This window comes from Nothobranchius furzeri, chromosome 2 (assembly GCF_043380555.1).
Source record: "Nothobranchius furzeri strain GRZ-AD chromosome 2, NfurGRZ-RIMD1, whole genome shotgun sequence".
NCBI classification, from domain to species: domain Eukaryota; kingdom Metazoa; phylum Chordata; class Actinopteri; order Cyprinodontiformes; family Nothobranchiidae; genus Nothobranchius; species Nothobranchius furzeri.
Window position 1 is genome coordinate 7,737,018 of NC_091742.1, and position 70,403 is coordinate 7,807,420.

The window sequence follows — 70,403 nt, forward strand, 5'->3', positions numbered from 1 at the left end:
GTCCATCCATCCATCCATCCATCCATCCATCCATCCATCCATAATCCATTCATCCTTCCATCATCCATCCATTCTTCCATCATCCATCCATTCATTCATCATCCATCCATCAATCCATCCATCCATCCATCCATTCATAATCCATTCATCCTTCCATCATCAATCCATCCATCCATTCACCATCCATCCATTCTTCCATCATCCATCCATTCATTCATCATCCATCCATCCATCCATCCATCCATCCATCCATACATACATACATACATACATACATACATACATACATACATACATACATACATACATAATCCATTCATCCTTCCATCATCAATCCATCCATTCACCATCCATCCATTGTTCCATCATCCATCCATTCATTCATCATCCATCCATCCATCCATCCATCCATCCATCTGTTGTTCCATCGTCCATTACTCCATCCATCCTCTCAGCTCCTTCTGAAATATTCCAAGGTTCTTCCAGGATGAAGAGGATCTAAAGTCCCTCTAGTGTCCTCTGCATCTTCCAGGTATTCTCTTCCCAGTGGGATGTGCCTGGAAATCCTCCAGAGGGAGGTGTCCAGGAGGAATCCTATTCAGCCACCTCAGCGGACTCGTTTTGATGCAGAGGAGCAGCGGCTTAGTTTACAAAAAGCTTCAGGTGTTCGTTGTGATTTAAGTGATGTTCAGCTGAATTTTGAAATAACAGGAATTCACAGAAGCAGCTGGAAATGCAAACATGTTTAGACTTTTAAAAACACTCTAAAACCATCATTTCTTCATGTCCGTCCCTAAAAACGATCAGGAGACTTTATGCACTGTGGAAGTTTTAATTGTGATAGAAGTTTGCAGTTTCCATGGAGACGATGAGGTTTCTTGGCACAAATACTAACAAAGAGGTGTTCAATTTTTCCCTCACCTGTCATCTCACACCAACTGTGTGCAGCTTCTTTTAATAAAACAGCAAACTAAAACAGTAAATATGAATAATCTGGTTATTTACAACCAAAGTAAATACAAATGTAGGATTTTGGTTTAAATGTTGAAACTTTAAGTCACGCCGGAGTTCTCAAACCCAGAGATTTTTGATTTCGATCACTTCTCACATATAAAAGCCAAACATCTTCCTTCCTTCTATGTTTTAAATTATTCACCAAAATAAAATAAAAATAAATCTCTCAACACTCTGAAGCTGGTTAAGCTGTGAAGAGGTTGAAAGTTCACAGTTGCCAGAAACATCCTACTGTAAACGTGGGGTAGATGTAATAAAGCACACATTTTCATGTAGAAATGCACATTTATTTGTTTATTAAATATGCAGAAACTTCCTTAATATGATCATTTCTTTATTTATTAATAAAGTATCTGCCGCATCAGTACAATTAGAATATAGTCCTAAACTATAACAATAACAAATAATCCACCAGAATAATCAATCTGACGCAGTAATACAGTAGTGATTTGTATCGTTTGCATCAGTTTACATAAAAATAAACTAAAACTGAAAATGTCCAAACAAAGAGGCCCTCATTAAGATAACCATGTCAGGCTTGGCTGAGATTCTCCAAATTCCTCCAGATGTGAAATCCTCTGGCTGTTATTGATGTATGCTGGCCTCCTCGTTGTGGGATTGAATGTATGTGAACAGGAAACATGTCTGGTTTTTTTCATCTTCTGAGTGATTACGCTGTTCTCCAGGCCAACTGAAACAGTAAAAACACCATGAAAGTAAATGAATCCCTAAAGCAGCTCCGTGTTCCAGATGAATTATTAGTATTATTATTAGTAGTAGTGGTGGTTGTTTAGATATCAGATACATTTGCAACATGATGATTTTTTTTAACTAAAAAGGCTTCTGAATGTATTTTGCTTCCTGAAAAATTTGTAATAATGTCATCTAAGTCACTTTACAGGAAGTGTTAAAAGGAACCAAGCTCAAAAGAAATGTTAGGGTTGCTGCCAGTGGCTCATTACGGTCACCATGGTAACCGCATTCTTGTTTCACCTGCTCCCTGACAGGAATGCAAGCTGAAAACCAAACCTCAGACCAACTGTAACAGTTAAAAGATTATAATTTGGATTAAAACATCCCAGACTCACAGAACGAGCCCTACCGACTGCACTCGCAGGTGCAGCCAGGTAGTGCAATCAAGGTGTGCAAAGCCCGGCCAGTGAGAATACAGAGGGCCGTAACAACAGTCAAAGCTCGTTACTCCTCATTGATCCACATTTTGATGCCTCTGTAAAACCAGAATATCTCAGTAATCCTCCGTTTCCTGTTTTATGTTAACGTTCTCAGTGTAACATCATCTTGTGCGGGAACTTTTACTGTTGTGTGTTCTCAGAGCCCTTTGTGCTTTGTCATGCAAACCTCTACGCTGGATTACATTCTGCCTTTTTCCTGAAACCAATTTCTGCATGAAACTCTTGAAAACTGATATCTGGGAGAAAATGCGTGAACCTGTTATCTGTCCCAGTGTGCAATCACCTAGCGCCCTGACAAATGGTGCATGACAGCGCCATGTTTCTTTTTTTTACAGTTCCAGAGTGCTCTCTCTCTCTCTCTCTCTCTCTCTCTCTCTCTCTCTCTCTCTCTCTCTCTCTCTCTCTCTCTCTCTGCCTGTTTCCCACTCTCAGCCCTAATAATAAATAGGCCTCACGGGTCTTTGCAACTGCTTATCGCTGCTGCCCCATAATCTGACACAGACATTTGCCATGGCCGACATTTACACAGAAGAACGCGGTGAGCATTCCTCCCTCTCATCTGCGTAAATCTGACTGATGCAGTGACCAAATCGTAAAGCTTCACTCAGGAATGATGGGGTCATGCAAAGGTCAATCTCTCACAGGTCATTGTTTCAGCTGACAGCTCATAGATCCCTCCTACAGCAGCTGAAACAGCTTTAATTAACTGAAAGTTGACTCTTAATACATTTCATAACCTTTGATGATTAAGATGCACATGAAGGAACTTTGCATGGTGATGCTGCGTAACCATAGCAACTACTTCACTGCTGCCAGAGTTAACAAGGTCAGTGGACTTCATATTTAAATAGAAGAAGAACTGTAAACATTTAAGACTGAAAATTGAAATTTTAATAATAAATTTTTGTGTTTAAAATAACAGTAACAGTAACAAAGAAGGCCCTTACCTTCCTGTAGATCCTCCACTAGAGGGTAGTAGAAATGTACAAGACTGGATATGGCAGATTTCTGATGAAGGTACTAATACAGACATATTCCATGCTTTAAGGCCATAACCACCAGTGGTTTGATGTGAAATAGCAAAAACTGTGAGGGTTAGTGTTTATTTATTGCCTGTAAAGGTAAAACAGCCCTTAATTTGTAGAATGTTTTAGAAAAATATGTCTATAACTTATTAAAAATGTCTAGTTTGCAATGGTCGGTGGTTTAAAGATGTTTTAAAAATTTAGAAGTGTAAACTTGTTTGTTAAAAAAAGAGTAGACTGTTGCTTTTTTAACTTTTTTTAAGACCTTTTTTAGTAATTTGTCAGTTAAAAATACTTTTTAAAGGGGATATACAATGCAAAACTTACCTGTAGCGATCTCCGCTACCAACGGGGCGTGGCACGTACAAACACACACTCACACCGGCAGTCTAGACTCAACTCCTTTATTTAACGAGCTGCTGTCCTCGCTCTCACAGCCTCTCCAGCAGATTCCTCTCCACAGTTCTGTCTCCGTGTTTCTCATCTCGTCTCCTTCTTCCTGGTACCTTGCATCTTTCTAGAGAGCATCCTCCCGCGACTCCACCTGTATTTGTAGACATCCGGTTGATTAGAGCTGCACGCCAGCTGTGTCCAGCCGTGTTCCTGCGGACACACCTGCTCCTCCCTCTCAGACGCAGGCAACCTGGCGCTCCACCACATTACCTTTTACATCCGTTTGTGCTGCCACGTGGGACTCTACTGTCTCTGTAAACACTCTAAACGTGAAAAAAACCTGTTCACCATTTTCTGCCAGTATTTGGTTTTAGGTATTATGTGCTTTAAATAAGCCCTTTCAAAAAGTCTCCATTTGTGATGTCACAAATGAAGAATTTAGAGTAGAACCTCTTTTCACATGCAATAAAGAACTGCAGCTGGTGGAACAGCTGCTCTACTCTGAACCCCTCCCAGATATTGGAGCTTCTCAGCTTATAGCAGCCTGAGCAGGGTGGGCATGGCCAACTGCAGCTCTCAGTGACAGAGACCTGAGACGGCTCATTCTGGAAGGGACTGAAACTGGTGAGAATAAGGCGGAGGTGGATTTAGAGCAAATAACTTAATAAACATGTTTTTATTGAACATAGAATTATTATAACTTTTTAGTTAGTCCTCTTTAAAGTTACTCATAACTATTGACCATGTTCTGTCTTTATGCCTGGGGCTTCACAGACTCTCGCATTAGCACATTTATCTCAAATTTAATTCCCAGCTAACAATTTTATCTGAACCTCCAGGAGTTCACGTAGAATATAAATAAACTTTCTCAAATTCACGTTTTATATTCCTCTCTAATATAAATTAGCGGCAATAGGGATATTAAAAGTGATACAGCAGAAAGATTAATTAAATTAATTAAGATTTTATGTAATCAAAGTCAAAGCTGCATAACTCATGATTTCTGCTCAGCACTGGGAGCTTCACAGCTATAAACAGCGAGGAACCAGAGCTCAGTCAACAAGTTTATTCATAACATTTTAATTTATAGGATTGTTACGAACAAACCATGCATCTGACTTTGGATTTCACCACAAGTATGTCAAGTATTGTCTGCTTTCTAAAAGCACAAACATGTTTGGTAATGTTATTTTTCACCATGCCTGTTTCTGTTCTTAAATAAAAAACAAAGGACTAAAACAAGAATGATCTTTTTTATTCATTTATGTTAATAATAGATGATAAATCGGTCTGTTCTCTGCTTTATTTCATCACTTTAAATCCTGTAAAACCATAAACATGTAGCACAAGCAAGCCCCCATAATACTGGTATGAAATTGAGTCAAACTCGGAAGTACCAAAAATTGCAGTTCCACCCTCATCCACTGGGGGCTGGTGTCAGAAGGCGAGCAAATCCTCATTGACTCCCATGTTAAAAATACCAATTTCACAGCAGAAATAAACATGTTTACAGCCTGGTACCAAAACATGTTTTTGTTTAAATGATCTAGTTTATACTCATGACAACTCTGAGGGGGTGACTTTTTTCTCACTCTTCTGTTTAAGTGTATTAAAAGCCTAAAATTCTGTATAATTAATGAGCATCAGACCCGCGTGACCGCAGCGGTAGCGGGGAAAGGCCTCAACCTGAGCCTCGGTCTCGCCTTAAAACTGTTCTGTGATTTTTGTCTCTCAACTTAGACCATTAGATGTAGCGCTTGTGCGTTCATTTTGGATAGTATTTGTGCAATTGTTGGACAAAATGGCTTGCTGTGGTATTAACTGCACTAATAGAGCGTCCAAGTAGTCTCCACCTCATTTTTTTCGGTAAGTAAAATTATATTTATGTATTTTAGGTCACTGCCGCTGTTGCACTAGCTGAGCTTAAATTTTAACATGTACTGTTTAATCATGAAATTTAGCAGCAGCTCGGCGCATCTCTGATCGCAACGGCGCCTGTCTGCTGCGTGGGATGCCCTCTTGTGGAGCTCTCGGGAGACCTCTGTGTTCTACTCAGTTTTACCCAGCGGTCAGCTTGGCGTATCTCTGACTCAGAAGCACCGGTTTTGTGCACAGTAAACTCCGGTTGTAGCTAGGTAGCTACCTCCGTTAGCTTAGCTCCCACCTCCACGTTAGCTTTGGGTTAGCTTGTAGCTACATCGCTTCAGTTCGACGGGTGTTGTCATTTGATCCCAGCCTTACAGTCCCACCCTCAGCTCCACCTCTTTTCCCTTTTTTGGAATTGTCCGGGCTTGTCGGAACCTGTGACACGGTCAAAAAGGTGGTGGTGGGAACCGCCCACTTTGGCACAAAAACTTATAATTGGAGTCTATGGACACAAATTGTCCAGTATATATGTTGATGGGCACAAGACACAAATGTATGATATATGAAAATAACCAATGCATTTGATCAACTAAGACTTTATTTAATGTTTAATATTAAATACTCAACAACAAATTGTACTAAAAGTAACCCTCTAATTCAGACAAAACACCTGAAGAGTTAAAATTATTTAATCAAATTTATAACCTTAAACCTTTAAAACTGAAGGGCCAAGATCTACTTGACGCTTTAAAATGAAAGCATTGATTGTAATGAGATGATTTAGATTCTTTTTCATTTTTAGAGTTAGAAATAGAATGAATGAATTAAGAAACACTATAAACTAGAAAATGATCTTTTCCAGGACAATTATATAGAAAGAAATTCAATAAATTACCAATTTACAGGTGAAAGTTGCATTTAAAACTACATTATTCAACTATTAATTCATAACTTTCAGAAATAACAAACAATAATGATTACTATTTAAAATGTGATGATTTTTATGCTACAGATGTCCCAAAATGTAATAAATTCCAATAAATGTGCAAAACGTCTTTGCACATTTGCAGAAATTTGGCAAAAATTTAGGTAAAAACCCTGGTTCCTCGATAGTTTTTATTTTTTATTTTTTTGCATTTATTCCTAAAACTCCCCCTTTAAACCATGACCTAACCCTTGGTCTCAGTTACAAGGAGCCACATGTGGCCCCGGAGCCTCAGATGGCAGACCCCTGCTTTAAACAGAGTCATCTCAGAAAACAGAAATTCACACAGACTGAGGCATCTTTATGGTTTGGGCTGTCAGACATAAAGCTTTAATTTACAGAACAAACAACATACATGTGAGTAATTTACATGCCTTCTGTAATCACTAACATGTGAGCAAACCTTTAAGCCGCTGTTGTGTAATCAGTGTGTATCCTGTTTCACCATAAAGTCTTTAACTTATTAAGGAAATTGCTGCTAATTTAAGGACTTTTTTTCATGTATGAATGTTTTTAAATCCTCCCGGCTGTGCCCCCTCCCCCCACTCCTAAGAGTCCATTTCTCTTTTCTCCTCCTTCCTTCTCCTTCTTCTCAGGTCATGGCTCATAAATAAGAACCCCTATGTCCTGCATCCTGTGCTGTGAAAGCTAGCTCGACGTGGCTGTCAGGATGTTTTGTCCGTTGCTACGCCCCTCACAGTTCTTCCCATTTCTGAGGGGAGTCCTGGGCTGTGGCTCAATCAGTTGAGTTTTTATTAAGATGTGGCGATGGCGCTGCAGGTTGGAGCCACGCGAGGAAAGGGTGCGGCCGAGGCCCTTCAATCAGAGGCCCAACGCTAGATAAAGCAATTACAGCATCACTGCAGGGTGTGTGTGTGTTTCTGCTGCATAAAGGAAGCTGCAGTATTGGTTATCATGTAGCTATTATGGGGTATAGATGTGAGGACAAACAGGAGGGATTTTTAATGAATAGGAACCATGTGTCCTTTAATCTCCACTCGGACCCTCAGCAGACCGACGTGACGTTTAAAGATGAAAAACAAGAAGAAATTATGATTTTAATGTGAACTTTTAAAAATGCTTCCACTGGGAGAGATGTCAGAGTGAAAAATGCATATTGTTTTGTTTCATTCTGGCCTGAGATCAGAAGTTGCGTGTTATCTTTGTAATTGAGGAAACAAGAAAGTAAAGCATAGATTTATCTCAAGAGGTCCCACAGCACGCCAAAGCAACCAAACCTCCCTCCCACTCTGCAGCTGCTCCGCTACACACACTTCCTTAAATAGACTGTACGTTACATCTGTAAACAAGTCTTAAAAAGTACAGCTGCTTGCAGAAAAAGTGTCCCAATGTTTCTGCGATGTTATTAATGATTATCCAAATGAGCTCCAGAGTCTCACTGGAACGTGGATAATGCAAATGCAGATGGGAACCTGTCCACAACCTTTGACTTCTTTATTTTGTAATTTATATTTATACCATTTTGGAGTGATTACAGGTGCATTGTTATGTTGCAAATAGGGGTGGGAATTGAATGTGCTAATTACCATTAATTAATTCGAAAATAAAAAGGTTTAAAATTAATAGGGGGCTGGAAAAGTTTTGCATAACATTTAATGCACTATATATATCAATAAATATCATCAAGCTGCACCTCTAAAACCAAGACCATATAAACAGTTTTTGTACGTGCTCCAAACACAACTAAAAGGACAATTAAATAAATCATGACAAATTGCTCCTAATGCAGAAAAGAAAGGAAGAAAAAAAATGAACATTTAGGTTTTCTAGTTGGTAGAAAGCAGGTAAGCAGTGATTTTATAAATATGAACTTTATTATGCCAGGAGGGACAAGTGTACATGCAACACTCATCTTGTAATCCTAATCAGAACTTCCCCTGAACTCTACACTACACCTCTACACATATTAACTGTGCTCTGCTGCCATCTAGTGTTCGGCTTAGAAATATACTCTTTAAAGTGTGGGTATGTCATCTATGCCTCACTGACATAACTTTTTATTTTAAACAAATTGCTTGGGAACAAATTGTCTTGAACAATTAAAATGTGATTAATCAGGATTAATTCATTACAAATCCTCAAAGATTAATTAGATTAATTTTTCATCGAGTCCCACCCCTAGTTGGAAACTTTTTTTGAGATTTAGTTCACACACAGTTATTTCAAAGTAAAGAGCTGAAGACAAACAAAATGTGTGTTTTTAAAAGAATAATTTTTATTTTGAAAACATGTTTTTAAAGAGCAAGTTACCCCCAAAACAACATTTTTTTGATAAACTATATAAATGAGTGTCTAATCATGCTTTAGACATGTGTAGTCAATAATTTGGCATTTTATTGCATCTTAGTTAAAATTTAAATATTCTGCCTAAAATAGTCAGTGGTGCGCCCTCTTCAGGTAAAAACTCTGCACTACATTTGAATTTTGTGTTAGCTGGTACATTATGATGTCACAATGCCGCTGTGAGCCTGTGTAAGTGGCTCTGCCCTCTCAGTCTGCCATGCAACACCTCCTTGTGGCGCATTTTTCAAATAGGAAATTGGAGTCGAGTTAGACTCTGGTAGGGGGTGACTTGCTCTTCAACTTAGAGAGAGTTGGGTTTGTGATGCAGCTTGTAAAAGTAAAGTAAAATGCAGCAAAAAAAACTTCTCTTGGAGGCAAATATCTACTCATTTTATTAATAGCAAACAGTCGCTGCAACAGGTAAATAAACTGAGATGAATGCATGAACGAATGATCTAAGATCACCACGTTAAAGTTTTAGCATCTTCTCACATTCCTCTGCAGAAGCTTCTTGCTAATTTTCAGATTTATCTTGAATGACTGAAAAAGTCTAAAGGGTTTATGGATTTTGTGAATAAAATTTATTAAAATCCTCTTAAACAAAAAGGCAGAAACGTGATATGTGTTCTGTAAATTCTGACCCTGCCGAAAATCTAAAGAACACAACATAACACTTGATGCATTTTAAAAGTCTTTTAAACTTCAACTGGATTTTTCTAATTCCTATAAAACACATTTCATACATTTGGTCTGACTTTAACTGGATTTATTCTTTTCATCTGGACTCAAAAGGCTTGTTTTTCTCCTGAAGTTGGCCTGACTTCAGAGGGTCAGTTATGATGCATCTGTCAGGGAAAAGCACATAACTCTGTATCACATGTTGCACATATGGTTCAGCTCCCACAGTGTTTGTGGAGTACGCACACTCCCCTGTGCTCACACAGCTTTGACTGATGCCTGCTGCACATCCTGCAGTAACACGATAACCTCACGCTGCACTAAATCCTCCCCACACACCTGCTGAAGGTTCAAGTGCTGTCAGCTTCCTTCTCAGTCCATCAGCATCCAAGGACGGATGCAAAGCCTTGAGGAATGCCGAGCCCTGCTGAAAGAAGTCACGACTGACCAGTGAAATTTAGTTCTTCCTTCTTAAGTGAAATTTCTTTTCTTTTTTTTTGTGGGGATTTGAAAATATAACAGATGTTATCAGATTTGCGCCCAGTTGCAGCTTGAAGGATGTGCAGCACTATAGGGAAATAACTTAAATAGCGGGACGAGCCATCACAAACCAAACATGATGAGAGCTGGTGATTGTTGTTCCAACGGGCTGATTACCGGCCTGCGCAGGCTTCCCTCTGAGCGGGCTTATCAGGGTGTGCAACTGTTCCCCTCAGCCCCCGCCACAGGAAACGAGGGGTGGGGTACTTTCAGTGGGGTGTGGTGGAAGAGCAGCCTCAGGGGTGGAAAGAAGAAGCACCCACACTGACCATCCTCAGTCTTACATGAACCTTTTTAGTACCGCCATTGTTCAAGTCCACCTGGCCATGTTTATCTTCATCTTTTAAGCTCCACTGTGTTGTAAAAATGTTCAGGTCAAGCTACTTCCGCACAGAAACCACACGGGTGTGAAAGCATCCAGGATAAATGACTTTATCATCAGCGAGACCAAACATCATCTATGAAAGTCTTAATGGTTTATTTAAAAATGCTCTTACATCACAGAAAAGCTGCAGGACAGAAAGGATGAATGAATCAGAATAACTTAGATGTTTTACTACTGAACAGAACTCCTTTTCATACTGGGCGTCGTAAATCAGACCAGAATAATGAAGGCGTTCAACATGCGAGTCACTTTTGTAGAAGAATCCAAAAGCTGTCAACAAAACAAAAGATCCATTGGTTTACGAGAGCAGATCTGGGGTTTGTCTTCCGCACTCACAGATTTCTGTTTCCAATCATCCATCCAGGAATCCCCCAGACTCAGGAATTTAACTCCAAGTCTCCAACAAGAACCAAACTCTCAGATATCTTAAAGTTTGTGTGTTATTACACGTGAAAATAATAAAAGGCATACAAAACAAAGGCTTGTTCAACCAACAGTTGAAGTGGCAGTTTATATTTTTAAACATATGATCTGTTTTTTAAATGTCAATTGTAGTTTGTTTTTTCTTTTTGTGCAAAATATTTTAAAATAAAATTTAATTAAAGGTCTTTATTTGACTTTCATCTTGTATATAGTTAAAGGATTTTTTGGGGGACAAATCTTTTCTTTCACTAAATACTGTCCAAAAAAAGAAATCACCACCACCAGAAAAAAAAAATGGTGCACACGCTAATATTTTGTTGGACCACCTTTAGCTTTGATTAAGGCACACATTTGTGTGCATGAATATGTGTGTGAATGGGTGAATGACTGATTGTGTTGTGAAGCGCTTTGGGGGGCTGTAGAACCCTATGAACGCGCTGTACAAATACAGGCCATTTACCATCTACAGTCGCTGTGGCGTTGTTTCGATAAACTTCTGCAATGTCATCAGGTTTATCTCCATCCAGTGTTGCATTAATGTTTCACCAAGATCTTGCACTGATGACGGTAGAGTCTGACCGCTGCACAAAGCCTTCTCCAGCACATCCCAAAGTGTGAGGTCCTCATCACGCCCAACCCGCAACACCTGCGCATGATCTACTCCCCGCCTCACCATTGGACAACAGCCACAGCAAGACCAGTTAAATACTGCTTTCACTCACCACTCTGATGCTCAGGCCTAGTCCACACGTAGCCGGGTTTTTTTAAAGCAAATATCCGCCCCTCCAAAAACTTGCATCCACACCACCTCGTTTTGAAACTCTGTCCACACGTACCCGGATAAATACGTTGTTAAGGACATGCCAGACCTGTAGGCGGCAGTACTTCCCCTGTTCTTAACCTCGTCCTTCGTCTGTGGTCTTCCGCAAGGAGCAGTAATTCCACTTGCAAAAACAAACAAGCAAAAAGCGCTTGGACAATTGATAAAGCGAGAGCAGCTCTGAGGGCATCCATGCTGTCGGCTAGTGTAAACACAGGTCGCACACGTGATGTCAGCATTTTTTTGCCGCGGAAAGTGACGTTGCGGACCTTAAAACTCCGGTTTTGTCTGTCCACACGCAGACACCCAAAACGGAGAAAACGCAGATCTTCACTTTGGCCGGAGTTTTTAAAAAGATCCGTTTTCGTGTGAAAAAACTCAGTTTTCGTGTGAATGACAGGCCAAAACGTAGAAAAATATCTACGTTTTGGCAGATCCCCGGCTACGTGTGGACAGGGCCTCAGTCATCGTCTGTCCACGACAGAGCTCCTGATCCGTGTGTTCACGGATCCACAAATCTCAGACTAACAGTTTGCTTTACCAACTTGCTCCAGTTCCAACCCAGGCTCAGCCTTCCCCTCTCTCCATCCATCCCTAGCTCGACTCGCGCTCACAGGATCCCATCCTGTCCACCACCTGCTCCGCTCGCTCCTGCCGTCCTCTGCGTGTGGGTCTCACCAACGCTTCCCCATTCCTCGCCTCGTCGCTCTGCGAAACTGACACAAAGATTCTCAATGGCGTTAAGATCTGGGCTTTTTACTTTCTCAAGACAAAACACAAATGTTCAGATATTTTAATTATTTAGGATTTGGATCAAATCCCCAATTTTAGCATCGTTTTAATGGCTCCCACTGAGGCAGACGCCCTTTTTGATAAATCCTGGTTATCCTGACTCATCCCTTTAGTTATGCTGCTATCCTAATTCTGTCTTTGGGAAACGGGCCTCTGAGAAGACAAGAAGTAGACGTTCTGCTGCAGGTTTCTTCCTGTTAAGGAGGTTTCCTCTCCACTGTTGCCCTCGTACTTGTTCAGAATCAGGTTTGCATTGAACTGAAGCTTCAATCTCCAGGTTCCTTCATGTTGATGCAGTTTGACTAATCTGGCATTTTAAAATGGATTTAATTACACCTGAATCACATTTAATGCATCCTAATTTGAGTTGGACGTGGTGCTTTGAGATGACTTCTGTCGTGAACTCACGGTTCATGAATGAACCGGAGATTCCTGCTGATACGCTGCGGTCCGGAGTGAATGGAGCTGTAAACAAGAGGGGTTGTAAAATTTTTAACATGCAGTTTTTTTTATCCTTGCATCATCATCCTGCATGGAGCCTAGAGGAGAAGAAGAATTAAAAATAATCGGGAGCAGACTAAACAATGATGAACAGCTGAAAACAGGGACTAAAATTACCCGAGGGGTGATGAGACACAAGGAACAGGTGTGCTAATCACAGATTTAGGGTTGGTGTAACAATGAGAGAAAGGATTACAAAACAAAGCAGGAAACACATTTCAAAATCCAGTTCCAGGAAATACAAAAAATGCAGTCAGGAACACATTTCCTCCAACTTTTCCATCAAGAGGAGCTTCTTCTCTGTAGATTTCTTTTTCTATAACTAGAAGATTTTTACCTTTAGGAGGGAATTTTAGTTACAAATCAATAAATAAACTTCAATACTTTCACACGCCACTTAGTGCACCTTTGATCTCCCTTATTAGTCGTATCAGACTCGTGAGATTTGTGACAGGCGGGCCAAATTAATGGAGCATCAATCATTCATCAGGTCAGTTTTAAATCAACGCACGACATCAGATCTGTAATGTACGTTGCCTAATGGCACGTGGGAATCTAAGACAAAAGGAGCACATCTGAGCCTGATGGCTTGTTTATTTTCCACAAATCTGTGCTTTACGGCGGGGCCGTGAGTGAGGGGAGATAAATGGCCTAATGGCTTTCCTGGAATGTAAAGTTCACAGGGAGGCTAGATTGAAACTGATTTTTTGGGGCTGATAAAAGAGAAAAGCATTGCTCTTTTTTCTTTTATGTTCAAAGTTTGCCCATTTCTGAGGGCGAGAACCAGCCAACGCTTCTCTTTTCAGCAAAAACAACACCGTTTGATCGAGCTGCCAAACTGTTTCATGTAATAAAATAAACAAGAAAAGCTAAATTACAGAGTGGAAATAAGCCGTGTTGGTTGGAACACATCTTCACACATTTAGTGATAAAAATCCAGAAAAGTGTTGTTTTGTGTGCAAAGTGGAGAGAATAAGGTAAAATAAACACATTAACACCAACATGTGTTGTATTTTCTTCCTGCTGTGCTCCTATGACATCAGACTGGTTCTAGACACGATTCATCTTTATAAATGACGAGATACCGTTCCTCCAACTGATCACAACCTAAAGGACACAAGTGATGACTCAAATTTGCAATAAACTAAAAATAAAAAGTCCTCTTGTGAGCACTTATGCTCCTTTTTGAAGCTGCCATGCTGTTTTTAAACGTGCTTTATGAACACATTTGGTTTGGTTTGGAGAAATATAGGAAAACACAAGACCTTTGATGTGATTCAGTCTTTATCCATTTGTTGGTTTTTGCACCTGTTCAGGGTTTCAGAGTTGTTGTTGTTGTTTGTTTATGACATCAAGTCACAGACTGCAAAGACGAATACGCTAGAGTCAAGATGTTAATGATCGAGGATGTGCTTTTATAAATCAGAAGATGCCTCTTAAGAACGTGTGTGCATGTTTGTGAAAAAGAGCATGTTTTGTATGTTCGTTCTGTGTGATTCCTCAGATTCCATTGCTTGGTTCTTTTCCAAACGCAGCGTAGTAAAGATTTGTCCGCAGACAAACGGACCAGCGCCAACGTCGGTTATGCTCTGAGGAAGGCTACAGCGTTCGCTGAAACTTTGTCAGCTTAAAGGTAAAAATAAATCTTTACTACGCGTGTTTTGAAAAGAACCAAGCAATGGGATTAAAAAAAGAGGCTTAAGCCTACTCCTGAACATCTCCATCATAGGGGTTAGTTATTGGCAGAGGCTGCTCCAACTCTGAGCCACTGGGTCCAAACCAGGACTGTTATTACACATCCTAAAGCAAAAATGTCCGAACTTTTATTTGAAAAAGCCACACAGTTGGATTTATTTACTTGAAAAAACAAAGAGAAGGAAAAACTAAATCTGTCATTAATTAATTAATTAATTAATGACCAGTGGCTGTGGCAACTTTAAAAAAAGCACATCGGTGTTAGTAGAAAACATGGTGACACAAGGAATCCATTTATTAATGTTACTTAGTGCAGTATGTAACGTGATGAAGGAGCCATTCCTCAAGGTTATAATCCTCTAACCACAGTTCCATTTGACACAGCGCCAGAGTGCATGAAACAGCCTCAAGGTCATGCATTCGCTTCTAAACTGTTTACTTTCCAGCAATGGAGACAGAAGATGTAGACTTGTCACGTTGAGAGGATGGTTTGGACCAAAAATGCAGCAACCCAGGATGACACAAGGCAGAAGTGGACATGAAGTAAGAATCCTTTTATTCAGGAGACTGGGCATAAATCCAAAAGCAACACTGGCAAAAGGCAAAACAGAAGCTCTTTCATGAGCAAGCTCAGGAGAACACTTGAGACAGACAAAAACAACACTGACAACGACAATGGACCGACAAGAACAATGAGACAAGGAGAGGTTTTATACACTGGGGCTGGAGTGATAGGAGACGAGGAGCAGGTGTGTGGAGAACTGGCACAGGTGAAATCACTAATGAGGAGAGGAGTAGAGCAGGACACCAGACCTGACTGGGAAGGACAAACAAGCACACACACACACATACACATACTGACACACACATAAACTCACACACACACATATACTGAGCTGGGGAACACGAAGCTGGAGCTACAACTAGAGGGGCTGAGGATGACTGGATGACACAGGACCTGGGAGGAATAATTTTAAAGGGCTACGACATAAGACACATAACAGAGATGCAGACAAAGGACACATGAGGGCACCATGAAACACAGAAGGGAAACTAGAGAGGATGGAGAAACATCAGCAGACACATAAAGGAGGGGGCAGACGCAGACCATGACAAGACCCTTTTCTTTTATCGGATCAAAGAACTCTATTTTCAATAAAGCTAATCAAAACAACTGTTAGTCAATAATACAATGTGACCGATCTGTGAAATCACAATATTATGATTAATATGTTTTAATAAGTAAATGACTTATTCTAGTCACTAGACACCCTGATACACTAAGGTAAATAATCGCATGACACATTGCTGTTGCTGATCCAGTCAGAACCTTCCTAGTCTGAAGCGTGGCAGAGTCTCTGTGGTGTTTATTAAATCTGTCAGCTTTGATTCGTCCAGAATCAAAAACATCCAGATTAATAAAACAGTTCCAACGCCATCTTAAGTTCAGTATTCAAGATCCCCTGAAGTTCACCGCATGTTAAGTGAAGTATGGACAGGCCATCTGTACTTTTCTTTCTAAGCTGAGAACCATCAAGTTGGGAAAATTCCGTTGTTACCAACCAAGCAACGGTACCTTTCAAAATTAAAGCTGAACTAGCTGACCCAAGGAGGGTCCCCTTTTGACGCTGTGAACCACCTGTCACTTTTTACCTGGAGACAATCCAAGGACTAGTTTGTCGTGCTGTGACGCTGCACCATTGGCTCCAGTACCGGCAGGAAGGTCCGAGGACCTGGCATTCTGGATCCATCGTGGAGGTCTCACTGAGGGTATGTGGATGCGACAAAATGGCGTCTCATGTGTTTATGACTACGAGTCTCAAACTCTGATCAGTTAGGAGCAAAACATCATCTCCCACTCAGACTTTGTTTCTCCGGATGCGAAGGTTCTGAATTTAACATCATTCACACACACCAACCACCTCACACTTCATTCCAACAGAACATCCATCATTAGAGAGTTAGTCTTGTTAAATTGTTTAAAATCATTTAGTAATAAACTTCCTGAAACGTTTGAAAGTCTCTCTCTCTTCTCTTGTCTCTCAGCTAAAGCAAAGTGTTATTAGAAAGTCCCTGTAATAAAAAGATCCAATCTTCTGATTTAAATAACCCAGGGTCCGTAAGATGGGATTCATACTAGATATGAATCTTTACTGTCTTATGGTCCTTAATTAAATGTAATTCTAATCCATTACATTAATCATTAATAAACAAAGGGTCCCTTTATTAGCATTTCCGTTACTGTTGTCTATTAAGTGTCCTTAAGTTAAGGACAAAGGGCCGAGGGCGGTGTTAGTAATGTATTACATAATGTGGTCAAGCAGTTGTTAATACATTATTTATTAGTTTATTAATGCTTAATAATGCACTAGGTAATGTTATTAAAGGGACCCTTATTGTAACGTGGTGCCTGTGTACGGCAGACTCGCCTCTGTCAGTGTGCCCCAGGGCAGCTGTGGCTATAATGTAGCTCATCAACACCAGCATGTACTCAACACCAGCATGTAAATGGGTGAATGACTGACAGTGTTGTAAAGCACCTTGGGGGGTTCCATGACTCTAAAAGGCGCTATATCAAAAACGGGCCATTTAACATTTAACATTTAACGTGTTACAGAAAACATTTTATTGTCCACTGAGGGAATAACGTTTCAGAACCAGCTGATTACTCTCCGCATTTGGAAATAATTCCCCAAAAGGCCTGGGAAAACCTTCACTATTCCCAGCTCCAAGACAAACAGAAAGCGTGTTGCTAGCTGTGATTAGCCGCCCCGCTCATTTGTAAAGCTCACGGCCTTCATCAAGGACCTCTAGCTGCAGGAAATTTGATGAGAGGCCTTTAAATTGTCAGCACAGTCGCTGTGGGAGACTCTCTTATGAGATCAGAATTTTAGGGCCGATCGAAGCCGACGTGAGATTGGATGGTTTCCAGTGGGAAAGGAAGTGGAAGGATCTAGATCATTTACTTAAGTAAGAGCACAAATATGAACTCACCAGGACACGTCATGCTTGTATAAGATCATCCTGCAGGACAGCCAATCAGCGTTCAAACTGCATAACAAAGAAAAAAACTAACTGTACTTCTGTTTTATTGGTATTTTATCAGCTGTTATTAAGGTTTTGGTGTAAACTTTACAGAATCCGCAGACTTCTGTGACACATTTAAGCGTTTATTTCTACTTGATTGCATCTGTTGTTCCTAACTTTACCATCAGCATGTGGTTTCACAACAGGTCCCTCCTCTCGCACATGCAGAGCCCTTGAGAAAACCGTTTGTAGTTATTTTTCACCACAGCAGACAGACGATGGTGAGAGCCTTAACTCTGATCTAACTGTAACGCACACCGTCTGCAGGGATCATGTGAGGAGTGACAATCTGCAGAGCTTCTATGAGCAGCACGAGACGGCTCACAGGCTGAGGAGAGGCTTCAGTTTCAGACTCTTTAAGGAGCGTCATATTTTTGTGCAGCTTTGTTCATTTAGTTATTAATTTGCATGTAGTCTTGTGTATTTCTGCAGCTGATTATTACTCCCATGCATCTCTTACATGCAGCTAAATGACAACAAATTAACCTAAAATCTGATTTTATGTGTTTATTTCACAATCAGATCATTTGTGGATTCATTTCCCCCAAACCTGACTTTCTTATTTGTTTTTAAATAAAACACTGGACTAGATTAATTGATAATACGAGTCAATTAGAAATCTGATTTGATTAGACATAAAGATATTATGGCATAAATGTTTAACAATGCGCTATCAACTCCCATCTAATAATTAGCGAGGGGCAAAATCCTGTTTTATGTCCAAATATAATTTAAAATTACATTGTGGAGCAGATTTTGGTGTAGAAGGATTGATAAGTCAACAGCTAGTGTGAGTGCAGCTAACACCAAAATGATTTGCAGTTTAAAGTCACATATTGGATATTCTCTGGTTATTTACCAGCAGCAGCTGAATGTAGCACTTCCTGTGCACCTACATGGAGCTGGTGCCTTTCTCCTGCTTTGATTGGATGAGAGTTGAGTTACAGCTCAATCAGTCTGGCAGGGTCACACGGAGGTGAACAACTGTGTGAGTGGGAGGAGGCTGAAGTACCAGAAGAAAACTCACACATGCATGGAGAAAACATGCAAACTCCACACAGAAAGGTTCCAGTAGAGGAGTTCATCCAGCTGCAAGGCAACAGCCTCCATCTAATGCAAAGGTGATAACGACCGAGGGTTAAATAATTAATAATCACATTCTTTTAGCTGATTAATATGGTGCAAATGGACACAACTCCTGAGATTTGCAGCTTAAATGTCATAAATTCTACATCAATGAGCCAATACACTCAGTTATTTTGTCTGATAATTTCAGGAATCCTGCCAGAATTGACCTCTGGATTCACTACAAGTGCTGTTTGTTACTACTAATCAGTGATAATGAGACACGTTTTGCTGGGAAAAGTCTTTCTGTTACTTTTGCAATAGAGTATCACTGATAATGATGAATTGCATTTGTTGAATGATAAAATTTTACAGCTAAACTTGCAGAATTGTCAGTCATTTACCTGCAAAATCTTTAAATATCAACGTTCTTACATGTAAAAAGAAAGAGAAGCATCTTCCAGCTGAAAGAAAAGGGACAATTTAAGTGAAAGTAAACTTTAAAAACCGGAGTGTTAAGTTGTCCTCTCATGACTGCCTGCTGGCTGGGTGTCATTGTGTTTCTCTCTGTCCTCACCACGGTCCACAGAGGAAACCCATCCCTCCTGAGCAAAGTGCACTTGGAGGGGGTGGGCGGGTGTTCACAACCGAGGCCCCAGTCCACTGCCATTGGTCGTGACAAAACCCGAACCCGTTTAAAACCAGCTGCCGCCTTCTTGCCCCCTTTTCACACAAACTCAAGCCCCAAATCCAGATAGTCCGGGAGGGACTGGCGCACTGAGGGCTGCTGAGAGACAACCAGAGCTGCTCCGAGGATGCCCGCGTACGCCACCAACATGAGGCTGAAGTTCCCCATCCTGGCCCTGATCCTGGAGATTATCACCATCATCCTGTATGCTGTGTTTGCCGTCTACGATGATGGGATTGGTCATGACAGCCACCATAATGCCACTGAAAGCAACCCCATGGAGCTCTATCCCAGTAAGTCTGCAACGGGGCTGCTTGGGGATTTTAACCGGAGTTATGAGTTAAAACATGAATCTTAAAACCAGAGAAAACATCAGCAACACCTCAGCTGTTTCCCTGACATGAGGTGATTAGTTATTTATTTAACTATTTCTTCTAATTGTGAGTTCCTCTTTCACAAGAAGGGCTCTTTCTCATCGAAGAATTAGAAGTTTTCTGAAACAGATCAGCTAAATTTAACAGTGTTTGCCTCCTTCTGGAAGTCAGACATCAAGCTGAGAAGTCGAAAGCCTCCTGCAGGAGAAAGTGTCATCTCTTGCACATGATTTGCATTTATTGTGACAAACGGGGAGACTTAGAGCGGTCAGCTGGAGCAGAGAAAATGCAGCTTTTGTGGCATCTAAAAGCTCATGTTTCAGGTGTTTCTTTGGTTCTTTTGTTTATTTTTTTACAGTTCGGCTGCTATTTGCATCTGAACAACTTATCAGTGTTGAGATAGTTGCAACCACAAACTGCTGCTTTACTGTATGTGTCTGCTGGTGGTTGGGTGGGGCAGGCGTGAGCCACGGAGATTAGTTTAGTGTCAAAATAGATAGAACATTTCAGCTGTCCTGCAAGAATCATTTAAAAAATTTATTTTAGCTTATTTTGGGTAAAATGAAATAAACGAGCATTTATTAAAGCAAATCTTGCTTTTAGATGCTTTTTGTTATCTCCAACATCCTTTTCTGCAGAAACTGTCACTCCATCTCTCCCAAAAAATAATTTTATTTCTCGACATGTCATTTTAAAAAGTTTGCAAACATTTCTGAGTGAAATGCATAATTATACAATAAACTACTGCTGCAAGATGTAAAAGACATAGTTGCTCTGCAAAAGTCCACCATCTAGCATGCAGGCATCTGTAATAATAATTACAAAATAAGACAAATGGACACAAGGTAATGAAGATTGATGATTAATATTGTGATTTTCTGTAATGATTCTGCACAAGTTTCTGATTTCATCATAACGAGGAGCTGACATGCAGAGTGAACTCATCAAAGGAAAGGTGAAGCATTTGCTGAAGCTTTTCAGTAACTCTACGTTGATTTTTTCTCTGCTTGCGTCACACCCCATCAATCGGCTCCACAGATGCTCCTCGGGGGGATTCTCTCCTGGCTTTGCTCACCCTCACGGTGCTACCAAACATCTGGGCATGCTGCCACTCACTGTGGCTGCTTTCCAGCTTCATATCTCCAGCATCCTCAAGCTCTCTGAGTCACCCTGCTGAGTTTAAAAGTATAAAAAAGAGTTTTTCTGCTCTGTGTGGCCACAAGCCCAATCAGATTGCTTCACTTTTAATGTGCTGCTGCACATGTTGTGCTTAGAGCTGATAAAGTTGAATATAAGATGGGATGCAGAGTTAAGAAGAATGATTCTGTCCAATCTAGAGGATTAATAGAATATGAACTATTAACCTCTGCTAAAAGCTCATAATGATGAAGATAAAAAGGAGATTGTTTTTAAATTCTGTTTGAGAACATTGGTATGGGTAAATTATTCCTCTCTTTTTGCAAATGCAACATGCACTATAGTTAAACACCTAATAAGTTTCCAGCTCCAGTTTCCTACTGGTTGAAAGTGAAATTACAATTGTAGTAAACAACCCTGCTGCAGCCTTCTTTAGCTAGTGCTAACAACGTGCTAACGCTAACACGACCCAACTGATACAAAAAAAAAACACGGAGTAAAAAGATCCACACTCTTGAACAAAAAATATTATCACATAGAAGTCCAGTAACAACAAAGCCAGGCCACCATCAGTCTTTGATTTCCGTCAAACTAGCATAGGCCACGCCGATGTTCACTCTGGTTTTAGCTCTTTGCTTCACCTCAGAAGACATTGCTCTTACTGCCATGATGCCAACAGAAAAAGCAAAAATCTTCTTTTGCTTTCTTGTTTTTTGACGATCATCAAACCAAAAAAAGCCAACTGCTAACCTTTATTTCAGCTACCAGCACAAAAAACAGCTACTGGCGTAAAGCAGGCAGAGATTTCACGCTTAAGTTCCTATACCCAAACCACAAAACTGTTAAGTGTTGTTTCTGGCCAGCAGAGGGCAGCGGAGTGCTGTCCATTGTGATGTTGGTGAAGTTTAGAGCTGAAGAACCACTGAAACAACTTTGTAAGGAACAGCTTAAAGTGTTTAAAACTCTTTAGTTGCTTTTAAACATCATCAAAACACTTTGGTCTCAGATGCACTTAGACTAGCTTGAAAGACGTAAACTCAGTTTCTCTGAATGGAAACCATACTATAACTGGTATAGTGACCAATGTCTAATTTATCGATATAAAATAGTAAATCTGTCATCATCAGCAGACTTTACGGTTGTAAATCACATATTATTCTTCAAAACAGACACAAAGAAAATAGGTGTTTGAGACAAACCATCATGCATGTTTGGTTTTATCAACCCACACACGTTTGCTTCCCATTTTTTGCACAACTTACCCAGTTTAAAGCCTCGTCGAATCATTAGAATCCATTTACAGGAATCAGAATAAGACTATGAAACACATTTTTTAAATCTTAAACAGCATTAAGCTACAGTGTCCTTGTATTTTCAGGCTTTGAGCAGGTTTGGTCAAATTTCACGTACAGAAAGTTGGATTAGCTGTTGTATCTAAGAAGAAAAGGAACCAAGGCTAAAAAAAAGGAGAGAAAAAAACCTTCCCTGATAGCGATTTTACAGTAGTGGTGTCCTGTCCAGACAATAGAAGATAAACTACATCAACTGCTCATCAAGACCAGAGGAAATTAGTGGCATTGTTCTTCCACTTGATGCATTTCCCACATGAGAAAGTCGTCATGTCAAGCTTAGAGGCTTTACGGAAGCACGAGTCCGACTTCCTGGCAAGATGATGAGTTCTAAAAGAAGAAAACAGACACAAAACAAAACTTCAGCTCTCAAAGAGCAATTAGTTAGTCGTATGTTCTTACAGTTGTTGCATGAAAAATGTGATGTGATCCATGTTCTCAGATAAGATCAGAGTTTCCTAGTTTGTCTGCTTATTGAAGACTTTAGACTCACATGCACTCTGACAGAATGGCATCCAGAGTCTGATTAGACTGCTTTCACGGCTCACGGACAAAGCAGTTCCTGTAACTGCTCAGTAACCACTAAAAGATACAGCAGGAAAAGCCGAGTTGAGAACCTCCCGTCTAATTGAAGGCAGCATTTTATTAAAATGTTCCGTCTGATTTAATTTCACGCCCTGGTTCAGCAGCAGCGGAAGTGACCTCTCTTCTCATCTTCTTAGTGTTTCAGGACGTCCACGTCATGATCTTCATCGGCTTCGGCTTCCTGATGACATTCCTGAAGAGATACGGCTTCAGCAGCGTGGGGGTCAACCTGCTCCTGGCCGCCTTCGGCCTGCAGTGGGGCCTCCTCATGCAGGGCATCTGGCACATGGACCATGGCAAGATTAAAGTCAACATCTTTAAGTATGAATTTGTCTGTCAGATGAATTTTGAGTGATGGGTCCAGTAAATGTAACTCTTTGATGTCATTTATAAAATCTCCCGTAGGATGATCAATGCGGACTTTAGCACGGCTACGGTCCTGATCTCCTTTGGTGCTGTTCTGGGTAAAACCAGCCCTGTGCAGCTCCTCATCATGACCATCCTGGAGATCACCATCTTCTCTATCAACGAGCATCTGGTGGCTAACATTCTGGAGGTGAGTTTGTAATAATATTTAATAAGACTGGTGAAGAAAAGCAGAAGTAGCTGTTTTTGTTTTGCTTTTCTTTCACAGGCTAATGATGTTGGAGCATCGATGATCATTCATGCTTTCGGGGCCTACTTCGGTCTCGCAGTGGCTCGAGTTCTTTACCGACCCAATTTAAGGAACGGACACGAGAACGAGGGATCTGTTTATCACTCTGATATGTTTGCTATGATTGGTAAGAGACCGTTACTTCACTAATTGGGTTACTAAGTGTTCTGATCAAAGCCACGAAGTAAAAAGATCCACACAAGTCCAGTAGCAACAAAGCCAGGTCACAATCAGTGTGTGATTTTGTAGCCTCCTTTAGCTCCCTCAAGTTAACGTAGGTTGCACCTATGGTCACTCTGGTTTCAGCTCTACTTTTACGTCCAGGCTCCGCCATGATTCTAACAAAAAAGAAATTTTTTTCTTCTAATGGTTTTATTTGACAGTTGGCTCACTGACAGAGCTAACTGCTAGCCTTTATATTAGCCACTGGCACAGTAAACAACAATTAAAGCAGGTAGATACCTCCCACTGGTGTTGCTGAGCCACAAAACCGTTAAGTGCACTTTCTGGTCAGCAGAGGGCGACAGAGTGCTTTCTAACATGAAGTTGTTCAAGTTTATGGCTCAAGAATCACTAAAACCAGTTTAAAAGCAATACCTTAAAGTGTTGCTTTAACATTTAAATTTTTTATTCATTAATTCTAATTTTTTTCATCTGTATTAATTTATTTGTGTGTTAATTTATTTATGCAATAACTTTGTTTTGGAGTTTTTCTGCCTTGAAGACTATACTGCAGTGTATTTAGACACTTATTTCGTTGTGCGTGTGCCACCAAGTGGACACAAACAGCTGTGCAGCTTCATGCTCAACCATGACTCATGTTCCACAGGAACCGTCTTCCTGTGGATGTTCTGGCCCAGTTTTAACTCGGCCATCGCTGATCCAGGCCTGCCTCAGCTCACCGCAGTGATCAACACCTACCTCTCCCTGGCCACCTGCGTGCTGTCCGCCTACGCCATCTCCAGTCTCGTGGAGCACAAAGGGAAACTGGACATGGTCGGTGCTCCTTCCCTCCAGGAATCTGGCCTCATCTAAAATTCAAACATCGGGTTCAAGCCCTGTTTTTGTGTCTGCAGGTTCACATTCAGAACGCCACTCTGGCTGGTGGTGTTGCAGTGGGAACTTGTGCCGACATGAACATTGATCCATTTGGAGCCATGCTGATTGGATTTATAGCTGGCATCATCTCCACCCTGGGATTCAAATATCTCTCTGTGAGTCCGCTTTTTTAGAAAAAGTCCAAATTTTAAGTTTAAACATAAGAAATGCACTTGAAAATTGGCCTGGTTCAGCAATGCATCTGAAAGCTAGCATTTATCATTGGTAGAATTGATTAATTAAAAGGACTTGGTTAATCAAACTATAGATTTTCAGTCAGGAGCAAACAGCATTTTTTTTTTTTTTTTTTTTTTGCTTCTTTGTAGCCCATCCTGGCCTCCAACCTGGGGATCCAGGACACCTGTGGAGTCCACAACCTGCACGGCATGCCGGGTATCCTGGGTGGACTGGCTGGCATCGTGGCTGTGGCTTTAGGAAAGAAGAACGGGTAAATCTCACGCCTGCAGACACACAGAAAACCCGTTTCTGCTGATGAACAGAAATTTTATTCTCTATTTGAATTTCAGCTCTGCGTCCATGCAAGCTGCAGCCTTGGCTTCATCCCTCGGGTTCGCTCTGATTGGAGGAGCCATCACAGGTGAGGGCTAAGCCTAATAAAAGTGCAACAAAAGAAAGTCACAACAATAAATTAATCAAACAATTTCCTCTTTGAGGCTTAATAATGAAGCTGCCCTTCTGGGGACAACCTCCGGACCAGAACTGCTACGATGACTCTCTTTACTGGGAGGTGAGAAATCCCACTCCTCATAAACGCCATCAGAAATGGAAGATGGGATATTTTATTAAGTTAGCACTTTTGGGGCTCGAGCATCAATCGGCTTCTGTTGCACGTTCACGTTGGTGATAATATTCTGCTCTGTGTCTTCAAGGTTCCTGAGGAAGAGGAGGAGAATGAAGGGAGCTTGGCTCCAGCAGATCCTTCCAAGAATAAAGCAGAAGCTTAAATGCCTGCAGAGTGAAGATGTCCTTCCTTTAAAGCTTCTGTTGTCAGTTACACTTTTGTGATTTGACAAAACAACACTTAAAACCACTCAGTTAATCTTTTGAAGAGCCTTACGTATAAATGTGTTACTATTTCCCCTCAGTGCCGTTTACATTTGTATTAATGGAGAAAATAACATTTGAATTGGAATTGTTTTGTTTTTAATCAAAGAAGCGTTTGATCAAAACAAAAAGAATAAACTCCATACCTTAGCAGCCCAAAAGGGGAAAGTTTTATAAGCTTTTCAATGAAATTATGTTATTTTAAACATTGCCCTAGCTTGTACGTTTCAGACTTTTTCTCGCAGGTGCAAACCAGCTGAGACAGACAGAAGCTTTGGTCTGTTACCTCACCGGAGCTCGCTCCTTGTGCATGAAATGCATCATAGCCAATAGACCTTAATATGATTTATCTTTACTACTTCCAAACATTTTCCCATCATTGTGAGGACACTTGTACAATTTTGCATGAGATTGCTGTTACTGAACACAAGATGTTTAACTGTGTTATTATTTCTTTTTTTGGAGCAAATGTATTTTTTACATGTACATACAGACAGGTTGATATGGTCAGTTTTGTCACCTCTAACATCTGGTACTGGATATTTTTTCAGTTATTTTCAACAGAAAAGCATCAATCTGGCCTCAATTGACAAAAACACTGTAGGATTACAGAAAAACTTCTGTCAAATCACACTTTAACGCAAAAACTAAAACTGTGTTCAAAACATAGAACTGAAAGATTGATGAAACTGACTACAAATAGACTACTTATAGGAAATTATTAAGTTTTTTTTAATGATTTGTGTTGCCAAGAACACTGAAACTCATCAGGATTTTTTACACAGTAGGCTTTTTTTGTTTTTGTTTGTATAAAATACAAATACTGTCATAATAAATGTGTTTTTGTACAACACTGCTGCTCATGTGTTGCTATTTATTTATAAGAGAGCTTCAACAATGACACACAAAAAACAAAGAATTACATCATATTTTTGTAGAAGCAATAAAGTTGTTTGTTTCCTTTCTTTTTGCCTCTTTTACTTGAAACGTGAGAAGCTCTAAGTTGAAGCTCTAATTTTCTCCAATAAAGTTGATTTCTTTGTTCCTTTTTTGCCTTGAACTTAAATATTTGAAACACAAACGTCACACTGGAAACTTAAATAGAATAAAAATTATAATTGTAAGATGTAAAAGTGGATTTTTCAGGTTGCAAATCCGTTTTAGACTCTTTCACTAATAATGTATCTCCAACAGCGTCATCACGTGGTCAAAATATTAACCCATCTATGTAGAAGCGCCTGTTATTCCTGTTCATGCCGACAGGGGCGCTGTGGCAAAATTAGCACCATTTGTTTTGAACGAGCTAGCCGCGGTGCATTATGGTCTAGACAATGTCCAGGATTGCCATTTAGCGCAAATTGACCAAATATAACAGCAAAACAATATTTATACACGTTTTAACTTCATCCAGTGGATGCGGTGGGAGTGAATACGTGTTTTGTGCCAGTTTTTACTCGTTATTATGGTGAGTACAGAACAAAAACTGTCACCGACCTGTGTTTTAGCGTTAGCGTTTAGTTGGATAATGTAGCTTTGATGTTATTTAGAGAACGGGCTTAAATGAAAACCTGTTTGATGTAAAATAGCCTTTAAAAATCTCGTTATGTTTTCTAGTCAACAAAAACAGAATGCAGGGTGTCCAGCTCCACGTCCAGAACAGAAGAGAGGAGGAAGTCAAGGAGCAGAGGTGAGGTAGCTTTCATTGTGTTGTTTTGCTTTCTAGGGGATTAAAATGCTTTTGTTCTGGTCATTTATAAATGCACAGTCACTACATATATGCTTATCGGCTTCACCCAACTGCAAGATTATATAGTAGGAAATAAACAATGGATGGAATACCTTCCCACGTATTTCAGCATCTACCCCATAAAAACAACAGCTGTCTTTGTGACCCCAACCATCTTTAATTCAAATTAGACACGCATTACTAATAAACAGATATAATGGAAACTAATTAAGAACTAATTTTAATAATTTATGTAAATTAATATCTTTCTGCTTTTCCCGGGATCCAATGATTGCCTTTTCTTGTTCATTTTGTTTTCCCTTTCCTCACATCACTTGCTTTTCTCTGTTTTTATATTTTTTGTAATTTTTTTATTTATTTGTTTTTGATTATTTTTGTTCCTGAGTTAAGTTTTTATTTATTGCAAGTAATATTAATCACTGTTATCGCATATCGCAGGTTTTTCTAAACTCGTGCAGCCCTAAACATAACTGTGAAGAGAAAAATCTGAATGAGTCTGAATCTGCTTTTTCTTTTGTTAATGTCTGTTTTTCATTAGAACGAGAGAAAAGGAAGCGGAAGCGAAGTCGTAGTAGATCTTCCTCATCATCTTCCAGTTCGTCGTCTTCACAATCACGGTCTTCCTCCTCCTCTTCATCTTCATTGTCCTCCTCCTCCTCTTCGGGTTCATCACAGTCATCTAGCAGCAGCCGGAGTAGCTCAAGCAGTAGTGGTAAGTGTACCATCAAAGAGTAGCCAAGATATCCTGCCCTAGGGCTGGGCAACCGATTTGGAATAGATTTCATATCAGTTTTGTCAGATCGATTCATTAGGCCTAAGATCGATTTTTCCCTTTGGACCAGAGTGGCCCGTCGTTTGCTGCAATACCCAGCACTATACTGCACTATTAATCCTTTGAGATTCATTACAGGATTAGGTCATTGATGCTTTAAACCGGGGGTTGGCAACCCGCGGCTCTGGAGCCGCATGCGGCTCTTCCATCCATCTGATGCGGCTCTCTGTGCTTGTAAAATAATGACTGGATATTTAAATAAAATGCTTTATATTTTACTGCATAAATTTTACATCTGAATGCCAATTCTAAATGTAAAGATTGTCTGCGTAAACCTGAACAGTTCCAACCCGGTCTTACTGTGTGACCGGGTTGACGGGTCACACTTGTGCGTAATCATATCGGCGCTTCTGAGCTGAAGAGGATGTGAGATTCTCGGATTCTCCTCAGACGGCTCCTGGATGTGTCGCCACATTGGAGACAGGAACAAGCGCTATTCAGCCAAAGTTTCATAATCAGGGAACATTTTCTAAGTGACAAGTCTCTCTGAGAGACCGGGTTTGGAAAACGCTCGCTTCAGTGGTAGGAACCTTCCCGCATGCGCTCTGGTTCTGCGACGCGCTCCAAGCCAATCTCCACAACTTCAGCTCGCTGTGCACCATATGTATGCGCTGACCGTGAGCTGCGCTGAGCAGTGTCCAGCTCAGATGTTCAAATGGGAATCTTTTCTTGAGTGATTTAGCTACATCTGCGATGTGCGTAGAGTAAAGTGTCAGTTCGTCTGCATGCGTCGGGGTAATTCTTTTTATTCTTTCTCCGTCAAAGTAAACGGTCAAACATGGGAACTATCCAGTCAACACAAGCCCTGCTTTTAACTGTTCTGTTTTCTTGTGAAAATTGTTACAAAGAGATAAAATTAAACTTGATTAACACCAGAGACAGGCGCACTGCGCCGTTATCTCCGTCGCTGTAAATGAGGGAAAAACAAAATGATCGGATCCTTTTCTGACCTTCCCCACCTACAAAGTTTAATTACAACAATCAAACGTGACAGAGCCTGGATTTGTATTCTGAACAGTCTAAACATGTTTTAAAAAGAAACGTGTGATAAAAGTGGCACCTGCTCAGTAAAACCACCAACAGGGTGAAAAATATCAAAATATTGTAGGCAGAGACGGGCTACAGCTTCTGGATCCACTTTATATAAATCGTTTTATTAATTATCGTCTTATGAAAGATAACTTTGATGTACACGAGCGACCGGTACCGGCTGCTGTCACCTGTTGTGATTGGTTAAAGCAGCTCTCAGATGTCTGAGGGTAGGCCCCGCCCACAACGCCGCGGCTGCTGTGGCTCCCAGTGTATTCTTTACTGTGGGAAACGGGTAATAATGGCTCTTTGATGGGAACAGGTTGCCGACCCCTGCTTTAAACACACCATTATGAATAAAAGTGTGTCGTTGTTCTCGTAGTCTGGTTTTAGAAACAAAAACCTCTGATTTATTTGCTCTTTAAAGGGACATTATGGAAGTTTGACAGCCAAAACGTGTATAGAAATAATAAATGTCTTCTTCATACATTCTCCTGCAATGTCCTGGTCCTGTAGAATGAGCCCTGGCATTTTTACTGTGATTGCCTGTTTTTCTGTAAAATCACAGAAAAAGAGAGATGCTCGGGTCAAGCAGGCTGCTTCATGCGCATTCACGCTCAGGCATAGCCCGTAGCATTTGCTATCCGTGGCTTTAGCAGCAGAGAGGGAGGGAGTGCCACTTTGTCGCTGTTCCTAACGCCTAGTGATGAACCTAGCTACATTTCTGAGGACCCTTAGCTACTTTCTTCTAGATATTTCCTGCAAATTAGCAACAAAATAGCCATTTTTGCTTCGAACCGTTCTTTGGTTTGACGTTGTTTCAGGTGTCATCAAGGATATAAACGTTAAAGATACTGTGAATGTTACTGGTGTGTAGCTCACCTTGTAAGATGTCTGACTCCCATGCAGAAGACCTGGGTTCAGTTCTGGGTATGAACATTTTAGAGTTTCTTTTTTACATTAATGGTATATTTTTTTACAGTAAGATGCCCAAATTTTTATTTGAGACTCGCCGAACGGCATTGAATTCACAGATAAAAAAGATGTGGGTTCAACTTTCATTTTGGAACAATTTTTCAAGCAAGGGAAGGGAATGATCTGAGCATGCAGGAGGACTGACCCGTCATAAACCTTTGTCGGCTGTGCTGAAGAGAAAGGTACAGAACCAAATTATTTAATTAATTAGCTGCGTGTTCTCCTGTCCTCTGTCCTCCGGGCCACACACACACACACACACACACACGGGACTGTCTCAGCTGTTATTTTCGTTACGGAGTGTGCACGTACAGCATGCGCGCCTCGTGCACGAGCCTACTATTGAAGCTGCCGTTACGCTTTTGGCCTGAGGGGGCAATCGCGAGCATAAAAATTCAAAACTCCGTAAAGTCCCTTTAAACGCCGGAGTCTTGCGGAGTTTTTCATATCCTTTTCCAGGGTAAAGATTTGTATTAAAGTTGTTTGTTGTTGCTGTTTTCAGACTCTCGCAGTAAATCCAGAAAGCCGTCTAAGAAAAGGAAGAAGGAAAAGTACAAAAAAGTAAATGTACTTTCTGCTTGACCACGCTCTGTTAACTCTTTCCTATGAAAGTATTTTTTTAAACGACTGGTTTGTTCAACAGAAAGCGAAGCGAGAAAAGAGACCGAAGCGTAAAAAAGACAAGAGATCAAAAGAAGGAGAGAACTCAGGACCCGTTCAGATTTCTAAGGTAAGCAGTTTTATTAAAGCTGATGATAAACCTGTTTTTGTTTTTTGTTTTTTTAATTCCCGTTAAAATGCGGTCATACTTCAAACATTTTGTCTTTCAGTATTTGAAGGAGAGAAAAAAAGGCAAGTACAGTATGATTTCAGGGAAGAAGATAAAGATGAAAGTAAAGAAGTCCAAAAAAGACAAGCAGGTGATCTCACATTTTCAAGTCTTCTTACTTTTTCCCATAAAGTTTTTTTTCCTCGTTTTGTTTTTCCTCACAATGTTCCTTGTTTTCAACAGAGGGATAAAAATCGAGCAGAACTGCTTGATTTCCTGAACTCCACTCTGTGACGCCAACGCCAAACGCCGCCAACCCAGGAAACAACTTCCCTTTGTCAGATGGGAGCTGATGGACGCAGGTCACCTGAATTACCACCAGGGGGCAGCAGCGAGCTTGATAGAGCGGAGGAGATTTCCCACACGTTTAAAAGGATCTTGCGGCAGTTTTTGAGTGTATTTCTATGTAAAACTAACAATTATAAACACTACCTGTTGTTGATGGCTTGAATTACAGGAAAACACTTGAAGATTGTGGAAACATCCCTTCAGAGAATTGCTCTACCAGTTTCGACAGATAACCACATGTGCAGTATTATCTAAGGGTTTTTGTTGCTTCATGTGGAAATGTGTTCCCCTCCAAGTCTTTCATCTGGATTCTAGATCCTAAAAGTTTGGTTTTATTTAGATGTTGGCTGCGTGTTTGAGTCATGAACATCTGCACTTTTATTCTAGGAAAATGACCATGTCATTCTCATCGTCACCTCGAGCTTCAGGAGCCATAATGTCTGTACTTTAATCAGAGTTTTTCTGTGTGTATTTGTTCCTCATGGATATAGTTTTATTTTAAATTTCAGTAAATTTCTTCCTTGATCATGGAAGTTTAATTCCTGTTATTTCTAGATATGCGTGCATTCCAGCTGGAGTCTGTAAATGGACGACGACGATGGTGCAAGTGTGTGACAAAAGAAAAATTCAAATAAAAAGTGCTGGAAGAAAAATCCCTCGGTCTTCTAACCTTGAATCTTCTCAGACTCAGTTTAACAAAGCGTTACTCATATGAAACTGTCCCATTAATATTCATTTATTCATTTATACCATTTCTTTTTGGATAATTGAGATTTAAAAAATGTAATTCTTGAACAAAAAGCATTTTAATCACAAGAATAGCTCCTATTTGGTTACAGCAAACAACCCTCAAAGCTTAAAGCATCTGTTCTACTAAACGACGACAAATAATTGCAAAAGATAATCTCAGGCAACATGTAGAACTGTTTCAAGTGCTGAAAACCTTGAATCAAGGTACGGATGATTAAGAGAGGCCTGCCTTTAACCTGTCACAACAGGTGAAGCCGGCTGAGTGGTGCTGAAGACAAATCTTTCCTTGGCCTAGTGGAACGTACTAGAATACTTTATTACTCCCTCCACCTGTCTAGACCTGCCATTGTCTGTTAAATGCTTCGTATCAGGTGAGTTTACTGCTGCCGGTTCCATTGTATTTGAAGTCGGGCATGCTCCTCATCTTCTGCAGCCTCTCCTCCCTCGCCGTCCCTTTTTCCACGTCCTCTGACACGGTCTTCAGATCACTCATCCCGGTCCCGTTGGCCACGGCGGAGGTGAGGTCCACCGTGCTCCCAAAAGGGTTGATCTTGAGCCGGGACCTGAAATTCATACTCATGGCGCGTTTGTTGTTCCACTGGCGGGACAGCCGCTGCGCCTCCTTCTCCTCCTTCAGCTGTTCCAGAGCCTCCAGGAGGACGGATCGGAAGAGGCCGGACACGTCCTGCACCTCTGGCTCGTTGGCCTGCAGAACATCCCTAAATCTGAGCAAAGCAACACAGAAAAGGCAAACATTTGAAAAAGAGAACTAAAGTTTTAAAAGAGTAAAAAATGACTTTATTTGGCCTCTTGAAGGTTGAAACTACAATGTCCTGGAATTTCATCAAGAGTTGGTGTTTCATCAAAACTAAACGCAATATATGAAATTTTAAACAATCCAGATGTTTTCCACACAGCTTGATCATAACGGATGCAAGGCCTCCTAAAGTCTTCTTACACAACAAACAAACTCGTCAAACTCCCAACAACTAAAACCTCTAAATGCAGGCTTTTGATATTTAACTTTTTGTTCAGTCCGAAGACAAATCAGACCTCTCAATTTGTAGCTTTTTGTCTTTTTATCTTCCAAAGACTTGATTTGCAGAATAAAGAAGAAAAACTTTGATTTAGGTTAAACTCTCTTGTTTGAACCCTCCAATAAAGGTGGAATCTCCTGCTTCAGTAGCATTATCTCTGTCAAAGTCTAACGAGACACCTGAGGCTTCAGCAGCTTTCTAAGAACTGGAGTTCGGATGAACTCAGAACCGCTCTGCTCTCAGATTAAAGGATGGAGATGTGTCAGCTAATCGGTTTGCTCCTATATCTGCTCGTCCATGTGGAGGAGGATGAAGCTTAATGTGCTTAAAGTTTTAAATTCAACTGAGCGTCTGAGGGGACATGTGAAAAAAGTAGTTTTCTCTTCATCATCAGATACTGTTTGTGCATACCTGATAGTGTGTTGTGCACACGAAATAGTAATTTGTGCTCACCATATAGTGTGTCGTGTGCACCGGATAGTAACTCATGCACACCAAATAGCCGTGTGCACCAAATAGTAACTTGTGCACACCAGATAGTAAGTCGTGCACAATAGATGGTCATGCACACCAGATAGTAACTCGTGCAAACCAGTTAGTCGTGTGCACCAAATAGTAACTTGTGCACAACTCGTGCATACCTGATAGTGTGTTGTGCACACGAAATAGTAATTTGTGCTCACCATATAGTATGTTGTGTGCACCGGATAGTAACTCATGCAAATCAGATAGTCGTGCGCACCAGATAGTGACTTGTGCACACCAGAGAGTATGTTGTGCACACGAAATTTGTGTTGACTAGGTAGTATGTTGTGTGCACCAGATAGTGTCTTGTGCACATTATTTACTTCAGCTGATATTAGTCAAAGTCAAGTTTGGGGTTCTTGATCCAAAATGACGTACATGTTTTTATAAATGAAGTCCTATTCGCCGTTATGGCTGCTCTCGTGGTCTGCCTGTATCTGTCCTGTCTATATGTGTGTGTGTGTGTGTGTAATCTTGGTCAGGCTGTTCTGTGGAGTCAAGTTCCTATGCTCTGGTTCGCTGGAGCGCTGGCAATAAAATTCTCTCTGATTCTCTGATTCTGATTCCTCCTCAGCTGTTCGCTATAGTAATCTGAGTCCGTGGACATTGTTTTGGCTAAAAAGAAAATCTGGTGCGCACATGAAACCAACTTTATTTTTACTTGTTTTCAGTCAGTCCAGTTAACTAGCTTTTCTCTGCTGGAAGAAAACATGTCAAGACAACATCTGGACTTTCTTGCAGCAGCATTGCGAGATGTCCTTAAAGGTGCAGTATGTGAGAATTTAGTGAGACTTTTACAGAGGCAAAGTCCCAGAAGAGTCTAATGTTTCAGTCATTTTGGAAGGAAGGTTAAACTGAAACATGTTTCATATCCATCTGACTGATGGTCAGTTTTTCGCCTTTCAAAATAAAAGAAGGAGGGATGTAACTACTGTTTACCATCAGTGAGTGTGGGGTTGCCCTGTTTCCTGCGAGCTAACGCTGCAGCTCCGACAATTGTAATTTGACGACGGCTGGCAAAAGCTCGGGTTGTTTAAAGTGACTGCGGTAACCACATTTAACCACAGGATGTCATTTTACTTCATTTCTACATAATGCACCTTTAAGTCAGTGTTGTTTCAGAAAAAACAAACGGACGTTTTGCTTCAGAGTTATTTTTCCTTACTTGAGGATGACCAGTCCGCAGCAGGATGGGGGCACCTTGGCGCAGAGGTCCTCCAGAGCGAGCCTCTCCCCGGTGCTGATGTTGAAGGAGGAGCGAGGCATGCTGGCCAGCCAGCTGTAATCCACTCCGCTCTTCAGGCGCCGGTACTCGTTCTCCCTCTCCTTCTGCAGTCGTTCGGTTTCCTTCAGCTGCCAGCTGAACTCCAGCATCAGGGTGTCGGTGACCACGTCGGCCGGGTCTTTGCGGGGGCTCCGATAATAAGGCTCATTCCAGCTGAACCAGGAGGCCATGACCTCGTTCTCCTCCACCCTTCACTACAGAAGTAGGGACACTAAATTACTGCCACGTCTGCTTAATCTGATGGATTTATGTGTGGATTCTTGATTTTCTTTTTCCTTTTCAGGATTCGCAAAATAACCAACCAGGTGAAGGCTAAAGCTTTATATCAGTCCTTCACACAAACATCAAAACACTCCTTCATCTCATCTTCCACCAGCTCTTTGTTCTGCAGGTGTTTTAATTCTGAAGCTTTTGTTTGAAAAGCCTTTTTGTGATAAAAGTACCGCAAATAAATAAACCTGGAGCGTATGATTGGTATTTAATCAGGTTTTTTTTCTTTGTGTTAATTTTTGCTCCTTCTGTTAGTGTTTGATTTAAATATTTTGCAAAAATAAAGTTTCCGGCTGCGATCATGAGCATTCAGTCATGTAGTTTTAAAGCACAGATTAAATGCAAACATCCATCCTGTCTTCTTTAATGTGGGTTTCAGTGCCCTCTTTTAATCTGGCAATAATCTGTTGACATGCAGCATCGCAGCTGCTCTCCACGCTTCCCTCGGCTGAACTGTCCTGGGACTTGTGGGTCAGATTAACCACAACGTTCCAAGGAAAAGTCAGAGAGACGGTGTGGGATTAGAGCAACACCTGCTGCCGCACATGCATCCACCAGCCGATCAGACCGACCCGGGGACCGAGCCGACGAGACGAGATCAAAGCAGACATTTAGCTCAACATCTATGCTCAATTCTAAATTAAATATTAAGGTTTCTTCACGAAGCAAAACGTGAAGCTTCTCATCGTTGAGAAGATTTTAAGGATAAAAGAGAGAAATCCTTTTATTTTGCATTGATTTTGGTAAGATGTTACTTAGACAAAAATGTGAGTATTGGAAATGGTGAGTCCAATTTTTGATTAAATGAAGTTATTCTGGTGCAAAAATGCATTAAATGTCAAGGACATTTGTTTATATCTGCGTTTATTTGTGCAAACATTCATCAAATAATCATCAGAAAGTAGTTTTTTAATTTAGAAATCATTTTGAATAGAAAATTCTCACGTTTTACAATATTTGTAGGTTGATTTAGGGTTTTTGTTTAAAAAATACTGAATTTTCAAAAGACTGTCTGTGAAGTGTTGCTGCCTACTTCAGTTATAAAATCAGAAAACTAGCGATCAGACTTTCTGTGTAAAATCTTCCTTATCTTACCTGATTTTAGAGTTAGGTTTTGTCACGAGCGTCACTAAGGAAACAAAATCCCAGCGGAACAGAATGAAAATCCTCAGACACCAGAAACCCAGCTGGATACTGAAAAGTGACAGAAGATAGATGGTCTCCTTCTCCTTCTCGCCTCTCCCATCCTCTCAGAACTGTCTCCTCCTCTCAGAGTGTTTTCCTCCTCCTCCTCCTCCTCCCCCCGGGAGCCTCGGCGGCCTGACTTTACTTGTTGCAGGAGGTTGAGGGCATCATCTCCAAGGGGAGCCATTGGATCACAGCCCCTGATGAAGTGCTTATGTAGCTTTTTACGATTTGCCGTTGCCATAGCGATGCTCCTAAGCCCATTTGCCCACAATAAGCTCTATCAGCTGAAAGGGAGCTGGAGAGCGACGAAGAGGCAGAGAGAGAGAGAGAGAGAGAGAGAGAGAGAGAGAGAGAGAGAGAGAGAGAGAGAGAGAGAGAGAGAGAGAGAGAGAGAGAGAAGAGAGTGGGCTGAGCAGCAGAGATGGATGGAGTGGATGCTGCGGTACGAGTCCATCAAGGAGAGGTCACCACCGTGTGAATGAATGAACTTCCCTCAGATAATGAGGCGTGATCAGTTTTACAGGATGTGTTTTAATTCATTACAGGAGGAAAGGAAATTTTCTGAGATGCAGGTAGTCGAGTTCAGGCTGAGCGTGCACTTATTGTGTAGGTGGAAATCAAGGTTTGTTGGTTTCTTCTGTGTGCAGGTGGGAGGAACCAACCTCAGACACGTTCTCTCTTTGCACATATTCCTCCTCCTTCTCCTCCTCCTCAGTTTTCTGTTGGAAGTCAAACAAAGAGTGACTTCACAACACCATTAGAGGAAATTTAACATCTTCCTGTGCCGCTGTGCCAAAACATTTTAAGACAAACATCAAAGGATTTTACTGTGGATGGATGAGTTTGTATGGCAAGCCATTTGTGTATTTATCCAATCTTCTTTTGCTCCACAAATCCAACATTACACCACAGTAGTTGGATCAAACGCTGCTCAAGTTGAATAAAAACATTACTAGCAATAACTTTTTACCATGTAGTGGGAATTTTTACCAGCTAGTTAAAGCTGAAGTCGTAGTAGTCAGTCAAAGGGCTGTACTAGCAGGTCAAAACCCATAACTAGTTAACGTATTCTTAGTAAATCACTGAGTAAAACTTGAAGATAGCAGTAATAAACAGTTTAACTAGAAAGCATCAAAACCCTTTTATGTTAACTAATCAACACAAATGTGTAAAATCTAATTTACTATTAAAACACTAAGTTTAACTAGTTGATGGTATTTTTCCTTGCTATGTACGTAATTGCAGCAAGTCATGTGCTACTCCTCGTGTATCAACTACTAAAAATAGTAGAGGTAGGACATTCTACTAAAAATGTCCGAACTGTTTACTAGTTAACAACTACAGTTAAATGTGGTCCTACTAGTTTACTATCAAAGCCTAAAACTATTCAACAACCAGCTAATACACCTAACATTGGTACTACTAGCTAATTAGCAGGGTCTAAACTGTTCACTAATCAACTAGTACAAAGGATTCCTGGTCCTGTTGGTTAACCAACAAGGCCCAAACTATTTACTAGTCAACTGGTACACATTATTTTGGTCCTGCTAGTTAACTAAAATGGCTTAAATTATTCAAATAGTCAACTAGTACACCTTTAGTTATACCATGTAACTAGTAGGGCCTAAACTAGTCACTAGTCAGCTAATGCACCATTCTTTTGTCCTACTATTTAACTAGCAGGGCCTAAACTAATCACTAGGTAAATAGCACAACCTAAACTATTCATTAGTCTACTAGTAAACCATACTTTAGCCTTACTAGTTAGGTACCAGGGCCTAAACAGTTCACAATGTAACCAGCAGGGCCTAAAATAGTCACTAGTCAGCTAGTACACCATTCTTTTTTCCGACTAGTTAACTAGCAGGGCCTAGATGAGCCACAAGGTAACTAACAGGACCTAAACTAATCACTAGGTAGATAGCACAACCTAAACTATTTATCAGTCTACTAGTAAACCATACTTTAGTCCAGGGCCTAAACTATTCACTAGTAAACCAGTACACCATACTTTAGTTCTCGTTAACTAACAATGCAGCTTAAATTATTAAAAAAACCAACCAGTACATATGACTTTGGTTTGACTAGTTAAATAGCAAGCTCCAAACCATTCCCTAGACCACTATAACACTAGTCAACTTTGGTTTTACTAGTTAACTACCAAGGCGACAACATTTTACTAGTCAACTTGCACGCATTACTGTGGGCCAGTTAGTTCACTAGTAAAGCCCAAAAATATGAAATGAATCATTGAGGCATACCAGTTATCTAGTTTAGTTACAAAACTTCAGCTGGTCAACCGGTGTTGAGCAGTTAGGCTACAAATATTCATTAGGCAGCTTGTGCTTCTAATTTGGGCCTTATAATTTAACTAGTTGGGCCGAGGGCTCTATACTGACTAGTTTTAGAGGGATCAAATAAAAACACTAATGGCTTTCCATAACCTCCTTCATCGGACTGCGTCTTCTGAAGAAAAGGTCAAAGACACAAGTCATTGATGTTTTCACAAGCAGGTCAGACAGAAACACAGAAATCAAACCTCCTCAAAAATCCAATCGACCCTTCAGGGAGAGGTTGTTCAACAGTTTCTGTTTTTGTACCAGTTTACTGAACAGTCACCTAAACTCTCCACTCATATTCATGCAAACTTCATTCATAACAACAGGAAAAAACAGTAATCAAGGCCGTTTTTAGGTTTAGGGATTCAACACTCTCTTTTAGCACAACTTCGGGTGAACTTTCATGGAAGTTTGATTTTAACAACACATTTTTCCGACTTGGATTTGTTGTAAAACAGTGTTCATCAAGTGGTGGTCCTCGGGCCGTATCTGGTGGGTCTGTGTGCTCCTTCAGTTTGGGCTGAAGGGAACTGGATGAACTGTAAAATGCATTAAATCCACAGTAATACAGGATTTATATGTAGCCTAGCTCAGAGTCTGATGATAGTGCATTAGCCAATCAGAGCTCTCGCTTGTGATCAGACCTGAATTTGGTAAAAATATAACTTTTATAAGTGTTGAGTTATTTAATCACGTTTGTAATCTTACACGAGGCCGCGCTTGAAGAAGAAAATGAGTCAGATGCTGGTCTAAACGCAGCCATTGTGTCATGTTAGTAATCGGTCTGAAGAAGTAAATATGCACAAACAAAACAACGACAGTGGCTCGGCCGCAGCCTGGAGGTGACAGATGGGCAGGTAAAATCTCTCTGTAATCCAAACACATGACAGTCGTAATCTCCTAAAGTGATTCCATCCCTGCTACGCTCACAGCGGAGGCGTCTGATGGTTCTGACATCTTCGCTCTGTTACGTGACGCATGTCAGACTTCTCCTTACACCCCCTCCCCGTCCAGCAAACACCCACCAACCTGCAGCCATATGCTCTGAGTTTGTGTGGATTATCAAACAGATCTGCAGCCTTGAGGCTTTGTTTGTTTGTTTGTTTGTTTGTTTGTTTCTCTGTCCTGGAACATGTGACCAAACTAAAGGTGCTTTTCTGGGAATTTGCGGCATAAAGAAAGCTTCGTATTAGTTCAGTGAAATATATTTGTTACTCGTTTATCATGAAGTCAGTGATAAAAAGAGAACTTCGGTTTAATCTTCAAAAAATGAAAACAAATGTTCCAAAATAAGACAATGAAGCCTTTATTAGAACTAAAAAAGTGTGATCTTTGTTTTGTTTTTATCTATTTTAAAAGACCAACATGAACTTCTGCAGCTGGATTAAACTTGTTTTCTGCATCACTGGTAAAACAAAGTCTGCAAGTAATCAGTTCCAACTAGACATCTTATCACCATGTTGTCTGCAGCATCCGATCTAAACATGTCAGCAGCAGCTGCTCATTGTTTTACAAGTTTTTGTTTCCATGTGAATAAATCTAAGTGTTATCAAAGCTGGTGTGTGTGTGTTTATGACAGAAAAAGCCTCCTAATCAGTGACGTGCACGTCGGACTTGTGAGATATCAGCGAACCAGCAGAGTCCTATTGATAACAGCAGCGTAAACAACAATACGACAACAGGCGTCACTCTGTGAGGTCACTGGATTATCACCACTGTCTCTTCTTTTAATGCTGAGATGAGATAATTTGTTATTTAAATTTTCTGTAATATTGATGTTACATTTATTTTTTTACAGTGTGTACACAATTTTTTGAAAGTTAATTAATAAAATAAAAATGAAAATTTTCTCAAATAAATCAAATTTACTAATTTTAATTAATAGTTTTATATGATTTTTAAATCAAATAAGAAAAACTAAAATATGCATAAAATAAGGCTTTTTGTTTGATGAAAAATTGATTTAATCTTCTTCCAGTCCTCCCCCCTCCCCCCCAAAAAAAGTCCTTTAAATTTAAATTTACAGTCATCTAAAAATAAAATCATATTCCATTTTACTTTTTTTATTATTATTTTAAATTCAGGTAAAAAATAAGATTTCAAGGTTTAAATAAAAGTTTTTGCCATGATGTTGCAGTACTCAGTAACACCACTAGGGGGAAGAGGCTCCCTGTTTAAACTGTTTAAAGCCCTACAAAAAATCGCCTCCCTGTGGTTTTCTTACATAATCTCTGCAGATGCATCTCAGTTTGGAGTTCTAACCACCATCACATGTGATGTGAGCGGTGTCACACAGCTTTTGGGTGCAGAAAAATGGAAGCAGCAGGAGTGGAGTTCTTGTTTTGAGAACTGAGAAGTCTCATTCTTGAGATAACACACCCAAAAAGCTAGATCAAACGAATTTTACCTTCTGCACAAACACCGACCCACATTCCTTACAAACCCTTCAACAGAAAGACTTCATGGAATCAGAGAAACATAAACAGGTGTGTTAGGGAAACAGCTGATTTGAATCAAAACTGGACTTCACACCTCAGAAACCAGAGCAGCAGGCAGTTTAATGCAGAAGAAACTGGCAGTGAAACCAGCACATGTTGAGCTTTCTGCACTCCTCACTGAAGAGATGTGAGTGACAGTCACATGACGAACTGACAGTGACTTTTTGTCCTCTTTTATTTTTAGTTTGCTGCAGTATTTTTAGCTATACTCTGTACCGGACGAACAGAAAAATGCAGCTTTGTCGTTCAGCTCGTAGACGTACAGATTCCACAGCACTCACCACGTTTCATTATAACTTTTTAATCTGACCTCTTAACACATATCTGAGCAGTTCGGTTTCATTTTATCAGTAAAATATCTTGCTGGGCGGAGTTTAATTAAACTTTCAAAATGTCTTCTTTGGACACGCGTCTGCAGCTGATTAACTTTTGGGGTCATTCTGATCAGAGTCCATAACATTAGCAAATACAGAAATGGATTTAAATATACATTAGTAAACATTTACAGTAAGATATTCACTAAACAGTCTAATGTCTAAATCATGATGGAGGGAAAGTTCAATTTAAACAGATTTCATTCTCGGCCGGATGCGAATTTGGCAAGTAACAAACCAATAATAGAAGATAAACTGAAGACAGTAGTTTATAATGTTTATAGAATTTTCCTTGACAAGGTAGAAAAAGAAGAAATAAGGAGCATTGTAAAAAGCTGTGGAAACAAACAATCAGCTGATTATGAGGACTTGGATATGATGACTGTAAAAGCTATAATAGAATCTGTTATTGATCCGTTTACTTATATCTGTAATCTGTCACTTTCAACAGGAATTTTCCCTGGCACAATGAAAATTGCTAAGGTGGTTCCATTGTTTAAGGGTGGGGATGAACACAATTTCTCCAATTACAGGCCAGTGTCACTGCTTCCACAGTTTTCCAAAATAATAGAAAAAGTATTTGTATCAAGGTTGGATAAATTCATTGAAGAAAATAACATTTTAAATAATGAACGGTATGGTTTTAGGATTCATTTAACTACAATGGCAATAATGGAACCAATAGACAAAATATCTACAGCAATAGACAATAAAAACTACTTCTTCAGTATATTTGTTGACTTGAAGAAAGCTTTTGATGTTATCGATCTCTCGAGGTTACCTCAGAAATTACATCAGTGTGGAATAAGAGGTGTGGCGCTTCAATGGGTTAGAAGTTATTTAAAGAATAGAATTTGTCCAACTAAACAACACTAAATCATATCTGTGGGAGATTAATTATGGTGTGCCACAAGGGTCGGTCCTTGGACCTAAACTGTTCATATTATTTATTAATGATCTTGTAAGTGTATCTAAGCTACTCGGTACTGTTTTATTTGCTGATGACACAACGTTGTTCTATTCAGGGTCAGATATTAATGAAATAACTAGAGTGATAAATGACGAACTGATGAAAGTTAACAACTGGTTTGACATAAAGAGACTTTCACTGAATCTTAATAAAACAAATTTTATACTGTTTAACAACAAAGACGAAACAATAAAAATAAATGGAATAGACATTCAAAAAGTGAAAGAAACGAAATTTTTAGGAGTCATGTTTGATGAAGCTCTCACCTGGAAGTCAAACATAGGTTATATCAGAGGTAAAATTGCCAAAGCCATTGCAGTACTACATAAAGTCACGTTTTTACTGAATAGTTCTGGATTGCTGATATTGTATAACTCACTAATTGTTCCATACTTGACTTACTGTGTAGAAATATGGGAATCCACATGTAAAACTCATACACAACCACTGTTTATTCTACTAGCACCCTCCCTGCACACCTCCCCCCTCTCTACTGTCCACTCCTTGTTCCCTCCTCTCCATGATTGATGTCAAGTTGTTGTTATTGTTGTTGTTAGCCTCAAGGGCAACATGCCGATGATCACTTGTAAGTCGCTTTGGACAAAAGCGTCTGCTAAATACATAAACATAAACATAAACTACAATAACCTAAATTCAGTTGTTGTTTGATTAGGTCTGTAAGCTGGAAGAATATAAAATGAATCTGTTTCATTTTGTTTTGTTGTTTATTGAGAACTGTATGGAAGCATTATTAAAAAGCTTGGTTTGTAAATAGGGGCAGATAATATAAGATATTTCTTCCTTCTGCCCCTTTTCATTCAAATTGTTTGGTGTTCATGTATGTTTTTATTTATTTTTTTGTTGTTATTTGTATATATGTATATTTTTTAACACTTTGTTGTCAGATTTTCTCCTCTTCAAAAGGCCGAAAAGGGATGTAGTCATGGGTCCAGTCCTGATACTCACACTTCCACCCTTGTGCTCTTCCATTGGCCATTCCCATTCAGGGGTGCGAGCGTGTAGGGAGTCATGATTCTCAAGTGCTGAACATGACCACACCCCTTTTGTACACTTGATCGGAAATGTGCCGAAGTCCGCAAGATATTACTCACAATCCATTGCTATGTGGGAATTTTGAGAAGAAGGCAGAGCAATGGTTCAAGTGTCTTTTGAGAAAATATGTATTTTCAAATTAAAGACCTTCATGTTGCCAGGTTTGCACCTTCATTTGAAAGGCAACAGCATTGTGGAAGAAAGTGGAAGACAGTAAACTGAGCAACTCAGAAGGTAATTCTTGTACCCCTAAGAAGCCATGGCATCCTTTTTGTTTTATTTTAATATCTGGTAAAGAAGGCTAGAGGCTAATACTGAGCTAATGATGCTAACACTGAATTAAAAAATAGTCATCTCTGGAAAAAAATATTTAATTCGATATAAGATTTTATCAGCCAAGAATCTTCTGGTCCTTATCCATAACTGGCAACAGTTGCTCAGAGCAGACCTGTTTGTTTTGATACATGGACTGCAGTACCTGAATTTGACCATAAGATGTCATTCTTACTTCACGCACCTTTAAAGGGGCACTGTGTAGTTTTTACTGTCAATCTCTGGAAATATCTATCGAGCTGTTGTTGAAAATGAATCAAATAATGTCCAGTTGTTCAAAAATATTGGTGGCTTTGTAACATTTAAACATAAAAATGGGGTCTAAAATACATGGGAGCGGGTCTAACACTGTGTCCATATTCAGGGGTTGCACGCTCATGAGTACCTGTCCTCATTGGTCTCAGGAGAACGTGTTCTTACGTGACTGGTTAGACCAGATGTTAACAGCTGTGAATTTGGACAGTCTAGCCTTAAATAATAGTCCCGCCCCTACTACGATGGTTAAACTGAGTGAGATTACATCCTTTTACATAACTTTCAAAAAGTTCATAAACTTGCTGGAAAAGAGTGAACAGCAATGTTTTACTGTACTTGTTTATTATTGTTAGGAGGAAATATAAATAAAAAAACATCACAAGCATGACATTATTACATTACATAATTTTCCCGTAAAGATCTATCAGAAATTCAATTCAATTCAATTCAAAAATACTTTATTAATCCCAGAGGGAAATTAGAGTTTCAGTACACACAATTCCAAGATCGGACATACATACACAGACACATGACAAGAATTGGTGACTGTGGTCATTCGCAGCCCGAGTCACGCTATCGTAATAGATCAAGAGGGTTTATATGAGGATAGAGTCAGGGGGAGGGAAAAAAGGCACTTCAGAGTTACCTTCCACAGGGAGGGCAGCTTTGCCATGCAAAAAAACACCTCAAACAGATATGCACACAGACTTCAGACATCACACAACATAAGTGTCCACTAGGTGGGGAGGTAGGGTTGGGACTCTCCTCACTTCAGTGCATGCAGCCACGATAAGCAGCGCTCGTCACCTCTGTTTGGACAGGGGAGGGAGATAATGGGTTAGAGGGCACATTGACTCCAAGATACGGTTCCACGGCTGTCACCAGTCACAGTCCCGCCCAGACTGGGATAGGGAGAAAGAGTTTCCATAGCCACGGCAGCATTCCGCATTTCTTCTGAGGGGGGAGTTTTCACTTCAGCCTCACAGGCTTCAAGGGCACCAGATTCAGATAAAAATTGTTTTGGGGACAGACAGAGATCATTTCCTCTCTGCCTTAGAGTTCTGTTGATCTACAACCCCTCTAGATCCAATAATGGCGTAATTAATCTATCCCAATCTGTGCGTATCCGTCCACTCACTCCTTGATGGAATCCACCTTCTGTGCCAGAGTCTGAATCTCAGCCAAATTTCCAAGCTTACGACTCATCTAGACAATTATATGAGTCTGTGCATTCACAGTACGGTGTAATCCATCCCTGAGCTCCGGGATTGAGCCAATATTCCTCAAAAGCTTGTTAATTTTCTGGTAAGCCAGGTAACCGCTCAGGCCAAAACAGCAGGAATCCCGACACCAAAACGACGAATATCCAAACATCTTCAGAATCCTCTACAGACAGTTGAGAGAGGCAAATCGGGTTCCACTGTTTCCAGGAGTCCCTGATGTACCCAGTTGGCTCTGTGAAGATAGCCGGACATGGGGGAACAGCTTTCAGGGGAACAGAATTTCTCACAACACCTGTTCCGCAGTGCAGAATTCACTTCATTTTTCAACATAAAATTAATTTAATTTAAAGGATATTTTGATAATTTATAACTGAATTAGTTACCAAAAATTATGCCTGCAATGGACGTCACTCAAAGCTTCCAGAAACAGAAAGTAGTCCTCTCACTAAGAAATACGCATGGTTAGCCAGATTTATAGTATTTAAAACAACTTCTGCTAAAATAAACTTTTCCAAAGGTAAATCATTATGTACATTTGTTGAAAATGTAGTTGGTGATGGAATACGTCTTCAGATAAGAAGCAATCTGGCCTTGTGGAAGTGTGCTGAAGTAAACACAATGCCTTGTTAGTCTGTTATGGCTGTGCACAGAGGAAAGAAATCAGGAGAAAATGATGCAGATGTAGTTTCTTGTCTCATATGACATCAGAGCTGTCGAACCGGTTTTGCACTCGGAGTAAAGTGACGTATTTGAACAAGGTAATTTCCATTCTCTCCATTCTCAACATTTCCGAGCTCAACATACTCAAAAACAAGGAAGTTATCTACGTAACATAAAATTTACATAATTACTGTGTCATTTGTGAATAAAAAAATAAGTTAAATCTAAAAATAATTTATTTTCCTTTGCATGAGAAACTGGAAGCATGCTCTGAATGTTTTAGACAATGATGTAATGCTCACTGTCCCAATTCTGCAATTATTTGCACACTTGTTTACTACGCACTCGAACCCTTACTGCACACTTTCTCCAAGTGCACTTCACAGAAACACTTAGAGTGCAGTGCAAGTATTTGGACTGGGCCTTGGTTTACAATCTGTCCTGCCTCCATACTTCCTGGTCCCAGAGCCAATGGTATTTGAGCCCGTCGTGTTGCCAGGTTTGCACCTTCATTTGTATTCCGGCACCGGCAAAAGGCAACAGCATTGTGAAACAAAATGAAAGAAAGGGGTAATTCTTATACCCCTAAGAAGCCAAGGCATCAAACAGCAGCACAAAAACAAATCAACAATAATAAACAAAAGTGCATCACAGAACAAAAATAAATAGATTATATTTCCAGGGGATTTCAGGAATGTCTTAGTTGCAATGTCTTAGTTGTTTCATGACTTCAAAGAAAAACATACAAACAGGCCAAAACATGAGAGATCCTTCAAAATAAAAGCAACTTTGCTTTTCAGGTTGTGTGCGGGTTTGTAAAATGATGCCTTACTATAAATAAGTCATTATTAATCTATCTTCTTGATCTGATGCCAACAGCTGTTCATATCAGTTGATCTAAAAATCCCAGAATAACCTAAATTTTCCTCAATGACTGAGCAGAGATGAAATAGTCCTGGAAAAAACCAAACGCCACAATCTCTTTTGTGGTGTGACTTATAGGGAAGGAAGTTCAGTGCAGATCACATGAGTGAAAGGGAAAAAAAACTCTGATGTACTGACATCTTTTTTTTCCTTTGGCTTTTGTCCAACATCCCAGAAAAGTCCGTGGACGGGCGAGCTGAGTTCAGTGAATCTGTGCTGGGAGCTCGGGCACAATCTGTACTTAGAAACCCAAACTCAGTCACTTGATCAAAGAGTTTTGTGTCCGTCCATTCATCCACTTTTTATACTTTCAGCCTCAAAACAATTGACCAAACAAAATAACACGATGTTTGCACAGGCAACATGTGTTTCTGTCCCTTGGACCCAAAATGTAAGCCACTTTCTTGTTACTGTAGTTATCCGGCACGTTGCTCCTTCATGCTAAAAAAAGTGCCAAACTGCTCCTGGATGGTCCAGAGGAGTTCCCCATGGGGGATGTTTAGTTCCCCTTATTTATTCATGTCCATTGTCTGAGGTTAAACTTTGGACTAGTCCACTGCAGAGACGCAACCCCGCGTGAATGGTCTCAGGATGCTTTACTGTTGATATGACAGGACTAACAGTACCTTTTATTTTCCAGACATTTTGTTTTTTCCAAATGCTCCACGATCCCATTTTTAAATAAAATGACTTCACACCAATCCTCAGCAGTCCAATTCTTGTACTTTATTGCAGAATATGTCAGACTGTTATTCAAGCCTCTCTGTGCTCACATGGTCTTCTTGGTGGTTTCCACCTGTGCTCCCTATGGTTTATGGGGCAGCAGTAGCTCAACAGAATGAGCGGGTTGTCCATTAATTGGAAGGTTGCAGGTTGGATCCCGGCTCCGGACAGAGAATTCTGCTGTTGTGTCCTTAGGCAAGACACTTAACCCACCTTGCCTGCTGGTGGTGGTCGGAGGGACCGGTGACGCCTGTGCTCAGCAGCCTTGCCTCTGTCAGTGCGCCCCAGGGCAGCTGTGGCTACATCGTAGCTCATCACCACCAGTGTGTGAATGTGTGTGTGAATGGATGAATGATACACTGTAGTGTAAAGCGCTTTGGAGTTCTTACTCTGAGTAGCGCTATACAAATGCGGATCATTTATTATTTAAGCTCCCTGCTCCTATCATCTACAACCTTCATCCCGACCAGACGCAATATTTTCTAGTTAGATCCAGTCAAGCCAAGTAATATAACTCAAATCAAAATTGAGTCTAGTCAAACCATTTAAATCAAATCAAGTTAAATCAAGTTTGAATGTTGATTCAAGTCCTTCTATCCATGCCATGCCAAGTCAAGTATGGTCAGATAAAATGACGTAATTTAAGTTAAATGTCTTTGCTGTCAAGTGAGTCAGATCATGTTTACTGTGTTAAATCAAGCTATTTAGCCTTCCTGCAATAAATACGATTATCATTTGCTCTCTTCTATATTTTGACTGAATTATTGAGTTCAGGTCTCCTAAATGTGACCAAATTCAGTCATTAAGATCATTAAGATGAAGGCAGTTAAAACCATGCAAACGTTGATAATGAAGGTTAGGTACAAACTTTAAGACAATTACTTTTGGCTATGACGCAACGCTCATGAAAGATGTCCTGAGTGTTCCTGTTTATAGTTAAATCCAAAGGAAAGGCAGTAAGGCCACAGAGGTAAGGATTGTTATCGGGTTTTCTAGAGGAAATAAATGGTTTCTCCAACTTCCTGCGCCTTTTCTGCCTTGACATGCAACATTGAGCAACAGTGTTTGTCAGGAAGTATGTGCTTTTCTGAACTCTGACTAATGGATTCATTTGGAATTTCCCATGAGAACCATGACGAACACAGGAGAACAAAAGCAAACTGGTCTGAACACTAGATTATGAAATCATTAACATATTCACTGACAAATTAGTCATCGTTCCTGAACCTACGTGGTGATTTGTCACCACTGAATCATGTGACTTCACATTCAGGGGTTTCTCTCAAATAGTTCATTGATCATTTTGCTTGTAGATCATTAAATTGTGTAGTTCATGTCAGCAGTGATCCTGTGGGATCTGTAATCCTGCAGTTTTCACCATTTTTTGCAAAGAAAAACATAAAAAAAACACCAGTGGGTCGAAGGCTGAGTATTGTTCACTGACCTCATGTTTGATTCCTGAATTAAATTCAAACACGTGAGGTGGATGATGAACCCGAAGAGGAAAAACAAAGCACAGGAAAAAGTCTGTTTTCTGTGTCGTGACAAAATGTGGCGGATCAAAGGAAACAGTGTGTAGCTGATCCATTTAGCACCTCTCAAAGATAAAAATCACAAGATGTTTCATAATAAATAACTGTTTGCTTTTAAATCAAGACAAGACGGAAGTTCTCATCTTTGGACCAGAAATCCAGAAAAGGAAATTGCTTAGTCAATCACCTGACCTGAATGGCATTAAATTAATCTCCGAGAACAAAGTAAGGAACCTTGGTGTTATCTTTGACCAGAACATGTCATTCAAATCCCAGGTTAATCAGGTTTATAGGGTTTCCTTTTTCCACCTTCGGAATATTGCTAAGATTAGAAGCATCCTTTCCAGGAGTGATGCTGAAAAACTAGTTCATGCATTTATTACATCAAGACTGGATTACTGTAATTCATTACTCTCAGGAAGTCCACAGAATGTAGTTAAAAGTCTTCAGCTTGTCCAAAATGCTGCAGCTAGAGTTCTGATGAGAATTAAAAAGAGAGATCATATCTCTCCTGTCTTAGCTTCCCTACATTGGCTACCTGTTAAATTCAGAATAGATTTTAAGATCCTTCTTCTCACATATAAAGCTCTTAATAATCAAGCTCCATCATACATCAGTAATCTGAGTGTCCCATATGTTCCTAACTGAGCACTTCGCTCTCAGACTGCAGGTCTACTGGTGGTTCCAAGAATATCTAAACTTAGGATGGGAGGCAGATCTTTTAGTTATCAGGCTCCTCTCCTGTGGAACCAGCTCCCAGCTTTAGTCCGTGAGGCAGACACTTTGTCTACATTTAAGAATAGGCTCAAAACATTTTTATTTCATAGGGCTTATGGTTAAAATCTGATGTTAGCCTAGATCTGGACAAGTGGGGGAGTAGAGGGAGGTGGAGTGTACTGTCGGTAAAGATGGCTCTCCCTTGCCCTGCCTCCAACATGACTCCATCTAGAAAGGCTAGGTTATCCAGAGTTCTCTGTAGTTATGCTGCTATAGGCTTACCCCGGCTTTCTACGGGAGCCGTCAGCAGCACGTTACTGCAGCAGCACGTCATAGCTGCTGATAGGAACCGCTGTGGTCAACAGAACCTTTTCCACTGGAGCCGTCAGCAGCACGAGTCGGCCGCGTCTCAGGAGCAGCATGCCGCGGCCTTTACGCGCCGGTTCTATTTTCTACGCGCGACGCCTCTGAAACGGGTCAAGTTCGACATTTTTGGGGAAGGAAAGACCGGAAATCGGACGCGGAAATGGAGAGAAGCTACAGAGATTTTCAGAATAAAGAACGTACTGCCTTCCGGTTGCTTTACTTTTAAAAAAGGTTACTAACTGTGCGTCCCCGTGAGAAGTTATCACCTAGCTAGCGGTCTCCTTTGTTTTTCAGGTCCGTATTGGCGATTATAAAATGGACAGAACATAAAACACAAACCATGTTGTAGTTTTCTCCTGCTTGTTGTTGTGTTTACTGACGAAGTCACTCAAGTCACTCATGTGACTTCGTGCTCTGTCGGTGACAGCTGCTCCCCTGCTGCTTCGCGTCTCGTGGGAAGGACCAAGCAGCAGCTTACGCGAGCAAGACGTGCTGCTGCAGTAACGTGCTGCTGACGGCTCCGGTGGAAACCCGGGGTTAGACTGCTGGAGGATACACTGACCACTTTCCACACTGTACTAACTTCTTCTACTATCTGCTCTTTAACTGTATTATTTCCTGCTACTTCAGCTATTAACTTTATTTTCTCTCTAAGTGTTTTTCTCCCCAGAAGAAGCTACAATGATGTTCTGCTGAGCTGTGGTGGCTTCATGGAGGGGGCCATCGTCTAGCACACTGCTGCTAACCACTTAAATATTCTCCCTCTCCTGATAATAACTTTTTGCTTTCCTTGACGTTGGATGTGCTACTGCTAGTTTACCCGTTTAATTATAGATCCACTAGGATAAATACAATAAAGTTTATCTCTCACCAAATAGAATATTTACCAAGCAATCATGGTGTAACCATGGACACATTGCTTAGTGTGTGTGTGTGTGTGTGTGCGCGCGTGCGTGCGTGCGTGTGTGTGTGTGTGTGTGTGTGTGTGTGTGTGTGTGTGTGTGTGTGTGTGTGTGTGTGTGTGTGTGTGTGTGTGCGTGCTCTGTCTTCTCGATCCCCAGTGAGTCATGGAGGATGGCTGCTTGTCCTGAGCCAGGATCCTCTGGAGGTTTCTTCCTGTTAAAAGGGAATTTTCCTCTCCACTGTCGCTAAATGCTTGCTTAGTATGAGGATTGCTGTATAGTCACTCACACTAGTCAGTGACTTGACGCAATTTGCTGTGTTCCTTATATAGGAAACATTTTTTCTCAATGGCTTAATGAACTGACCTGAATTGGAATGTTTATTATGTGAAGTGCCTTGAGACGACTCTTGTCGTGATTTGGCGCTTTATAAATAAACTTGAATTGAATTGAATCACAATAAATGGCAGCATTGTGCCTTTTATTGGGGCCGTGATGGATGACGCGATTGAAGCTATAAAAAATATGATATAGAAAAGGGAGAATAACTGCAATATTTTGCTTTAAAAGTGCAGAAAGTAATTTTAAAACAAAAATTTTGCACAATTAAAGATCTAGAAGGAATTAATGTTGATGCCTTTTCTCACTGGACTGGTCACTTTATTTATTTATTACATGTGCATTCAGTCAGCACACACGTGTCGCGAATGAATCTCAGCTGACAGTTTAGCTTAATATTTGTAAAATTAGCACATTTTTGGCCATTTGTAGTCATTTCTAAGTCATGCAGGATTGGGTCGACCCCGTATATTTAATTAATTTTTAAATTTATATTCATGATGACATGTTTTGCATCTTTCATCAACTGGATGTAGTGTAATAATCATTGATTTTCTGTAAAGATTTGATCATTTTTAGTAATTTCTCCCCATCTATGTGATTTAAAGATAAACACTCGTCAGCTCATAGTTAGGTTTAAAAACGGACTAAAAACTGAACATAAAACCAAATTTAAATGCACAAAGATTCTTGAGTCATCTCTCTGACTAAAACATGCAGAACTGTGCCCACGTGTTTTCAGATCAGCTGTGACGGCCTGCTGCAGCCTCCACGCTGACAACAGCCTCCCTTCCCTTCGCTGCATGCAGATTGCACAATGGTAGACAGTGGGGATGTGTGGTGGTGAGTTGTTAGCACTCTGTTTATCAGTGTAAAATTAATTATTAGTTGAACCCACTCAACTCTGTGATCAAAGTCTGAGAGGCGGCCGAGGCGTACAGTGAGAGCCGACGGTGAAACATTAACTGTGTCTTTTCCTCCCTCACAGGAAACACAGGATGTGGTTCATTTCTTTTGTCTCTTAAATAGGAAATAAAGCCTTCTAATCATCCTTCACACCAGAAAATCCTCTTTAATGCATCCTTATAAAACAATTAAACCTTAAATTTAAAATAGCATATTTAAATGAAGTTTTCTTATCTCTGTATGTCGATACTGTCATATCTTCAGCTGGAGCCATAACCTTCTTGAGAACACGATAAAAATGTGTTATGATCAACAAAATTTTCAGAAATTATTACAGAAAAATAGCACACATCGAATATTTTATTGTATTTTGCAGATAATTCTGGTGCAAACTTGTTATTATTTCTTCATTTAAACTTTAATGAGTTTTAAATGTATTTGTTAACCCAATTTACATTTAGTTTTCTATTTATTCTGCACACGCTTAGGCTCTTGTGTAAGTCATAAACACATTTTCTTTTGTCAGAGAAGAATCTTTAAACTTTATCTCATCAAAGTTTACCTGCTCTGTAAATGTTTTTGTTTTTTCTGCCTATTTCTTTTTTTTAAACCATATAGCAACGTGTTTTATTTTATTTATTGTATTCATGGGTTTTAGATGAGTTGATTTATTTTGAACATTACATAATAAGACTGGCTTTATTTCACATTAGTTATACCCTAAAATTCCTTCTAATAAATTATTTGGATTAACTTTTATTTAGGCTGAATCAACTTTGGTTCACTGACTTATGGGTATATGTACTGTATATTTAAAAAAATTAATTAATATTATAAATTTGTATAACATTTATATATTTATTTTTTTCAAATTTGAGAACAAAATGAGGATTTGCTAGCCTAGAATCTCTACTGTCAATTTGCCGAAGCAAAAGGGCGATCTAGCCATGGTCCATTAGAACTTCCGCAGTCCCGGACAGTCTGGTACCGGTCCAATCACAGCTCTCTATCTGTTTGGTGGGCGGGATGCTGCATCTTCTTCGACAACGTATGGTGGACTGCCTCTTGACTGGCATCCTTAGAGGTCCAATCACTGCGTTCTATTAGCAAGGGGGGTGGGATGTTACTGCGACAGAGCAAAATAAAGATGGCGATGGCTCCGTAGTGGTCCAGTCACAGCACTCTATTGGTTTTTGAACATCTTAGGTGTGTTCTTGCTGTGTCGTGGTAATTCCATGCTGTCGTTCTTTTTAAAACACAGAAACAGCTTTGTTTACCTGTTTTGACGCTACGTTTCACCGGCGGCTGCAGGCTTCTTCAGGCTGATGCTGATGGTGGCGCGTCACTTCCTTCTCCGTTTATCCGCGGGCAGCAGAGGACGTTGTCGCCCTCTACTGCCCGCTCTCCCCTCTCCGACGATGCAGTCCCATGTGTGGTCTAACGTGTAAACGCCATCGTCCCTGTTCATGGTCCCACATCCACGTCTCCTTATCCCGATAGCTTCTTTAATCCATCTTTTGTATTTCTGTTGTTCGGTGTTTATGATCCTTGTGTTGTCCCAGTCCATTACATGGTTTTCTCTTGTGCAGTGATCTGTTACGGCTGACTTCTTTATTGTACTTTCTGCTTCTTCTTTTGCTGCTCTTGTATGTTTTCGACTTGTTTCTTTCTCACACTCCTTTCTGTGTTCTATTGTTCATGTGGTGAGTTGGCGTCCGGTTTCTCCTATGTGTGTTTTATTGCAGAGTTTACATGGGATTTCGTAAACAACTCCACATTTAAGTCCAGCTGGTATCTTGTCTTTTGGGTGCACTAGTCTGTTTCTAACTGTTGTGTATGGTTTTGTTGGTGTGTTTATGTTGTGTTTTTTCATTGTTGCTCTTATTTTTTCTGTTATGCCTCTGATGTATGGTACGGTTATCACTGGTTTTGGTTCTTGTCTCTCTGGGTTTCTGGTTCTTTGCTTAGGTTGTTCTTTTCTTTCTGTTGTTGTTTTCCTTTGTTTATTGCCCATGTCGGGTATCCGCAGATCTTTAAAGCGTGTTGTATGTGTTTGTCCTCTTGTTTAAGGTCTCTTTCTTCTGTCATTATGTTTTTTCTGTGATATAATGTTCTGATTACTGACATTTTGTGTATGGTAGGGTGTTCTGATGTCCATAATAGATATTGGTCTGTGTGTGTTAGTTTCCTGTATGTGTTTATGTTTAGGGTCCCGTCGGTCTGCCTGGTGATTTTCATGTCCATAAATGCTATACTGCCTTCTGTTTCTGACTCATAAGTGAACTTTATGCTGCTTGTGTTATCAATGTTATTCAAGTGTTGTGTTAGAGTTTCTGTTTGTCCTTTTGGTATGATTTCCAGTATGTCGTCTGCTGCCCGCGGATAAACGGAGAAGGAAGTGACGCGCCACCATCAGCGTCAGCCTGAAGAAGCCTGCAGCCGCCGGCAAAACGTAGCGACAAAACAGGTAAACAAAACTGTTTCTGTGTTTTGAAAAGAACGACAGCATGGACTCTATTGGTCTGATGGGCCAGTTGGGTTGGTGGGCGGGATGTTACTGAAAAAACAAACATGGCTGCAGCTCGTTTGAAACAACTTGCATAAACTTTGGATTATTTCGGTTATTAGGCTTTTCTTTGAGTCAAGAGCAGATAGAGGTGTTTAAGTTTATTTAGAAAAAGGACGTATTTGCATCTTATTTTATGGAATATGGCTGACACCTATAGCGGTGAGTTCATTACTTTGTTTGTCAACCAGCATGTGGAGACACTATGAGCCATAAATGGACTGTGGCCATCCTATGTATATTCACATATTTAGGATTTGCAGTTAGCTTTTAAATGGGAAAGCAAAGATGCACTAACGAGGGCTGCATTCCACTATATTAGCTTTGTAAAACTGCTATAGTTGGATACTTTGCAACTTTTTCCCACTTTTTAATAATTTTCTTGAGCCAGTGTGTGCTAAAACGACTCTTTACGGGGTTAAGGAAAGGTCACCCAGCCCCTAAGGCCAGAATATTCCACTTACAACTTCAGACCGGCGGGCGCCCTCTTGTCCAAAAGGGAGCTGACATGCCTGGTGCTGGAGTCTGGTTCCAGCACATTTCCTGCATGTTTTAGATCATGAACACAGCTGATTTGTTTAATTTAGTGATGAATCATCCTGTAGACACTAATGACGGCTGGGGAGACGTTTCAGCTGTTAGATTAAGGTTTTGAAAGCAAACACATAGCTAGGAGATACATTTTACTTTTGGTTCCACAAATGGACACTAGGGGGTGCTAAAAGCAAGCCAAAACTACCTTATTCCACCTTAAGTGGTTGAAATGTTTGAGAGTATGCATGTGATTCACTAACAGTGATCTGCAGGAGCATTACACGAAGGGCTAAAGTCATCAAATGGCATCTCTGCAGAGATTTTTTAAATTAATTTACTTTTCAATTTAGACATCTTGCATCTTGATGCTTTTCATCACGTGGAACAGATTGTTGTCCCCGATGAACCAACTAAGAAGGGGGAAAGAAAAATGAAAGTGTCTTCAGGGTGGACAGAGCTGAGGAACTAGCCTGGCCAGCCAGACTCTCTCTGTCTTAATTAAACAGAGAGAGTATGGCTGACCAGGCTACCGAGGAACTGGAAGCTCATTTAGATGTTAGGTTTACTGCGGGAGCTTGTGAACTGACTGAACACAAAAACACATCCTGATCAATAATATTTCTGCCTGTCTGAGTGGGCCACAGGTCAAACGTCTGCCTTTTTGTGCGTTACAGTTCATTTTTTTGTTCAACTGGAAGAAACCCTGAAACTGTTTATCCAGCGTTCGGCAGGCCGCAGACCTCATTGTGATTAAACATCCTGATCAACAGAAAAGCTAATTGACTCTAAAACACTAAAATCCCAGCGTCTGTGAATGTGGCACAGTGACTCTTCTGTTTGGGACATCACTGAGGGACTGTCACTGTCCCATCCTGGCTGTCCAAACCCGTCTTATTATCTGTCTAGATTGCTAACTCTGCAAAAGTCCAGCTTGCACTCTGATTTCTGTTGAGTTTGAAGTTTACAACAAATTTCAGGAGGTTACCGCACGCCGAAAGGAGAAAAGCCACAAAGAAGACACAGATCAGGTTTTCCTTTCCCAGAAAAAGTATTTTTCATTTTATCAGTACGTTTCATTTGTGATATGAAAGTGAAAAGCTAAATCTGCATCAAAAGAATAATTTTTTATTAGGTTGATTCTTTGTGTGTTCAAGGTCATAGGGGTCACTGTGCCCTGCCTTTTTTTTTTTTAGCTTACGCAGGGAGAAGGGTATCGCTGCAGACCCGGAGACCGCATTTTCAGGCCGACTATTGTACGCAGGTTGCCGCACCTACAAATGCTGTGTTAGCAAAGGTGAATAAATAGCAGCAGTGACCTTTCACCTGCAGATTTACTGTTAAACGCCCCTCCCCACCCTCCTGCCTGGATTCACCCAGTTTGAAAATCCCACGGACAAAGCCGGAGAGACAGATGGCCCCTAAGAGACCACACACACACACACACACACACACACACCGGGTTAGACTAATACATGTGTTGATGTAGTCGCCACTTTTACCTGTAAGCTCCATCATCTTATTCTGACTGTTATAAATAATTCTGCGAATTATTTATAGTTTTGTAAATAATCCTGACGGGAAACGAGGTAAAGATGACCCAAAGTTACGGCCCCCATGCGGGACAGCGAGGGAGACCAGCGCCCCGGGAGCACAGAGGAATGCTGGGCAGTCTTGCACTTGTTGCCAAAGGAATGTCCCAGGACCTGTTATATAAACCCCCACCCCACCCCACCCCCTTACCCTGTCAGCAGCAGCTCCAATATGGCATGTACAGTCAGGAGCCTCAGAACTGAAAGTCATTCTGAATCAGCTTTGTCACACGGCAGGGAGAGAAACGAGAAGTGAGCAGTGAAACACGGCAATTATGGATTTATGTTGTTCCAAAACAGCAATCCGCAGCTCTCTTTGCTCCCGACCATCATTACTGTTTGGATAAGTCTGAGGTTTTGTGGGTAGAGAACATGAGCCGTACATTTCCTCCTGGACCTGCACACTCAGTTGTGTTCTGAGAACTCACAACTTTGCACCCTGATGTAGAGGTTTCCTTGTGAACTTTGTGCAGATCTCAGCTGATTTTGAGGTTTTACTTCACTTTGCAGCCATGTCAGGATTTCCACCACATTGTAATTACGGCTTAAACTAAATAAACTACCGTAATGGGACAGATTTATTCTAGCAGGTGCGAATTATTGTGATGTTTTGATATTTAAAGAAATGCAACTAGCCAATTAGTCACATACAGATCAAAACCATGCCCAGCTGAAGCTGCTTCAGGTGTAAAAGCTGCAAATTAATCAGGATTTATTAGTAAATGAGTTCAATTTGTTGTATTTGAAAAAAAAGAGACAAATCTAAGTTCCTCAGCTGTTCCGAACAGCCACATTTAGTTTTTATTCCACAGACACTTGATTTATATATATATATATATATATATATATATATATATATATATATATATATATATATATATATATATATATATATATATATATATATATGCATATATATCAAAAACATCAGCCGACATGTCCCACAATTAGAAAACACAGTTGTTGTCAATTTGCACATTGAGCTCAAGTCATGACAGAATAAAAGTGACCAAAAAAAAAAACTGTACAAATAAAAAAAAAAAAAAGAACATTCCCAGCACGTATTTCTGTATTGCATACACATTTAACAGGGAGTGGAAGATCAACCTTCAGCGTATCTTTTCAGCTGGATGATGATGAGTCGTTCCCGGCAGATTCACGACGCCAGCAGGTGCCGGTGAGCGGCAGCTCCAGCTCAACGCGAAGAGCGCCAGGTCTGGTTTTGATCATGCAAACGTGACAGAAACGTCCCGGAAACGTAGGTCTCAACACAAGAATCTACTAACGTAGTAAAGCTGTCCAGTTGTTCGTTGATGATGAGCAGTGCTTGTTTCTGAAAAGCATTTTAAATGAGTTAGACGTGTCTTCAGTACTCAGTGCTACATGACAGCAGCATCTCCAAAAGGCAAAGAGAGAGGTGTTTGAGTCGAGGCCAGAGGAGAGTCAAAAAGAGCTAAATCATTATAAAAGCATCCGATTTGAAAAATAATACTACAGCATTAATGTTTCTTTCAAAACAAGATAAAACTGCTAAAATCTTTGTTAATTATTCAAACTAAATATTACAAACAGCATCTACAGAGCGATAAATCATTTCTAATAAATACTTAAATTATTATGCAACACAATACTATTCCACTCGTAGCCAAAAGGGTATAAGAAAATAGATTTGCACAATGCCTAAAGGCAAAAAACAACAAGAAGTTTTGTCAAGAGGTCTGTAGGTTCAACTCTGTAGCCTACTGGGGGGGGGGGGGGCTGTCGGGTCCCTTTGGACCTGCGATGAGAAGCTTTGGCACAGAAAACACCAGAAAACAAGATGAGACGTCACAGCACGGTGCTGATGAGGGACACTCATGCAGGCCTCGATCCAGTCCTGGAGAAGAGGAGGTCCGTGTATCCCAGCATGCATCACAACCATGCTGCTGGGAGAAGCAAGACAACGGGAACGAGGCTACGGATCAAATTCGTGAACAGGAACAAGTCATTTCTAATCAGGTCCGACAATTCCAGCTTCCTTTAAATGACAGCGATGTCTTCCCGTTTCCTCTTCCACCCGTTTTCACAGAGACGACTCCACCTCTCTGGTGACGGCGACCTCGGCCTCAGTCCGAGGGCAAACCTGAACCTCAGCAGCCTGCTCTGGGGTCTCGCTGATCACCTCCAAGCCCGAGGCGAGAGCAGCTTTGCTGTCACTGCCGGCCTTCTGTTTGTCCGTGGAGCCGCAGCACAGTTTGGGAGCGCACTGAGTCCTACAGGAGAGCTCGCACAAGGAGTCCCGAGACTCCGAGCTGAACGTGACGAACTCCGGCTGGATGGTGGTGGCGTGGATGCCCTCGTCGTGGAAGAAGTCCTTGATGCGCTTGGCCACCTCCATGTAAGCTGTGGGGTCGTGGCATTTGATGTGTGCCGTGGCAATGATCCTGCTCCCGGCCAGCTGCCAGATGTGCAGATCGTGGATGGCCAGGACGCCGTCCAGGCCCAGCAGCCGCTCATTCAGGTGGTGTATGTTGATCTGCTTGGGGACAGTCTGCAGCAGGATGAGGGCTGACTCTTTCAGCAGCGGGTAGGTTGTGTAGAGCAGGATGCACACCATGATGATGCACAGCGTGGGATCCATGTAGAGAACCCAGCAGGGCCCAGCGGTTACTGTGGAATTGCCATATTGGTTGGCTATGGCGTGTTTGTCGGTACAAAGGTCCACGCAGTTTTCTCTGCCCTTACAGCTATTCCACACAAAAGTGAAAATGACAGAGTTGACCACCACAATGACAGAGCCCAGGGCGTCCCCCAGCACGTGGAGGAAGACCCCGCGCATGTTGAGCTGCGACGACGAGTCGTGGTCAAGGTCCAGCTCGTCGAAGTGGGTGTTGCCATTCATCTGCAGCTCTGGGCTGTCCGTACAGCTCACATCTGAAGATAAACATCAGAAAAGTGAGTTCAGATCACCACAGACTTTGACACCAAGATACTGAAACATAGGAAGTGTCAAAAGGAACATGTGAAACAAACAAATCAAACTTTAAAGATCTTCACCAAGATCTTGGGACTGCACACAAGAGAGAACATGCTGTGAATGAATGAGTGAACTCCTGGAGTGCGGTATCCTAAATAGAACATAACACTACACTCACAGTAAGCAAATTCAATTAGCGACTGCGGGCAGAGAGGCAGAGCTGGGGGAGCAGCACCTGAGGAACGGCCACGGCTCTTTTCCATCCAGGGGCGCCATCGGGTCATTCATCAACCGCTAATGGTGTGTCTGGGTCTGTCGACTCCACGGTTACACTGATGTATGACCCAGTAGCAGCAATCAGTGCATAGAGAAGGGGATATAGTGGCCATTTATTGAAGCTGTCAGAGCCTAACTGTGTGTGTGTGTGTGTGGGGGGGGTCTTCTGTATATGGGTTTAACCCTTTATTGATGGGAGGGCACTGTAGGACCAGCAGCTTATTGGGTGATTTTTCTGTGTGACCTTAAGAAATTTAAGCAACAAAAAAGAGCTACAAGAACATTTCAGATCTGACTTTAAAACACCAGATGTTTCTAAAAACAGCTGGGAGAAGGAACACTCGTCACAGGAGTTTAGTTTCTAAGGATTTACTGACCCAACAAATAAATGTTACCAAACATCCGTGACCAAAACAACACAGCTGTCTAAGAATAATGGGCTTAAGCAGACCTCATGGTGGATTGATGACTAACTGCTGTAGTTTTGAGTCATCTGGGGTGTTTAATTTATTAGAAGGAGATCTGTGAGAAGTCTGATTATAACCATTCTGTCCACACTTACCGGTTCTGGGTCTCCCATCACCAGGGCTGCTGTGGTTCCCCACTAAATTGTTGGACTCCTCTCCAGCTGACCCGTTGCCAGTCTTCTGCGCTTTTCCTCTCTTGCCTTTGCCTCCGTGAGAGTGACCCCCGTGGGAGTGACCGTGGCCTCCGCCGGCGTGTCCGTGGAACAAACACAAACCGAGTAGGTTGACTAGAAGCCCCGCGGCTCCGACCCCGGCGACCACCACCGGCCTCTCGATCTCATGCGGCTCGGTGAAACGCTCGATCACCTCCAGGACAATGGTGAAGCACAGCGCCGTGAGGAAGACGGCGTTGACCAGAGCCCCCATCACCTCCGCCCGGATCCAGCCGAAGGTGTTCTTATTGGTCGAGTGGGTTTTCTCGGCGAACCGCACGGCGACCAGAGCCACGACCAGGGCGATGACGTCCGATAGCATGTGAAAAGAGTCCGACAGCATGGACAGAGAAGAGGTGATACGACTCACCACCACTTCTACGATGAAGAAGCCGAAAGTCAGAGACAGCATACACAGCAAACGGGCACGATTGGGCTCGCAGGCCATCTTGATTTCTTTAGTTTTTCGTCGATTCAAGTTTAGAATCAGATAACGCTTCACCGGGTCTTCCCTGACATCTGTGAGCCACCTCCCTGAGACAATGCAGTCGATGCTAACAGCTTCCGATGCTGATATCTGGCAGCAGCTATATCAAAGACCAACGACGAGGAAAACTATTAGAGGAAGTAACTAAATTCTAGTAACCGTGTGAATAGATCACAAACGTCACCAGCACATTTCAGACACGTCTGTCGACGAGCTCCAGTTTGCAGACGGCTGAAACTTTGCACCCGAGCCGGTAAACTTTCCACACGGAACAAGACGCGCTAGGAACCGCCCACGATACCTCTGATTGGACGAGGAGCTCCTAAGAAGGCATATGATTGGTCGAATGTTATTACGTTTGTAACTAAGTAGGAGGTGCTAAGGAACCAGACAACGCTGGTTGCTACGCTACGCACGCTAACGGTAAATCTCGCGATATTTTATGACGCTATGTGTGTGATCGATGATTTTGCCAACATTTATTCCGCTTCATCAATGAAGATAATTCAGTCAAAGAAGGCAAACATCAACAGATTTTTTGAAGTCTTTGATTTGTTTCTAGCACAATTGAGTCGTTTTCTCAAACCATGCTTGTGAATCAGGCCTAGAGCTGTGTCTATAATTGCTAAATAAATAATCTAATTTATTAATCGGCTTCAGTGTTTAGTTATTCTAATGATGTTCACCAAACAAAGCAATGACTTCCAGGTGTGGTGATCTCTGCTTTGTTGCCCGTTATCAAATGTATCACAGGAAACGTGATGACCCCTTGTGGGGTGTTTAAGAAAGGTACAATAAAATCAATACTTAAAAAAAATGTGTGTGTGTGTATATATATATATATATATATATATATATGTATATGGAATGAAATCATAATTTTCAGTGTTTAAAGGAAGCTAACATTTATAGTCACGGAACAGGTTTCTTTATTAGCAGAGGTTCTGGAAATATTCCTAGAATAAGCTGCCTTTTCATGCCAATTATCAACAAAATTGATAAACTACCTCAAATCAAAGCAAAAACATACAAATTACATTCTAAAATCACTTTAGCTGCCTGTAAGATTAACACACACATCACACTGTGCAGCTGAATAAAACTGACACTACAAAACTAGAATAAAATACAAGACATATTTTGACTAACAGATTTGCTATAGTCACAATTGCACTTTTATCTTATAAATTACTAGATGTACATGAAATTGTAAAGATTCAGCCCTTCACATTCATATGCAACAGTTTTGTTTAACGGATGCCAAGGATCTGTCTACTCTTAAACTGACAGATCTTCTCCACTTCATTCAGTTTTTTGGCACGAAGCTTGGCTGCCTGCAGTCTCCTCAGCACTAGCTCCTGTGACGTTGCGCTCCGATCATCAAGCTGCTGATTCTCTTTGCTTTCACCGGCAAAGTGGACCTTCTTCTTACCCGGAGACAGATTCTCCAAATCTACACTCAAAAAAAATGCAAAGTCAAATCACTAATAAGCAAACATCAGGATAAGCTTTATTCAATCAGGAACTTAAACTTCTGCATTGACAACAGACTTCAGATTGCACATTGTGTGGTTTGAGTCTTTAAAATGCAAGTTTAATTTAATTAAGACAACACAGTTGTATAAAAACTTTATTTACATGACATAAACCTGATTAATTTCAGTGATTAAAGTTCATTAACATAAAAACATCTCAGTTCAGTTTGTCCAAATGTCTCCGTCGGTTTCTCATACCTATGTCTCTGCCATAGATCAGTGCCAGGTCCTTCTGGTGCTGCAGGTCGCCGTAATTCTTCAGCAAACTGTCTGCTCTAAAAAGCACAGATAGAGGGAGAACAAGAATCAGCTGAAAAGACCAACAAAGAAAGACGGCGTTGAATGTACAAAATAGGTCAAATGTGGGTTTTTTGTAGAGAATTTACCGTGCTAGCTTTTCATTTGCCAGTTTCTCACGGACACACAGCTCCTGCTCCCTTTCTGGAGTTAAGGAAAAGAAGGAAACAAAAAAAAAACAACAACAACGTTGTTTCCATGAACACTCTGCAACATGTTAACACCACAGTTAAGCCAGGGGCTGAAGTAGGTCAGCGTTTGACTGTAATATTTGTTTTTTGTTAAAGATAATAAACCAGTTCCATCCACACAAATTGGTTTGACTACAACGCATCAGTCTTTAACCAGCACCTTTAGTTACAGATACGCTTATTTCATTTATTTATTGCTGTGAACATCACCTACAGGGTTCAAATCAGTGCCACCTACTGAAACAAATGCTTGTTTGTTTTTCAAAAATGGGGAAACTTTGCTTTATTCCCCAAACAGATTCTCCCTTTTTAGTTCTTTCTAAAATCAGCATTAGGAACTTTAACGTTTTATTTGCAGGTGGAGGAACAAACTTCTTCTAGATAATGAATTCCACAACAATCAAAAGAAGGCTACATATGTTGCTAATCATTTGCATTTTTACAAAGTGACCCAACTTCTTAGAAACAGGGTTAAATATTACCGTTCTGTTACACATGATGTTTGTGTAGCACAAGTCTTACTCTCAAGTCTCTCCTCATGCTCCCTCAGGGCGAGTTCCCTGTCCCGCACTGCCTGTTCCCTCAGTCGGAGCTCTGCAGCTGGGATAGACACTTCAGCTGGCTTATGGGGGGCGCGGTCAGGGTCTGGAGACTTCCTTTGGGTCCGTATCTGTGCCTTCCTCTGCTCCTCGGAGACCACGTCTCTCAGCAGACTGCTCTGGAGGATCGACTCCACAGACGGCCTCAGATAGTCCTGCCAACAGTGAGGAATGATTTCAATTCAAAAATACTTCATTGATCCCAGAGGAAAATTCAAATTTGTGCATCATCACAGCAGGAAAACATGCACAGTGCCTACAAAAGTGCACAGCCATCTTACACACTATTACAACATTGTTAAATAATTCATTCCAAACCTTTAAGTTGAGCATCTTGCTGAGTAAGGCATTCAGCTCCTCAGAGTACCGGTATGGGATTCGTCTGAACTTTCCCTCTCGGATCTTCTCTGCCAAGTCTTGCTGGTTGTACGCTGTGAACGGAGGCCTAAATGAGAAAAACCCAGGGAATATTCTTAGGGGTGTTGGAAAACTGCTACAGGGAAGGAAAATGTGTGGAAGAGCTTACAATAATGCACAAAGTTCATACAGCAGGCACCCCAGGGACCAAATATCAGACTTCTCGTTGTACGACATCCTGTTAATTTGTTCCTGCAAGAACAATAATGACTGAAATTGAGTCATTTCTATAAAAAGAGAGATTTTTAAATGTTTATTTTAATGTGTAAAATCTATTTTTAAACTGTAGATCTGGAAAAGCAACCGTCTCATATACAGGTGAAAATGATTCATAACTAAACAATATAAATAAAATTCTAGTAATATGTTCAAATGAAGACAATAAAACAAAAATTGCAAATATCCCAGAAACTTTTATAATCAAAAGCTCAACAGATGTGACATCATCAAGTAACTTACAGGAGACATGTAGTACGGCGTTCCCACAAAAGTCTTTGCAAAGCTGGTGTCATGGTTCAGAATCCTTGCTAGACCGAAGTCACCGAGCTTAACGTTCTGTTTAATGTCGAGGAAGATGTTGGCTGGTTTCAGGTCCCGATGCAGGACCGTAGCCCTGCCGTCACGCCGCCTGTGACACTCCTTCAGGGCCAAGGTGAGCTGAGCCATAACTCTCAGAATGAACCTCTCCTCCAAGTAACGCCTGGAGAGGAACTAACTTGTAACTTTGCAGATTCACAGAGGACAGACGCATTCGTGAGCCCTTACCTTTCTTTGATGCACCGGCTGATGAGACTGGAAAGGTCTCCACCTTCACAGTACTCCATGACGATGTAAAGCGTGGTGTTCGTACGATCTATGATGCGGTCGTAGTATCTCACTATGTTTGGGTGCTTGAGCTCCCGCAGCAGGTTCACCTCTGACACCAGCATCTGCTTCTCACTCTCTGCCATGGTGCCGTAGTCCAGCTCCTTCCACACCAGAATCTACAGAACACATGGGCATCATTTACAAAGAGTTTTGTCGTGAAAACATACAGTTTTTACTCCAATTAAGAAAAAAGGGGCAGATATGAAATGTATTCACTAGACGTAAAAAGGGCCTTTTTGTCAAATGAAATCCTTTCTATCCTGAAATACTAATTAAAAGCTGCAAAAGATTTCCAAAAGGAGCAAGTGAATGGTCTCTTAGGCTGTTGAATATATCTGGCAACTATAAACTACTTTGCAGCACTTTTTTAAAATCTTATATTGTGTTAATTCTGAGTATATTTTGATAGATTGGTGTAATTAGCAATACAGACTGTGTTTCAAACTTATTAAAATTCTAAATGTTTAATTATTTTAATGTTTCACACACATTTTTTCAGCTGTTAAGAGTCCCAATCACTGCAATGAACAACTACAGGCACTTTATGGCGAATCGTCTTGCTTTAAACATTTTACCAGCTGTTTTTTTTAGACTTCGTTTGGAGACATACTCACTTTCCCGTCATTTTTCCGTCTCACTTTCTGGCATCTTCCATAGGAACCGGAGCCTATGGTGTACAACACCTCGTAGTCCTCAACACGGGTCGGCATCTTGTTTTAGTCAACGCTAGCGTCAACGTTAGGGCAGATTCACACAAGATTTAAAGCTCGTTTAAACCAGAAACTTCAAAACTTATTGAGATTTTTAGCAAAGTATCGTTTGTCTGACCAGATGATTAAAAAAATAGAAATGTACGTTTACTTATTATTTACTCACTTAAATCGCTTCTGTGTGTTGTTTGTTTCTCAGAATCAGGAAGTATTTCTTCTGTTTAAAATTAGTGCTGAAATACCAGCTCGTGATTGGCTCATTCGCTCCATCTTGTGGCTTCGGATTGGTCAATGTGAAGAAACAACTCACGAGGTTGTCAGGTACCTAAGTACCGCGATAGTAGCGCGGGTAGACGGTATTATTGTTAAACTGTCCACACGATGGCGCTAAAACCCATGGTATGAATGACAGGACCATGATGACATCTAATATATATATATATATATATATATATATATATATATATATATATATATATATATATATATATATATATATATATATATATATATATATATATATATACATACATATATATATTTTTCAATATTTATAGAACAAATCAAACAAGTGTTTTGACGAATAGATGTTGTGATAAAAACATATAAATTTAACATTGTATATTTCAGTAAATTGTTTGGGACTTTTTATCAACTTTGTGATTTTAAAACACCTTCTGCTCGGTTAAACTTTTAATATAAGTTTTAAGCAGGTGTTTTATAGTTGATAATTTGGCTATGTAATGTTAGCCTTTTTAGAGAGATCTGTTTGCTTGTGTTTTTAAAACCTTTTTGTTACAAATAAACCCATTTTAAACTCCTCCACCAGTTCTTATGTTACCCCCATCCTTCACATTTTTACAACACCTGTCGGGGACGTAACAAATTGTCTCGACAGTGAAATGAAACAATCTAAATCATTTTCTGTATTTTAAAAAAGTGTCAAATGTCTCATGATGAAATAATAGAACTTAAGTAGGCTGATAGACTTGTTTTGTGTTGGGGGTGTGAGGGGTGGTGGGTAATGTCTTGATGTGAAAAAGAGGCAGATATAAGTTTTTGCTTCTTTCTGCTCCTTTTCATTTATGATTATTTGGGAACATGAGTTGTTTTATGTAACTTTTATTTGATTGATTGAATGAAATAAACGAAGAGAAACAAACTCATATTGTTCATTTCATTACATGATTTAATTATGAAAGTTCCTCCTTCTTGTTCTGTGAAGCAAAGCAGTCTTAGATAAGAGGGAGCTTGCGAGGGACCTTGGGCAAGCAACAGTATCTTTCTTGCAGATTAAAAGCACCAGTTAAGACTTATGTCTCCAAATGACCAGATACTGAAGAGGGCACACTGTAGATGAAAACTGACCATTTCTGGAGGCTATAATAGGCTAAATACCCCAGAATACTGCTGTTAAATTACAACTGTTTAACTTTGAAAATGGCATCTCATAAGTCCTAAAACTTTTTTGTTAAACCACTCAAACCTCCTAAATAAGGAATTCATCTATTTCATTTATCTCTCCTCCCCAAAACTTTTATGACTACTTAGGCATCAACATTTTTATTTTCATTTTAAACAAGGATAAGCTCTAAATGATTGTTTTTTGCATTCTCCCCAAACCCATAACAAGGGAAAAGCAACTTTAATTTTAGTTTTGGCTTGTAAAACTCAAATCTGAGAGGAGTAAATCCTCTCAGTGACAGATGATTCCTCTAAACGTGTGATCCCCACGTGGGATAAATGCAGTCTCTGGGATCTCTGTTAGTTAGCGGTCTTCTGGAACGATTCCGATTATCCTCTCTGCTTGCCAGCACCACACATCGAGTGAGATCCCAGAGCCGGTCTGTCAGTCTGCCTCTGCAAAGGTCACTCCTCCAAAGAGCTGGAGGAGTTTGGACATCAGCCAGGAACAGTTGTGGGGAGGAGGAGGAGGATGAAGAGGAGGAGGGAGCGAGTGGAAAACTGACAGCTAAAAACAACAGAGACGATTGGATGCTGGAGGCGGCTCTGATGTCAGCCATCCCTGTTAAAGGAGGAGGAGATCCGGGGCAACAGGGAGGAGGACAGATATCTCCATCCCACAGTGACCTCCTCACCTCGGCTGAGGTGACTGTAATCGAGATTATGAGTGGCTTTTAGACCTCCCATGACCTGGGATTCCCTTGTTGGGGAAACATTTCCTCCAGAGCTGGAAATGGCTGTGGAAATCTACTGCTAATTTTTCATGCAAATGATTTAGCAAACATTTTTTTTTACTATTTCTTATTTTTCTACCATTTAGAAAACTTTCATCACATTTAAATGGAAATTGCATAAAAATCGTCATTTACCAACATATTATGTTTGGCATAATGTTGGCTTCACCTAGGTATTAAATAAAAATATAAATAATAAACCAAAACCTAAATGTTAAATATAAACTTAAAATTTAATTATAAATATTAACTTTACTGTGAAATCTAAACCTAAATATTAAATCAAAATAATTGTTAAATCTAATTCAAAATATTAAACTTAAACCTGAATGTTGAATCTAAATTTTAAATCTGAATAAAAATATCAAAACTAAATTTAAATATTAAATCTGAATCAAAATATTAAATCCAAACTTATTAAATCTAAATCTAAATATTGAATGTAAACCTAAAAGATTATTCTAAATGTCAAATCAAAATCTAATTGTTGGTTATGAATCTAAATATTGATAATGAATCTAAATGTTAAATCAAAACCCAAACATTAAATCTACATCTAAATGTTAAACCTAAACATAAATGTTAAATATGAATCCAAATAATAAACTTAAACAGGAATGTTGAATCTAAAGGTTAGATCTAAATCTGTGAGCTACATATTTGAGTATTCAAGGTGAAAGATAGAGAGCACAACTGGTCAATATTTGTTGTTGGCGGGGCCACAAATGTCATGGGTAGTTTGAGGGGTGTGGTTAACTAGCTTAAAACCAAAAGTTTTAGCTAACCGATTTAGATTTAACATTTAAATTAGGGATGGACAATATATCGGTATCAATATCTGTATCGGCCGATGTTAGTAATTTTTTAACATATCGGTATTGGTTCGATAAATAAAACCAGGCCGATATAAACAACCAATATTATTTCCGTCTTGTCTCCATTTGTTTGCCTGTTTCAGAGGGCGAGGGAGGTGATGTGTAATTGTTTAGTCATGTAAACAGTGAATGAAATTGTCTCAGAACCGAAAATGTGTGTGTTGTGTGTGTACATAATAACGTACATTCAGCTTTAATAATTTTCATTCTATACAATATCTGCTGATTTTAGAAGCATTAATGTCAGTATATCGTTGGCAAATATCGATTATCGGCCATAGCGGTGATCTTAATATCGAATATCGGTATTGGCCCAAAAATTTCATATCGGTGCATCACTAATTTAAATGTAACATTTGTATTTAAATTTTAGGGTTAGATTAAACATTTGTATAGCTGAAATATGAAATGTTGACGATTTAATGATTTTTAGTCAATTTCCAACTAAAATGTAATGAAAGAGTCTTACATGTAAGAAAAATAAGCTAAAAATGACAGTATGCCCATGTCCAGATGTCTTCGGGTACACCCAGGACCGGCTGCCAGTCCATCGCTGCATGGGCCAACAAACCATGCTCGCACACACTCACACCTAAGGACAATTTAGAGAAACCGATCAACCTGCCAGTCACTTTTTTGGACAGAGAGACCCCAGGCCAGGAGGTGAACCCAGGACCTTTTTGCTGCAAGGCAACCACTGCGCCACTGTGCAAAAATGGTTATTGTGGTTTTAGACAGGATCTATGGAAAAGTATTTTCTACCGGAACGTTGACATCACCTCTTCAGATATGGATCAAGTATGGCTTGATCAGCCGCAGCAGGTCAGGAGGCTCCATGAAGCTGTCACAGTCACATTCAGTTCTCAACAGCTGGATGTTTTACTGCTCGCTGACTCAGGGGACGCCTCCATCACTGGAGCATTCACGAGGGAGCGAGCATCAAAGCACGACACCGGGGACCTCAGGGGAGCCGAGGAATAGTTGCAGCTGTGAAATGGATCATTGCAGGTGACTGAGGTGGTGCATCTGCAGAGGGCATTA

At 40.5% G+C, this 70,403-nt stretch overlaps 5 protein-coding genes and 1 long non-coding RNA gene across 7 annotated transcripts; 2 read left to right on the forward strand and 4 right to left on the reverse strand.

Moving 5' to 3' along the window:
- Positions 1 to 17,636: 17,636 nt before the first annotated feature.
- On the reverse strand, positions 17,637 to 18,813 carry LOC139062530 (uncharacterized). The gene is made up of 3 exons (XR_011516073.1): positions 18,729 to 18,813; positions 18,561 to 18,620; positions 17,637 to 17,665 (listed from the first exon to the last, which is right to left on the reverse strand). It is a non-coding gene; the product is annotated as an uncharacterized lncRNA (long non-coding RNA).
- A 665-nt stretch (positions 18,814 to 19,478) lies between these two features.
- On the forward strand, positions 19,479 to 25,816 carry rhag (Rh associated glycoprotein). Its single transcript, XM_015947447.3, has 10 exons — positions 19,479 to 19,747; positions 23,037 to 23,220; positions 23,305 to 23,455; positions 23,534 to 23,681; positions 24,384 to 24,550; positions 24,631 to 24,768; positions 24,979 to 25,100; positions 25,180 to 25,250; positions 25,327 to 25,400; positions 25,543 to 25,816. Exons 1-10 carry the CDS (start codon positions 19,582 to 19,584, stop codon positions 25,615 to 25,617), a joined length of 1,296 nt encoding a protein of 431 aa, XP_015802933.1. The 5' UTR covers positions 19,479 to 19,581; the 3' UTR covers positions 25,618 to 25,816.
- A 1,203-nt stretch (positions 25,817 to 27,019) lies between these two features.
- Positions 27,020 to 32,072, forward strand: si:ch211-22i13.2 (pinin). Its single transcript, XM_015947449.3, has 7 exons — positions 27,020 to 27,182; positions 27,332 to 27,404; positions 28,003 to 28,176; positions 30,803 to 30,861; positions 30,944 to 31,030; positions 31,131 to 31,220; positions 31,313 to 32,072. The coding sequence occupies exons 1-7, from the start codon at positions 27,180 to 27,182 to the stop codon at positions 31,361 to 31,363; spliced, it is 537 nt and encodes a 178-aa protein (XP_015802935.3). The 5' UTR covers positions 27,020 to 27,179; the 3' UTR covers positions 31,364 to 32,072.
- A 312-nt stretch (positions 32,073 to 32,384) lies between these two features.
- rd3 (retinal degeneration 3, GUCY2D regulator) lies at positions 32,385 to 36,520 on the reverse strand. The gene is made up of 3 exons (XM_015947448.3): positions 36,380 to 36,520; positions 34,895 to 35,208; positions 32,385 to 32,892 (listed from the first exon to the last, which is right to left on the reverse strand). Exons 2-3 carry the CDS (start codon positions 35,182 to 35,184, stop codon positions 32,535 to 32,537), a joined length of 648 nt encoding a protein of 215 aa, XP_015802934.1. The 5' UTR covers positions 35,185 to 35,208; positions 36,380 to 36,520; the 3' UTR covers positions 32,385 to 32,534.
- Positions 36,521 to 58,152: 21,632 nt separating this feature from the next.
- On the reverse strand, positions 58,153 to 62,331 carry slc30a1a (solute carrier family 30 member 1a). Its single transcript, XM_015947450.3, has 2 exons — positions 61,070 to 62,331; positions 58,153 to 60,188 (listed from the first exon to the last, which is right to left on the reverse strand). The coding sequence occupies exons 1-2, from the start codon at positions 61,632 to 61,634 to the stop codon at positions 59,338 to 59,340; spliced, it is 1,416 nt and encodes a 471-aa protein (XP_015802936.1). The 5' UTR covers positions 61,635 to 62,331; the 3' UTR covers positions 58,153 to 59,337.
- A 247-nt stretch (positions 62,332 to 62,578) lies between these two features.
- Positions 62,579 to 66,564, reverse strand: nek2 (NIMA-related kinase 2). 2 transcript variants are annotated; one of them, XM_015947451.3, is made up of 10 exons: positions 66,456 to 66,564; positions 66,194 to 66,305; positions 65,478 to 65,695; positions 65,172 to 65,412; positions 64,822 to 64,904; positions 64,614 to 64,740; positions 64,219 to 64,450; positions 63,595 to 63,649; positions 63,407 to 63,483; positions 62,579 to 63,126 (listed from the first exon to the last, which is right to left on the reverse strand). In XM_015947451.3, the coding sequence occupies exons 2-10, from the start codon at positions 66,287 to 66,289 to the stop codon at positions 62,924 to 62,926; spliced, it is 1,332 nt and encodes a 443-aa protein (XP_015802937.1). In that variant the 5' UTR covers positions 66,290 to 66,305; positions 66,456 to 66,564; the 3' UTR covers positions 62,579 to 62,923. The 2 variants fall into 2 exon arrangements, with proteins under 2 accessions (XP_015802937.1, XP_054604014.1); XM_054748039.2 differs by lacking the exon at positions 66,456 to 66,564 and having other exon boundaries at positions 66,194 to 66,447.
- Positions 66,565 to 70,403: the final 3,839 nt, after the last annotated feature.

What these genes read in the sequence shown, in the direction of transcription:
- rhag (XM_015947447.3), top strand. Translation starts at nt 19,582, where the DNA reads ATGCCCGCGTACGCCACCAACATGAGGCTGAAGTTCCCCATCCTGGCC. An exon ending in ATTAAAGTCAACATCTTTAA is followed by an intron (nt 23,221 to 23,304) that starts GTATGAATTTGT and finishes AATCTCCCGTAG; the next exon opens with GATGATCAATGCGGACTTTA. An exon ending in ACAAAGGGAAACTGGACATG is followed by an intron (nt 24,551 to 24,630) that starts GTCGGTGCTCCT and finishes TTGTGTCTGCAG; the next exon opens with GTTCACATTCAGAACGCCAC.
- si:ch211-22i13.2 (XM_015947449.3), top strand. An exon ending in GAGGAAGTCAAGGAGCAGAG is followed by an intron (nt 27,405 to 28,002) that starts GTGAGGTAGCTT and finishes GTTTTTCATTAG; the next exon opens with AACGAGAGAAAAGGAAGCGG. An exon ending in AGTCCAAAAAAGACAAGCAG is followed by an intron (nt 31,221 to 31,312) that starts GTGATCTCACAT and finishes TGTTTTCAACAG; the next exon opens with AGGGATAAAAATCGAGCAGA.
- rd3 (XM_015947448.3), bottom strand. Translation starts at nt 35,184, where the DNA reads ATGGCCTCCTGGTTCAGCTGGAATGAGCCTTATTATCGGAGCCCCCGC. An exon ending in TGCGGACTGGTCATCCTCAA is followed by an intron (nt 32,893 to 34,894) that starts GTAAGGAAAAAT and finishes TGCTTTGCTCAG; the next exon opens with ATTTAGGGATGTTCTGCAGG.
- slc30a1a (XM_015947450.3), bottom strand. Translation starts at nt 61,634, where the DNA reads ATGGCCTGCGAGCCCAATCGTGCCCGTTTGCTGTGTATGCTGTCTCTG. An exon ending in TGATGGGAGACCCAGAACCG is followed by an intron (nt 60,189 to 61,069) that starts GTAAGTGTGGAC and finishes GTTTATCTTCAG; the next exon opens with ATGTGAGCTGTACGGACAGC.
- nek2 (XM_015947451.3), bottom strand. Translation starts at nt 66,289, where the DNA reads ATGCCGACCCGTGTTGAGGACTACGAGGTGTTGTACACCATAGGCTCC. An exon ending in AGCCGGTGCATCAAAGAAAG is followed by an intron (nt 65,413 to 65,477) that starts GTAAGGGCTCAC and finishes GTTCCTCTCCAG; the next exon opens with GCGTTACTTGGAGGAGAGGT. An exon ending in GATCTATGGCAGAGACATAG is followed by an intron (nt 63,127 to 63,406) that starts GTATGAGAAACC and finishes TTTTGAGTGTAG; the next exon opens with ATTTGGAGAATCTGTCTCCG.